At 48.7% G+C, this 57,421-nt stretch overlaps 3 protein-coding genes across 4 annotated transcripts; 2 read left to right on the plus strand and 1 right to left on the minus strand.

Moving 5' to 3' along the window:
* Nucleotides 1–661: 661 nt before the first annotated feature.
* On the minus strand, nucleotides 662–8,288 carry P3H1 (prolyl 3-hydroxylase 1). Its single transcript, XM_074924883.1, has 15 exons — nucleotides 7,800–8,288; nucleotides 7,194–7,346; nucleotides 6,813–7,002; nucleotides 6,203–6,334; nucleotides 4,555–4,694; nucleotides 3,726–3,815; nucleotides 3,564–3,616; nucleotides 3,079–3,200; nucleotides 2,780–2,907; nucleotides 2,592–2,687; nucleotides 2,310–2,460; nucleotides 1,694–1,811; nucleotides 1,423–1,498; nucleotides 1,159–1,299; nucleotides 662–1,077 (listed from the first exon to the last, which is right to left on the minus strand). The coding sequence occupies exons 1-15, from the start codon at nucleotides 8,262–8,264 to the stop codon at nucleotides 952–954; spliced, it is 2,181 nt and encodes a 726-aa protein (XP_074780984.1). The 5' UTR covers nucleotides 8,265–8,288; the 3' UTR covers nucleotides 662–951.
* A 162-nt stretch (nucleotides 8,289–8,450) lies between these two features.
* On the plus strand, nucleotides 8,451–12,229 carry C22H1orf50 (chromosome 22 C1orf50 homolog). Its single transcript, XM_074924884.1, has 4 exons — nucleotides 8,451–8,598; nucleotides 9,552–9,638; nucleotides 10,846–10,977; nucleotides 11,631–12,229. Exons 1-4 carry the CDS (start codon nucleotides 8,461–8,463, stop codon nucleotides 11,811–11,813), a joined length of 540 nt encoding a protein of 179 aa, XP_074780985.1. The 5' UTR covers nucleotides 8,451–8,460; the 3' UTR covers nucleotides 11,814–12,229.
* A 4,958-nt stretch (nucleotides 12,230–17,187) lies between these two features.
* CDC42 (cell division cycle 42) lies at nucleotides 17,188–45,992 on the plus strand. 2 transcript variants are annotated; one of them, XM_074925120.1, is made up of 6 exons: nucleotides 17,188–17,303; nucleotides 30,441–30,583; nucleotides 35,881–35,953; nucleotides 38,403–38,512; nucleotides 38,620–38,817; nucleotides 44,565–45,992. In XM_074925120.1, exons 2-6 carry the CDS (start codon nucleotides 30,479–30,481, stop codon nucleotides 44,652–44,654), a joined length of 576 nt encoding a protein of 191 aa, XP_074781221.1. In that variant the 5' UTR covers nucleotides 17,188–17,303; nucleotides 30,441–30,478; the 3' UTR covers nucleotides 44,655–45,992. The 2 variants fall into 2 exon arrangements, with proteins under 2 accessions (XP_074781221.1, XP_074781222.1); XM_074925121.1 differs by lacking the exon at nucleotides 44,565–45,992 and adding an exon at nucleotides 43,050–44,530.
* The last annotated feature ends 11,429 nt before the right edge of the window (nucleotides 45,993–57,421 follow it).

A 57,421-nucleotide genomic window follows, 5' to 3' on the forward strand; every position in this document is an offset into this window, starting at 1 on the left:
GCAGTCTGCTCACGCCGCGGCTGGCCAGGGTCGGACACCGGGATGGTGGGCAACCACCCGCTGGACCATCCCTTCAGCCTGGGGGAACCACGGCCCAGGACCCCCCCTCTCCCACCCTGATGCCGAACAGGACCTGCCCTATGCCCTCTCCAAATATTATGGGGGTTTCTGGCTCCGGAGGCGTGGGGCAGGATTTATTTACTCACATTCCCCGCATGGTTATGGTAATGACCAGGGCCAGACACACGCGGGAACAATTCGAGGGCCTGTTTGGGGGGTGCCACGGTGCTCAATGTCCTTCTTGTTCAAGGACAGTTCCCTCCTCCCTGAAAACCTCCATCCCTTCCCACGCTGCAGAAGCACAGTCCAGGGGATGCTACGCAGCTTACGTGGAGGTTGTAGTGCCCCCAGGACCTGCTTGCCCCCACAAAAGTCCCCCTTGGTCCCAGAGAACACCTCCCTGGGGTTGCAGGGCTGCAAAACCCTCCGTGTGAATGTTGGCGAGGAGGGAAGGATGTGTCCCAACCCGGGATGACAGCTAAGGGCAGGGAGGGGCGCAGCCTCCAATTCCCTGCTCAGTAAGTGACAGTTTAAAAAAAAAAACAAAACGCCTTTATTCACCCATTTTCTGCAGAAGGCACTTAAATAGCCGCTGGTTCAGCTGAGCAGAAAGGCACGTGTCTGCTACCATAGCACCGGGTCCTCACCCCTAAAAGAGCATCCCTCCCCTGTCCCCCGTATCACCCCCCGAGTCTCTGGGATACCCCCAGGTCAGCCCCGCAGGGGGGGACACTGGGTACCACAGGGATGGTGCAGGGCCTCCTCCAATTCCCCATCCCACAGCAGCTGGGGGCAGAGGGGGGCCTGGCTGGCAGCCCCACAGCTGAGCAGCCTGAAGCCACAATGCTGGTGTCACTGGTCCCAGAGGGACATCCTGGTGGTCGTGGGACATCACAGCTCATCCTTCCCCACTGCGACAGCAGCCGGTGGTTCCCGCTCTGTCTCAGTCTCCTGCAGCAAATCCCCATCTTCTGTCCCAAAAAGCATCTTCACCAGGTCATCTGCCTGCACACGCTCCTGTGGGGCAGACCCTCAGGGATAAGCATGGCCACTGTCCCCCCCGAGAAAACCCTACCCGATGCCGGGGAGGGAGCTTACCCGCTCGCTGTGTCGAGGGTCCAGGGTGAACCAGAGGGCGATGGCGCAGCGTTGGCCCTTGGTCACAGCTTTCACCCCATGGGGGTTCTCAGAACCGGAGGAGAAGCCCACGGCACGGCCGCACTGCGGCTGAACCTCCGCCTGTGATGGTGGGGGAGGAGATGAGTTGGTCCCCCCCAACCCAACCTCATCCCTTGTGGTGGCATGGGGGATGGTGGTGGGTTTGGTGCTGCACACAGATCCTCAGGGAGCCAAGCTACCTACAGTCTGGGTCTTGGCATCCAGCTCGGTGAAGTAGAAAGCTCCTCCTTCAAAGTCCCCGTTGAGGTAGAGGATGGCACTAAAAGAAGCAAGGGACAAGCAGAGGTGACATCCATCACCACAGCTCCAGCAAGCGGACGAGTCTGGAGCTCCCCTAACACCATGGCAAGAGCCAGAGGCAGGAGAGCCCAGGTTGGGGTGTCTCCCCACCACACTCCTCCCAACCCAGGTGCCCTCAGGTGGGGAAGCTCTGGCCGATAGACACCACTGGTACCTGTAATCCCGGAAGGTGTAGGCTGGAGGTTCCTTCACGCACACCAGGGCCTCCGCGTTGAGGATGCAGTTGTCCACATGCACCTCGTGACTGTTGTCACTCCGGCCTTCTTGTTTCTCTAGGGTGGAACGAGACCTGGCATGTCAGGACCACTCTGACCCTGCAGGACCAGGGTCTGTCTCCAAATGCCGCATGCTTGGAGGTGACAAGAAAGTCTCCTGTAGCCTAAAGCCCTTCCGCTTGCTGGGGTGTGGAGCATGAGAGGCCATTCGGGTGGTGCAAGCCTCAGTTGACTTGTCCCATGGCATCTCCATGGCCCTCCAGACTTTCCCAGCACCTGATCCCAAAAGCCTCCGAGTGCTGAAATCTTGTATGGCATGAAGCCACCTGCCCCATTGGAGGCAACCAAGGGAGATGCTCATCTTTCCAAACTGGGCTTAGGGATAAGCTCCCCACACTTTCCTTTCGGGCAAAGGACCAGGTTAGGGAGCAGCAAAGCGGTCTTCAAAGAAATCTCCAAGACCACCCCACCCCAGCTGTTGGAGAGGACCCAGACAGGACAAGAGGCTGAAGGAGACTTGCTTCTCAGACTGTGCTCCTCTGAGGCCGTGCTCACCGTCAATGGCCGTGCGGCACACCAGGTGGGAGTAGGAGAAGTGGAGCGGGACCTCCAGGCGGAAGTAGGACTCCATCATGTGCCGCACCTTCTCCGTCACGTTGTAGTAGAGGTAGGCGCTCTGCAGGGGCACCTTGCCCTCCTGGCCCAGCTGCAGGGGATGGACAGGACACGGCCTCAGCCCCAGGCAGCTTGGGCAAGCACAGGCAGCTGCCTGCCGTCAGACCCTCCCTCCTTGATCTCCACAGCCTGTTTCTCCCCCCTCCCCGCAGGCACCATAACCTTGAGGGCCTTGAGGACAGTCACACCATAGAAGGTCTCACTGGGGGTGTGAGGGGATGTCTTCCCACGATAGCCATCTCCAGCCGAGGCAGCTGCCTGCAAAACCAATCAGTGTTACCAGTCTGACTTCTGAGCTGCAGGATGGGACTCCAGCATCCCCTGCCCGCTCCTGCCATGCCCACGCTCACGTTGGTGAGTCTCTGCAGCTCCCCGCACTCCTCGGCAGAAAGGACTCCGTCCACCACAACGCGCTGGGAGCCGTTCAGGGTCTTGGAGTTCATGGTGACACTGGCTCCTTCGTACACCAAAGGACCACCTGTGGCACAAAGGAGGACACAGAGGTGGGTGCCACCAACGCTGGGGTACGGCACTGGGGGAAGCTGTGAGCCTGCCACCTGCTCCTGCCACCTCCCCCGTGGAGGGACCATGAGCAGGCAGCAGGGGACATGGAGGTCCCCATCCCACCTCCCCTCCTGGCCCTCCACACCTTCTCGGATGAACTTGCTCATATCCGCAGACTCCTTGGCCTTCTCCTCCACCAGCGTCTCGATCTCCTTCATGAGGTTGCCAATCTCCTCTGAGATGCGCGCTGCTGTCTCCCGCTCCACCCTGGGAACACAGCAGCTCTCAATTCCCCTGCCCCACTGTCCCCATGTTGGGAACGAGGGGCACCAGGATAATGGCAGGACAAGTTGTCTCCAGGGGATGGTGACAAAGCCCATGGCTGGAGAGTCTCCCCTCAACACATCCCTCACCTCGAGCTGCCTGGCATGACCTACGCATCCCCATCACGCTGAAGGCCTATGTGGAGTGAAGTTCTGCTCTCCAGCAACATCTCCCAGCCCCAACATGAAAAAAACTCCCTGGCAACAGCTCCACAGCCACGGCCTTTGGTCCAAACCCCACAGAGGAAGAGGGGTACGTCCCGTTGGGATTGGGTAGGTTTGGCCAGTGGCTAGGGAGAGCACTCACTTTTGTTTCTCTCGCAGCCTTTTTGGTATCACCTCTTCAGGTGTCCATGTGTCCTGCAGCCAAGAAGAACATCAGGAGCTGGATGAGGATCTGGCTGGGACACAGACCCCTCATCCCCTTTCCATGTGCCTGCTGCGTCCAGCCTGGTCCAGCAGCACTCACTGGGTCCACAAAGGGGATGCCGAAGACATCGTAACTGAAGAAGAGCAGCTCCTTCTCCATCAGGCTTCGCTGGCGGTAAGCCTGGATCTCCTGTGGAGAGGGGCAGAGAGAAGAGGTGAGGGCACGGCACGAGGGCTCTGAAAAGACCCCGAGCGAGGGCAGGAGGGTGCAGGGTTTACATCATTCCCACGGTCCTTGCTCCAGACCCGCAGCCCTGGTTTCCCAGTCCCTCTGGCAGCCGGGAAGCAAGTGGCTTTCCCCATCCTGCATGAACTTCCCTGTCCTGTGTGGACGAGCCCTGGGGAGAGGATGGGGGAGACACAGGCACACGTGTGTCCCTCCTGCAGGAAGCTCTTCAGAAGCAGATTCCCTTCCACACTGCTGCTGACATGGGGCAGAGACTTCCATCCCTGCCTACCACTTCCCAGGCAGCATCCGAGCATCCAGATCCAGCTATTTTAAAGCCAAATCCTCTCCTTTTTAAGCAATTTCACTTCAGTTGTGGAAGTGTGTAGCAGAGGTGGGCTCAGATCCTCCTAAAAAGTCTGTCTATCTGCCTCTTGCAGACCTCTCCCACAAGAGCCGGTCTGTTTGTGCAAGCCATCAAGCCTTCACTTGGCCAAAGATATTTTGCCAGGGATGTTTTTTCAGTCTCTCAGCCATTTTCCAGCTTCTTGGGTCTTGCATCCACTCATTCCTCTCCACCTTGCCATGGAAGGATGGCTGGACCAGAGCAAGCCCATCCAGAGCAGATCCCAAAACCTCTGAAAAGTTCCCCAAGGAGGGGAGAAGATGTCTCTTGAATGGCTCATCCCAGCCAGTCACTCACCTCTCGGGGTTGGATGGGTCCTGCCAGGTTTTCTCCCAGGACAGCGGTGTAATAGGCCAAATTCTGGTTCATCACCTCATCGTTTGGGAAGAACAGCAAATAGGTTTTGGTGCATTCAATGGCTTTTTCGTAATTCCCATCTGCAAAGAGAAATGGGGCTGTTAACGGCACATCCAAGAGCACCAGAGACAGAACAAACACAAATACGGAGAAGAAACAAGAGAGAAAGGCCTTGTTCTCCAAAAGGTCTCCTAAGTAGGGCAGATAATGCCCTGGAGTAAAGATTACTCCTGCCACAAAGGCAAAATAAGAGTTCAAGGCACTCTCCTGCCTCCAGAAATCACCTCACCAGAAATCAGGGCCATTGCTTGGGTAGTTTTCTTGCTTGGAAAACATCTTGAAGACTATTTTCAGGCAGCAAGACCTAAATTTCCAGGATAACCTATAATTTTCAGCCACTTAAGCACCCTGACCCGCTTCCATCTATAGGATTGCAGCCTTTCGATCTTCTTGAACATTTATTTTTCCCTCCTTTTGGAGAAATTTGTGCAGAAACAGTTTAGATTTTTCTAAGGAGGTGAATAAAAAATAAAATAAAATTGAGTATATTTGCCTGGGTTATAACTGTTCTAAAGGGGGAGGGTGGCTCTGTGGTTTGGAGCAAGAAGTGGATAGCTGGCAGGAGGAAAAAAAAAAAAAAAAGCCTCTCTAGGCTGTTATTTCACTTGGAAAGAGAAGCTGCCCAGGAATTGAGCATCTAAAGTGACATAGAGGGCTACTGCAGCCAGGCGCAGCGAGATTCAGATCTGCTGCAGAACATTTCAGGCTGGCTTGTGTGAACCTTGTGAAGCTCACCAAGGTCAAGTGAAAGGTCCTCTGCCAGTATCAATAAAGATGGGACTGGATGGGTTTAGAGTAGCCCTGGGGAGAAGAACTTGGAAATACTGGTGGATGAAAAATTGGACATGAGCTGGCAACATGCACTCACAGCCCAGAAAGCCAACCATCTCCTGGGCTGCATCAAGAAGTGTGGCCAGCAGGTCCAGGGAGGGGATGTTCCCCCTCTACACCTCTCTGAGGATTCGCCCCCTGCAGTGCTGTGCACAGCTCTGGGGTCCACAGCACAAGAAGGACATGGACCCGTTAGAGCAGGTCCACAGTAGGCCACAAAAATGGTCAGAGGGGTTGAACACCTCTATGAGAAAAGGCTGAGAGAGTTGGGGTTGTTGAGCCTGGAGACAAGGAGGCTCCAGGGAGACCTTCTTGCAGCCAGGGGGCTTATAGGAAAGAGGGAGACAACGTTTTACCAGGGCTTGTAGTGACAGGACAAGGGGCGATGGTTTTAAGCTGAAAACGTGTAGGTTTAGGGTGGCCATAAGAAGGAAATTTTTTATGAGACGCTGGCACAGGTTGCCCAGAGAAGTTGTGGATGCCCCATCCCTGGAAGTGTTCAAGGTCAGGTCAAAGGGGACTTTGAGCAACATGATCTTTTGCAAGATGTCCCTGCATTTGGGTGGGACAACGTGATCTCTGAAGGTCCCTTCCCAACCCACACTGCTCTGGGAGTCTGGGATTTCTGTTTGTGAAGAACAGCCGTGCAGAGCACGATGTTCAGTGCCAATGGAGGACGGGGCAACAAGCTGCTTACTGTTGTAGTAGGCAAACTGCAGGTAGTTGAAGTGTGAGGGCAGGAAATCCTCCACGGGCTTCTCCCGGCCAGGCTGGGAGGCCAACTCCGTAACACAGCCTTGCTTGCAGCTTAGCACCTGCATGTAGTGATCTGGTGGACAAAAAAACAAACCAAAATATGCTTGTGGTCAGCCAAGGGCTGGTGGACAGGACCTTGAGGAGTCTCCACTCCAACCTCCTGCTTGCAGTGGGGCTGCTGCCAGGTTTTTGGTGGTGGAAACCCTCAAGGATGGTGGTTGCCCACCTCTGCATGGTCTGTGGTGAGGCTGTGCTGCTCCCTGGAGACAGAACGGCCACCCTCAGCCTCCCACCCTTGTGACCCTCTGCTGGCCCCTCTCCTGTTTTGCCATATCCTCCTGGAATCTGGGGGATTCCTGGGCATCATCCCCAGTGCTGAGCGCAGGCAAACGCCTCCTGCCACGTAGTGGCCACACTCCTCCTAGTGAAACCCAGTACGGGGTTTTCCCTCTTTGGGGGTTCCCTCCCCCCCACCCCCTGTCTTTGGGGACCACCACCCCCCAGGATTTGCCCCAGCTCTTGAGATGAGCCACAGCACGCACGGCTCCCACCTGTGATGGCCTGGAAAAGGTCCGCGTTGTACTCCAGGTAGTTGTAGCCCTCGTAGTCGTAGGGTCCCTCGCAGAGCGCGCGGCACTCTGCATCCGCCACGAAATACTCTTCCAGCGCCTTCTCCAGGTGCAGGATGGCAGCAGCCGGCTGCTCCTCCGTGTAAAACCGGACGCCCAGCCGAAACTCGCTCTGTGGAGCGATGAGAGGGGGCTCAACACCCCGTTTGCTGCAACAGAGCAGCTGGGGCACCTTGTCCTCACAAGACAGAGCCTCAGCACCAAGGGGGTATCTCAGGGAGCCAACAGACTCAAGCGACCCCCCGCGTGCAGCAGCCGATGGGTGTTCCGGGAGGGGTTGCCTAAGGTGTTGGGGGGTCTCACCAGGTGGGGTTTGGCCTCCAGGTCAGTGAAGTCGTCCTCGCGGACGCCGGCCATGGCTTGGTAATACTCCAGGTTCTGCCTCATCTCCTGGTGCCCGGGGTTGGCCACGAAGAAGGTGTGTGCGGCCGCTGCCGCCTGCGCCGGCCGGTTCATCTGGGAGCGGTGGGATGGGGTGAGACCGCGTCCGCCCCACGATGCGGCCCCCCCGTCCCCAGGGGGAGCACGGTGGCGCGGGGGGATCCCGCAGCCGGGATGGAGGGCGGTGACTGGGGGGCGGCTCCAGCGAGCTCCGACGTGGCACTGCGGGGGGGGGCCGGGAGGGCCGGGCAGGGCCCGGGGCCGCCGTCTGAGACCCCCCACGCGGCCGGACAGACAGCCGGACCCCCCCCCGGGTCCCGGGACACCCCCCCGCCGCCCAGGACAGCCCCTGCCCGGTTCTTTCGGTCCCATCCTACCACATCCCCGCTCCCGGGACCCCTCCGGGCATCGCACCCAGGCAGAATGCCCCCGCACCGAGACACCCCCTCCCCTTCCCGGGGTCGCTGCCGGTCCCTCCACCCCCGGACTCGCCCCTCGCCCTTCCCGGTCCCGCCGCCAGTCCCGTACTTTGAAATAGGCGACCTGGAGATAGTTGTAGGGGCTGCGCTTGCTGAACTCGCGGTCCAGCTCCTCGCCCAGCCGGTACCGGGAGGGCGCGGTGGGCCCGCAGCCCCGCAGGCAGGCGGCGCGGCGCAGCAGCCCCCGGAAGAAGAGCAGGTCGCGGAGCACCGGGTCGGGCTGGGGCTCGGCCCCCTCCGCCGGTCCGGCCGTGGCGTTGGCGCAGCGCAGGCGGCACCGCGCTAACCGGGAGCGCACGGCCGCCCGGGCCCGCAGAGCCCGCTCCATGTGCAGCACCACGGCGGGCCAGTCGCCCCGCGCGTACGCCTCGGCACCGGCGGCGAACAGGGCGTCCGGGGGCTGTGCCGGCAGCGGGAACTCGGCGGGTACCGACCCCGGCCCCGGCTCCGGCGGCGTGGCCGCCCGCGCCAGCAGCGCCAGCAGCGGCGGCAGCAGCAGCGCGGGCAGCGCCATGGCCGAGCCTCGGGGCCGCGCCCGCCGAAGCCCCGCCCACAACTGGGCACCGGAGCGCCAGCGCCACGCCCCCTCCGCCTCGCCACGCCCCCTCCGCCTCGCCACGCCCCCGGCGGCTGTCGCGACCCTGTAGCCCCGCCCCGCGCCGGAAGCGCCGCGCCGTGAGCCGGAAGGGGCGGGGCTGGGCGGGCCGGGAATGGCGGCGGAGGGCGGCGCGGAGCGCGGCGGCGGCGGTGGCGGCGCTGGCCTCGCCCTGGTGGAGGGTAGCGCAGGCCGCGCCGCCCGCGTCGGGGACCCCGGGGACTTGGTGGCCCTGGCCCGGCAGGTGCAGCAGGTGAGGGCCGGGACCCGGCGGTGGCGGGATGGCGGAGACAGGACCGGGCCCTTGGCCGCGCCGGGTACCCGGTGCCTCGCTCCCTCCCGGCCGTCTCCAGGGCCTCCTCAGCCGGCGGCGGTGGCCCTGGTGCCTCCTAGTACGTCTCACTGCTCTCCGGTGTCCCCGGCGGCCTCCCGGTGTGTCCCACTGTCCCCTCCCAGTACGCCCCAGTACCCCGTGTGTTCCCCAGTACACCACACTGTGCCTCCAGTACCTCTCATGGCACCTCAGTGCCTCCCGCTGTGCCTCGCTGCCCCTCAGTGACTCCCAGAACACGCCAATAAGCTCCCAATCCACCCCAGTATGCTCTACTGCCTCCCAGTACATCCCACTGCCTTTAGTCCATCCCGTGTGTCCGACTGCCCCTGCTCCCTGTCCATCCCAGCACCTCATATCTCCTATTCCCCCTTCAGTCACTCCCAGGCCATCCCAGTGCTTCTCAGTCCACCTCAGTTCCTCCTGATACATCTTGCTGCTCTTTCCAGTCCATCCCAGTTCCTCCTAGTACTTCCCACTACCTTCCAGTAATGCGTCCTAGTTGTGTATGTCCCACAGAGCTTCTCAGTCCACACAGTCCACTCCAGCACTTCCCTGTAAGTCCTACTGCCTCCTCCCAGTTTATCCCACTACCTCTCAGTCCACCCTAGTGCCTCCCAGTATGTCCTGTGCTCCTTTCCCCTCCTTTCCAGCATGTCCAGGCAGCTCCCAGTGCCTGGCCCAGTTCCACGCCTGTCACCTCACTGCCCGGGGATGCCACGGTCGCACACGGGGCAGCTCCTGCACCACCCAAAGCCCCGTTAAAGCCTTGAGCGAGGCCACGACCATCACTTCTCCAGCACACGCCCAGCGTAGCAAGGTCTGAAGGGCCGCAGCTCTTCCCTGTCCCGATCAAGCCTCCTTCTTCCTCACAGGCAGACGACTTCATCCGAGCGAACGCCTGCAATAAATTGACCGTCATCGCCGAGCAGATCCGGTACTTGCAGGAGCAGGCTCGGAAGGTGAGGATGCATCTGTGAGCTGGGTAGGCTTGTTGCCTTGTACTTGCAGAGGATGCTTTGGATGAGCTGTTGGGGGATATGGTGTAGGGGACAACTTTGTAGCGTAGGGCTGAGGGTTGGACTCGATGATCCTGAGGATCTTTTCCAACCTGAATGATTCTGTGATTCTGTGAGGGAGGGAGATTAGCATCTCTCCTAACTGCCACACATTTGGGAAGAGCTGTGGCCTGCATGTGAATTGTGACCAGGAGCCAAGCAGAGAAGATTCAGTGGGAAAATAAGGAGGGTTTATTGTCTGGTATCATCTGGGGACAGAGGAGGGTTGTTTGGTGGGTTCCCAAGTCCTCTTTTTTAAGCCGGAGGAGCGAGGGTGGGTAGTCAAAAGCAGCTCAGGAGTCAGGAAGGACAGAGATGGCTGGTTTTGCAACAGATGATTCCTGTCACCGTAGCGGCTGTGCTGTGCTCTCAGGAGGACATGGTGCAGCAGGGTGCAACGTGGCTCTGGCTGGATCTGAGCCCCTGATAGAGATGAGCTGTTACCTGATAACTGGCTTGACTTTCCAGTTTGTCCCAGCTCATTTGCTGGAGCAGGGGGCCACGGCAGCAAGCCCAACAGGGCTTGGCTATCCTCTTCAGTTCAGACTTCACCCTTGGGGGTGAAATGTCGGAGCCTGAGTGGGAAAGGATCTGCCAGTCACTGTGACTGGCCCGCTGCCATCAAGGCCGCTATGTCATATAATCGTTAACTGGTGGAGCTGGAGCTGTGGAGCAGTCAGCTGGTGGAGCTGGGGAGATGAATTCCTCTTTGTTTGCTGATCCTTTGCTCAGGGACTGCAGCAGGGGAGCCCACAGGGTCCGGAAGCTGTGTACAGAGACAAGGAATGAGACCAGCACGTGGTGGGATCAGGCACAGAGGTGAACCTGGGGCTGTGGTGAAGAGATCCTTGAGGCTTGGAGGTATCTCCACATCTGTGGAGGGGTACAGGAGCTCTGAGGTCCAACTGACAGGGGAAACTTGGAGAAAACTTTATTTCTTTGGAAAGCATGTCCTTCCTGGGGCAAGTAAAGATGTGCTGTGTTAAGCCAAACATGGACCAAGGACAACAAGGCCTCGTGAGTGGTGTGTCAAGTGATGTATCTCTGGCTGAGAGGCAATAGCATGTTGTAGCTTTATTTCAAGTGTGGACATTTTAAATTTGTGGTTTAGGTCTTGGATGAAGCTAACAGAGATGCTGATCTGCACCACGTGGCCTGCAACCTCGTGAAGAAGCCAGGAAACATTTACTACATGTACAGGCGGGAGAGTGGCCAGCGATACTTCTCCATCCTGTCTCCTAAGGTGAGTGGTTACAGCCTTTACGGGAGCAGGGAGGGGAAAAAGAACATGTTTCTGGTGCTTAGGCACTTCTGGACTTCAGACAACAGCACCAGCTTGCTGGGGGCATTTGTTGGTGCTTGTTCTTAGTCTGAGTTACTCTGCTGGTGTAAGAGCCATACGATGAAGTTTTCTTGGATTTTGGTGGATGTCGGGCAAGAAAACCTTTGGTGTGTGGACCTGAATTTTGCCTTTCAGTCCCTGCAGTTCTTTCTCTGGAAATAAAGAGCTGCAAATGTGCCCTGGGCCTTCCCTGTCTGGCGTGGCTGTCTGGCAGTGTGATTTTCTCAGGGGTGTCAGCCCAGGGAGTGAGTTTGTCTGCAGCTTGGTAGGGATGATCTTGGAGGTATCCTTCTTCCAAGCCACCCATTTTCTTAAGTGCAGGGTGAAGGCTTCAGAGCAAAACACCGATCTCTGTGCAGGTCAGGGAGATCTTGTTTTCCCAAGCCTCTTTGCATGAGGCTATTTTTAGGTTAGAAAATGGGATGGTCACATAGCTGGGACTACTTCAAAGGTGGTAGGGCTATCCAGCATGGGTAGGGGCTGGGCTGAGGGACAGCACAGCCCAGCTCCGAGGGAAACTGAGCAGTGATGTGAATATCTCCTTTCTCCTCCAGGAATGGGGTACCAGTCCCCATGAATTTCTCGGTGCCTATAAGCTCCAGCATGACATGTCCTGGACTCCGTTTGAGGACATTGAGAGACGAGATGCTGAAATAAACATCTTGGACAAGCTGCTGAGCCGTCAGGCAGCTCTGCCTCCATGTACAGAGCCCAACTTCCAGGGCCTGACCAAGTGACACGAGTGACCATACAGGACGCCCTGCGCAGGGTCCCTGAGTGAGGACACGCAGAGCCTGCATGCTGCCAAAGGCAGGGCGAGGAAGGAGACCAAGGAGCAAAGATGCTCATGCCACAAGTACTTCTCTGTGCTTTAACGAGTCTTATTCTGCATTCAGTCTTACTGGATTTTCTAGTAATTGAGTAATTTATTTCTTTGACTTAGGTCAAGCTGTAGCAAGAGGCAGATAATATCAGGTGGAGTCAATTCCAATAGGGCTTGGGGCGAAAAGCAAAAATGCTTGAGGCAGATGTGATAATGCCATAAAATACATCCTACCTGTCCGGCTCCGGTGTACCTCCCTGTGACTACCTGTGGCAGGTAATGATTTCAGGGCTGGATTTTGCCCCTCATTAAAATGCACATATTTAGGAAGCTCTGTGGCCTGGGAAGAGCAGTCGAAACCGTACGTGGAAGGGTGTGTTGTGACCTCAGTCTCTTGGTCTCTGTCCCAGCTGGTCCAAACCCTTGAGTCTGGCACATGAAGTGACTCGTGTCGAGATGCTCTCTTCTCTAGGAAGAGCATCCTCAAATCCTGGAGCGAGTGCAGAGGGGAGCAATGAAGCTGGTGAAGGGCCTGGAGGATAAATCCTGTGAGGAGCCATTGAAGGAGCTGGGAGTGTTCAGTGCGAGGAGGAGGAGGCTGAGGGGAGCCCTCATCCCTCTCTGCAGCTCCTGACAGGACATTGCAGAGAGGCTGGGGCTGGGCTCTGCCCACAGGGAATTAGTGACAGAACAAGAGGGAACGGCTGGAAACTGTGACAGGGGAGGGTCAGACTGGACATGAGGGAAAAATGTTTCCCAGAAAGAGCGGTCAGAGAGTGGAACAGGCTGCCCAGGGAGGGGGTGGAGTCCCCATCCCTGGGTGTGTTTAAGGGCCGTTGGGATGAGCTGTGGGGGGATGTGGGCTAGGGGAGAACTTTGTAGAGTCGGGCTGAGGGTTGGACTCGATGATCCTGAGGGTCTTTTCCAACCTGAATGAGTGTGAAAAGTGCCATGCAGGCTTCAGGGGCTCTTCAGAAGGTGTTTCCCAGTCCTCATGTGTTCCCCTTGGATTTGAGCAGATGAGTTGCCAGGGGGAGACAGAAATGTGCAGGGACACTGAATGCCTCTGTACCAGAGCAGTGGAACAAGTAAAATAAATCCATCTTGAGCTCAAATGTACCTCCGGGACAGGCCCCATGTCCTGTCTGCATGGCAAGCATCCCTTTGGATTTACCACGGAGACTCATGGCATGCGGGGCTGGTAGGACATCTCCAGCCTTTTTCCACCAAGAATTGGGGAGAGACAAATACCAGAGGTGCTGAGGAGCTGTCCTCTCTCCAGCCACGCAGGGCTCCTCCAGGAGCTCACCTGCTCCTCTGAGCAGCCGAGGTGGGGATGGAGAAGGAGGTGTCCAGGTTGGATCCTGGTGTGCAACATCCGATTTAGTCGGATCCTCCCGTGACTTGTTCCCCTCCCCGAGATGACAAGGTAGTGACCTTCCGTGCTGCTCCAGCATTGTATGTGCACACCGACCTCGGCCTCCTCCTCTGCTGGCGACGTGTGAGGTTTGGGGACCGTTTGTGGGAAGGGAACTGTGAGCCAGGGGTATGGGCCCGCCGAGGGTGGAGGTGCACTTGCAGTTGGGCTCCAAGAAGCACCACCTCCACCTGCGTTTTTGGTTGGGCTCTCCGGGCTTCTGAAGTTCTGGTGGAAGAGCTGTGTCCTCTCTTCCCCATGGTATGGTCTTGGGTGCAGCAGTCACTCACCTTCCTGGGGCCTTGCTTGCTCCAGGCAGTCACTCAGCTCCAAGTGACCTTCCCAGGGGTTGCCCTGTCTCTCCTTACCCACGGCTGAGACAGACACTGCTGCTTTCAGCTCTGCTGGGTGGTGCCTGAAACAATTTGGGGCTAAGTCTGCACATCAGGCTTGGATCAGTTCATGTACACGCTCTCAAAAGAACCTCTGACTCCTGAGACTTCCTTGTTCTCTTTCTAGCATTGATTTGTTTGTCTTACAGCAAGTCCCAAGAGTACCCTCCTCCTTCTGGCTTTCGCCTGCAGTTGGGAGGGGTTTGGGAGCTCCACTGGCGTCCCGCAGAGGAGGTGGCTGTAACACCATATTCTTCCAGGTCACCCTCGACTCATGCCTTTTCATCTCAATGTCTGAACCTACTGCTTCAGCTTAGGTGCTGCAGTGACTCTGCCACGGGGAGGGAGGTCCCTGAGACACCCGTGGGGATCAGCATCATCCCTGGCTCTTGCCATCGCTGCAGTTTATACCCCTTTGGCAGGGAAGAGCATCCCCTCCAGCCTCCCTCTCTTCTCATCCCCACACCCCTGGCACACCCTGGGAGTTGCCTTGAGAGATGCTTGAGGCTGGTGGCCTTCCCCGTGGGAAGAGCTGTTCCCTGCTCAGATTGCAGAGGGATGGGAGCTTCGAGAAAGCTTCCTGGCAGCCCAAGATTTTTTTTTGTCCTCGATTTTCTTCTCCCAGCTCTGCCAGATGCAGTGGTTCAGCCCCATCTAAGCGTGGCTAGCCTCTAATCGGCAGAAACCTGGTCCCCAGAGTCAGTGTGGGATATTTCAAGCACCTTTACGCAGCTCACTTGGAGCACAAGGGCAGATTAAAAGCTATGTATTATTATTAGACAAGAGTATAGTTCATTCCTTATCGAGTCACAAGTGTCTAAATTGATGGGGTTTTTTTCCCTGCTTGTTTTATCGCCCCAGGTCTTATTACTGCATGTTATTAAATCTTGGAAGGGAGAAAGTTAATTACTGCATGGGCTTTGCCATGGTGCTAATTACAGCAACACCAGAGATCTTTGCTTGTGTTGATTTATGCTCCTCTGGGAAGAGGGGATTCCTGCCCCAGTTTTATTTCTATTTCCCATCATTAAAATCTGTGCAATGACATGCACAAGGGGATCAGGGAGATGTTTGTAGACCTCCATAAGCTTGTGATTTCACACACTGGCCTTTGGTGGGATTTCACATGTGTTTTCCTACATCTCCAGCAAACACCCCTGACCCTCTGTATCCCATAACTCCCAGGTGTCCTGCAGTTCCTCTGGGCACTGAAACATCTTTTTCTTGGATTTGCCCCAAAAGAGCAAAACCACTAAGGCTGTAGCTTTGAATGAAAATATAGAGAAGGTATCAAGAGGAAAGACATGGAGACGGTGGGCTCATGCTCAGCGCTCTCTGCACTGCGGGAAGTGGGGATGTGGCTGCTGAAGGGTCCTGCTGTGGGACCATGTGGGAGGTGGTGCTGGAAAAGGGGAACCGTTCCTCCAAAACACTGACTGGTTCCTCCAAAACAGCTTGCCTGGTGCTGCCATTTTGTCTGGTTTTTGATCTAATTAAACCCAAGGAGCTGATGCAACGTCAGAAATACTGGAAGGTGTTGCTGCAGAGCCAAGCAATCCATCCTCTGGAAAGTGGGCAAGGATGGAGCTGGCAGCAGAAACATGAGCTGAAACCTCCTGCAATACTTGTAGTGAGGATGAATTTCTGGAGGACCAAGGAGATGGTGCTCGGTGGAGGACGTCTTGGGTCCCTCCAGATTCACAATCTCATCTGTTCATCTCAGTCTCTACAGAGCCGTTGCCTTTATGGGTTTTTGAGTTGATGGGGCAAGGTTTTAAGCCAAAAATCAGCAGAAGAGTCAGCAGGATGTGGTGCCGGGGGGCAGAGGTTGTCTGCAGATGAGGTACGGGCCATGTCTTGCTCCTACATGTTTTTTAAGCCTTTCATTTAGACGAGCTTGGTCCCTCTGCTTTGCTTGGAGGAGCAATCACATAGGTAACGGCGGTGAACGGGGCAGAACCAGGAGCTGCAGGCTTGTAGCTGCTGTTCCAGCTGCAGTACATAATGCATTTCCCAGATTAAAAGGTTAAAAATCAACCATCTATTGCGAGACTTCACTTCCATTTATGGCTTCATCTTGAAAATTAATTTTGAAAATATTCCTCTCCCTTTGCTCTTTAATGAGCACTCAGGGCAGTGGTGAATGTGGTCTGAGGGCAACGGCTTGCTCTGAAATCCCCAGGGATAGACAGTCTTTGCAGGAGAAGACACAGATGGGCTTCTGACAGCATTAAAGTTGGACAGAGCAGTTTTTGCTCCATCTTTGAACGTGCAAATAAACCAGGGCTCATTTAAAAGGGCCGGCAGAAGGATGCTTTTAGCATCTGATCCTCTCCTGGATGCTCCCCAGAGCCAATGCTTGCTGACTTTTAGGGCTGCTGTGAGCCTTCTTGTCTTCTTCTGGTCCTGAGAGATGGATTTATTAATGGCTCAATGGCAGGAACGATAACTGAGCAAGGGAAAACATCTTTCAGACGTGCTGAAATCACAGGAGGCACTGAACCAGGGCCAGGAACTGCAGGCAAAAATGAAAATGATATAGAGGGTTTTTTTCAGCCTTTTCAGATGGTTTTCAGCTGTCCACAGCAGGGATTTTTAACCACAGGGTTTCTGCTGCTTCCACGTCACCTTGAGCCACACTGCGAGACCGACAGGTCTTCTGGCTTTTAAAAACTGAATTAACTCTAAGCAAGTTTTCTGTTTCAGAGCAGATTTTGGTTCCTGCTTCTCAAACGGGCAGTGCCTGGCGGTTTTCTTCTTGTGCTCTTTTTCTTGAAGGGTAATATTTCCTTTTATCTGGGGGGCTTAGGGGTGTTTGGTTATAACCCCCCCGTGAATACCCCCTGCACTGTGTGGCCATCACCCAGCCAGGGAGACTTCAGCCCTGCAGGGACGGCAGCACGAATTAGCTCATTGCTGGGGATAAACCCCTCCTCCGTCATTCCCCAGGATTGGGGGACGTGCAGCGGATCAAGCAAGGTTAGTAAAATTTGGGGATGGCTTTCGTTCTCCCCTTAGGAGAGGAGGGGGCCTGGGAGAGACTCGCAGGGAAGCACCCGCGCAGCATTGTGCCCCGCGAGCCCCAGGAGACGGGGCGGCGATTAATTTGGAATTAGGCCCTTTCTTTTGGGAAGCGAAGCCTGGATCTCAACAAGAGGAGTCGTAGCTCTTTGTGTTTCAGCTTCAGTTCAAGCAGAAAAAAAAAAAAAAAAAAAGGAAAAAACGGGGGGAATTTGTTAAGGGGGATGCCGGGGTGCTCGTGCACCCTGTAGGGGAGAACTTGTGCCCTCCATGGGCTCCGGGGCGGGGCGGGGGGATCCCACGGCCCCCGGGGTGTATGGTGGGCACGGGGGGGCCCGGGGATCCCCCCCCCCCGCCGGTGGTCCGGGGGGGCCCGGGGTGGGCACAGGTCGCTCCCGCGGGGCGGAGCGTGCCGCCGCGCAGCGCCCCCTGCCGGCCGCGCCCCGCCTCGCCCCTTCCCCCGCCGGCCGCGCCCCGCCCGGCGCCCGCTGCGTGGTGACGTCAGAGCAGCGTGCCCCTGTGCCTGCGCCGAGGAGACCCCGCAGCGAGCTGCCAACGCCCGGCGGAGACTGAGGTGAGCGGCCGCGCCGGGGCGGGCACGGCCCCGCCGCGACCCCTGGCCCCCGCCCTCGGCCCAGCGCACCCGCCGCGCGAGAGCCGCCTTCCCGGGCCCGCGGGGGGCGTGTGGGGCCTCCCCGAGCAGCCGCCGGTGAAGGGGGTGGGGGGGCCCTTCCCAACGCTGCGGGCGGGTGGGGGAGTGCGGGCTTGCGCCGAGCCCCCCCCCCCCCCCCCCCCGAGCCCCCGGTGCCTGTTGAGGGGGGTCTCGGCGTTTGTGGGGTCGGGTCTGCCGGGGGCGGTGGTGGCGGGCCTCCTCCTCCTCCCCTCCCCCGCTTCCTGGCGCGACGGGCGGGGGCCGGACCCTCGGCGCTGGGGAGCGGCGGCAGGAAGCGCTCCCGCGCTGGGTGCATCGGCCGTCGCGGGGGCCTGGGCCTGGTTCCCCGCCGGGGCTGCCCAGCCCTGGCTTCCCGCTCCGCCGGGCGGCTTGGCTGCGCTCGGGGGTTGTAGGGCAAAACCCCGGGGGTCAACTGGTGCTTGTGGGGCTGCAGGTTAGGCTCTCCGGGCTCCTCCAGGCGAGGAACGCCGGGCACTATAGCAGCTCTGAGCCGCAGCAGGGGTGCGGGTGCTGTGAAGGGCTTAGCTTAAGCTGTATGTACAGCAAAAAGTCAGGTCCTGCGTGAAAATGAGTTGGGAGGCGCTTCCTGGCTTTTGCTTCCTTAGGTGCGAGGTTGCTCCCTTACTTGAAGACTGTCCCATAGCTGTTGTTATACAGCACAAATGATGTTGCGGGTTTTGGCTGGGGTAGGAGCCGGCACTGCTTTGGTGTTGACATATGCCTCTCCTTCTTTGAAATCTCATCAAGACGTCTATCCTTCAGCAGTGTATCGCCTAGCTGTCTTGTAAAGGTTTGTTTTAGTGATCTGGACTTGTCAGCAGTGTTTTTTCCTATGAGCAGGTAGAGCTTGCACCTGGTGGCGACAGCGGGAGACGGTTGTATAGCCAGGTAGCTGTGAACATAACTGGCGTTGTGAAACCTGCGCTTAGCGAAGAATTGCAAAATCGTCAGAATTCCTGTTGCCCTGTCTGTGTGGGTACTGCAAGTGGTGGAGCTGGAGTGGCTTTGCTACCCTCTTTTGGCAAAAGCCCGGGGAAGACAAGGCCGTAATGAGGAGGCCATGTTACAGGCAACTGGGTAGTCAGAAGTAGTTCGGTCTGACCATCTGTGGTTGTCTTTGTCTCGTGTTCATCTGTGTTTCTTCTCTCCTAGGAAAGGAGGTGCTAGCTGTCTTTATTCAAGGTGTTAAATTACAGTGCCCCAAATGTCCTTTTCTTTTTTTTTTGAAGGTATTAAAAACTTGGATCAAGCCCCTCATTGCTAATTGGAGTAACTCAGTAAAGCACTTAAAGCTTCTCTCTTTCAGTTAGCAAAAGGATCTTATGCAAAACCAACTTTAGATAGAAAGCCTTTGTGTTCGGTGAGCTATACGTGGGAAATCTGTTGTTCTGCTTGGTAAACTGTTCTTGTTAGTGTAGGATTATAGGGGAGGTAGTATGGGCAGATGCATGTTTGAAACAGGTCTTATGGATGCATACAAGACTTCAGTCAGTGTATTGCTAACTGGGGAAGTGATTCTGTGTTTAAATGTTCACTTGTACACTACAGTAACAATGAGAAAAAAGATTTTTAAGTCTTGGCAAGGAATAAAACTACTGTGATGCAAGATAAAACATGTTTGCTGTTTGGTAACATGTCCTAGGCAGAAATTTTAATCATTAGATTTGCATACTTTGAACTTGGTTATTCATGACCTGCAACTGATGCTCTTTAATTCATTACGCGTCCTGCACTGGGGGTTGGTTGTTTGCCTGGAACTGATGGCCAGTTTTGGGAAGTTGATGATGTTTTCACTCTTTAATGGAAATGCTCTGGAAGTCCTGGAGTATCTAAAATGGAAACTGTAGATCTTCCACTAAAAGAACAATAGTAAACAGAAACAGAGCTGTTTGAAACTCCTAGGGATTTCCCTGATGAGGATTTCCCTGTGCAACTGTGCTCTTCTTTCCTGTAAAGCGTGCAAAAGGCCAATGTGAAGTGCAGCATGTAGTGGACCGCCAATCCTGATGTAAAAGCTCCTTCTGGTTAAGATGCAGTTGTACTAAAATAAATTTCCAACTCTTACAAGCACATACAGCTGGACATCTTAATTAAAATTTTTTCAGCAGCTATCTGTTACCCTACAAGCTTCAAAGTTAATACAGCATATTGATGTAGCTTGCTGCCAGCCCTGCTTCTGGATCCTTGTACAATACATGAATATGCATTATTGCAGTTGAGGTGTGTGTAATCTGTTTTATGCTAATGTGAGTGTTCACAGCTTTTAAAAATATCTATGGGCTTATGTATTTTAGCCCTCTCTTTCCGTTGGTTGCTTCTTGTGGTCAGCTGGGCTTTCATGCTGTCATTAGGCTTGATCATATGAATTTCAATGATCCTAGCTTCTAGAGTAGCCTGTAAGGAGGAATTGTAGGGGGATGTAGTTATCCTCACACTTGAGGCTCTGTTCCAGATGAAAGAACAACACCTATTTTGTAGGAGATGAGGATGCTGTCAAATTAAATGGAACTGAAATTGGTTTCTGGTACTCCAGGTAGCAAGAAGCTTTCTTTAACCACTTAGTGTACTGTAGACTTCTGCCTTGGCTCATCTCACCCCATTGTGCTAAATGCAGGTGAAAACCTATTTTTCGTATTTATCATGTGACAAATAAACCAATTTACTGACTAGATAAGCTTTTATGCTGAGTTTTTAAAGAGATTTAAAGTATTTTTACACTTCTGCAGCCTATTGTCGTTTAATTAGGTGGCTTCCTTCAAGCCTTGTTTAAAACAGCTCACACCATGATAGCCAAGGGTGTCCATCAGGAAGGATTACCACTAGAGGTGGCAGGTAAACCCTTTCACCAGAGTATCTCCTAGGTCTAAAGCCTGGCACAAAGTTACCCCTCCTTGAGTATGTCTGGCCACCCCTGTGCAGTGGTCAGCTGCCTCTTGCAGCCCCTGCTGCATCTTTACGGTGGTGTTCAGGTAAGTGACAGAAATGGCATTAAGACAAGGTATTCTCACCTTCTGGTGGTGGATCTTTTAGATTATTTTTGGGTGGAAGAATTGGGTTTTGTGTGCAGTAAATTTAAAATACTGAGTACAAGAATCAGAGTTTCAATGTTATTGTCTCATAATCTTTGTAATCTTCCCTTTGAGTTTCGGATGACTGTTAGTTTTAAAACTTAAAAATACTGTTTGTCCTGTTTTCAATAAAGCAGCTGTTCTTTTCTTGAGATATATTGCCTTTTCTAAACAAAGGACATTTGTGTAAGAGTTTAGTTTTGGAAAAGCTTTAAAAAACTGTTGTTCTATTAAGCTCTTGGGCTGCTAATTCACCCCATACTCTTGAATATTACGTCGTAATTTCTAGCAGGAGAGTTGGTCTGTGCGCTGTTCTCTTGTCTTGTGAAAAACCAAAATAAAACCTTTATAAAAAAAGTAATGCCTTTCTGTCTGGAGGTGGTGTGCAGACACCAGCTCATCTGTACCAAGACTTAGGTGCCTGTGGTCGGATTGCATGTTATCAGTGTGTGTTTTTTAAGCATAGACCAAACTATGGCAGGATGAAGGTTTTTACCAGGCTAACAGAGTTAGAGCAAATCAAACTGTGTAGTGGAGTGGGACTAGTTGAGGCCCAGAGGCGGGCTGTACAGTGGGAGAGGATTGCTGTCACTTGTGGTGCCAGGCTCCCAGCAATAGCTGAAGCTGCCAGAATTGTCTTGGTTTGTAAAAAGCTGTTTTGAATTGCTCAGCCTTTCTCAAGTTGAAAGATGCTGTGCTGTGTTTTTGGCCAATTATGAGTGTTCTGTTTTGGGGGAAAAATGACAAAAATGCTCCTGCAGCTTTGGATGTAAGGCAGGCAGACATCTGCCACCTCATAAACTGGTGTAGCTGTTTGCATTGGGCCAGCTGTGGTTGGTAAACAGCTGAATGCAAAAGGACTTGTTGTGGGAGGCCTGTGTGCTGGGCTTGGATTTGACAGCAGGCATGCTGTGGCTGTGGTTCACCTTGGTGTGTTAGGGGCCTCTAGGTAAAGTTTAGTGATTTTTTTATTATTTTTTTTTTTTAGTGTTTGTGAAATAATGCTGAGCTAAAGGCTTAGTTCCTCTAGGAAGGATCCTCTTCCATGTCCTGGCATATGGCTGTTAACTTCTTGAGTGTCTTCTGTGTTTTCCTACCGCTGAGAAGCTGCCAGTTGCCCGGCAGGCCCTTGGTCCTGCTGCCTTGGCGGCGATCGCGGTGCTGCGGGGTGGTTCCAGCTGCTCTGGTTCCTTCCTCTGGTTAGGTGAGTGCAGGGCAGCCTCTCCCACCTCAGTCCTGCAGTTAGCAAGCTTTCCAGCTGCTTTGTTTTACTAGAAACACCAAGATAGCTCTGTGCCTGGGAAAAGTTGCTTTTGTAGTGTTTTTTAACAACGCTTTATCTTTTTAGTCTGTGGACAGTGTGTTGCTACTTGGGCCTGAGCTATCCACCCCACCTCCTGAAGGCTCCCTTCAGGCTGTGTGCGTGGAGCACCCGCAACTGTCCCGCTCCCTGAGCGTAACAGGAATGAGGGGTGATCTTTTGCAGCTGGTGGGCATGCAGGGTGCTTCCATTATGCAAAAATGTGCCTCAAAATAGAGGAACTTCTGCTAGTGCCTGTTTTACTACTGTTAAATGTAGTTGGGTATGGGGAGAGAAACACCAAGGCTAGTGTGTGCAGTGATTTGGTAGTGTGCATGAGTAGGAGTATAGTACAGCTCATTTTAAAAAATATTTACAGTGTGAAACTAAGCTAATAAAGATAGGTTTTTTTTTAATGTGGTATTAAAATACTGAACAGGATTTTGTTACATCGTAGAGTAAACCAGCTTCCCGTAGAGTAGGAAAATGAAGAGTAACAATGAAGGATTAAAATGCCTTTGACAGAAAAGGACTTAATGTAAGCCCACACTTCCCAGTGTTTAATCTAGGGCAGGTTTTCCCAGTGCTGACAGCTGGTTTTGACAGTGTAACCTTAATCAGAGTAATAACAGAGAAGTTGACACTTTTGCTTTCTTCTGTTGAGTTTGTGGTAAAGTTAAAGTAGTTTTTCTGAACCATGAAGTGGGAGAGATGGGCAATGCTAGTGCTAAAGTGGGTGGTTGCACCACGCTGTGAACTGGTGTGGCAGCAGAGAGCCTGCTGAGTCATACCCTACCTGACCAGGCTGCACAGGCGGCTTCAATTTAGGACTAAATTCTGCTAATTTTGAATTTAGGACTAAAATGCAATGACATGGCTTTCCTCTTCTTTTTTTGAAGTTGTAGAACTTGAAACATGTTGGTAGCTTAGGTTCAGGCTTTTAAAATTCCTCCACCCAGCTGTCTTCACTTCCTATCTTGTGTATGTCTCTGCTTTACCAGCTTGTTGTGAGGAGCCTTAGTGAAGATGTGCAAAGCAGATGTCAATTCTTACATAATTAGAAAAAGAAAGTTGCATTGTGTAGAAAATATCAATTGATCTCAATTGCATTTTGAGATTTCTTACTACTTCCTTGGTAATTTGTAGTAACTTGTCCAGAAACGGGAGGTTTAAATCCACAGAGGTGTTGATACACAGGTTTTGTCAAGTAGCTGATTTAGGGGTGCTCCAAGATCCCAGACACATACTTTACCTCAAATGAGGATTCCCATAATAGCAAGTTTTGCGGTTTTCAAGAACAACATCAACCTAAGAACTAAGTTAGGCCTGTCATGGTGACGGTGAGCCCTTGTCTCTTCATAGAGCTTGCTTTTTGTGGGCTTGCCTAAACATTTCCTGTTCTTGTATCCAGCACCAGTTTGAGACTGTGGGTGTGAGGTAGAGCCCACCAGTGTGCTCTGCTGCTATGAGTTCAGATTGAGACCTGCTGGCTGTGGATCTGGATCTTTACCCAAATTCTTGTGTTTGTCTTGATACTGAATTGTAGCACAACTGAGCTTTTTTTGGCCATATGTCTCATAATTAGACACCTTCCATATAAACCAAATAGCAGTGGTGGGGTTTGGAGATCTCCCTTGTGGTGTGCAAATGCTGAGGTAGGATTTAAAGGATTGTCTGACTTGTTAGTGGCAATTAAAAAAAAAAACCAAAACAAGACAAAAAACAAAAAACAACCACCAACCAATGCTTAAGAAGGATATCTTTCTCAGGATCCTGAACTGATGCGATACAAGATTGTTTCTTGAGTCTGTCCCTTCTGCGTTCTTCAGGTTTTGCCTTGGACTTGCTCATTTGCCGCCTTCTAAGGGAGTGCAACTCCTGTGCTGGTTTGTAGTTTTTAAAGTTTGATTTTTAAGCTCTGTTTAAGAAATTGAATACCCAGGCCTTAAGCTCAACTTGGAACCTTTGGGAGCAAATACATTTTTGTGTATAGCTTGTATGCCTGCAGTAGTCTGAGCTATGGCAAAGACAGGTGGGTGGTCTTGAGTGCCAGGTGGTTTAAAGCGTAATATATTCTTTTAAATTTTGTTTACCACATTGCTAGTGTAGACATGGCAGATGTGATTAGTTCTGGGGTGAGATCTCCATGAAGAAGGTGATTCCTAGCAGACAGAAGGGTGGGCTTTGGGCTGGAAGATTCAGGTCGTGTCTGTAAATGGCTGCTGTACACCTGCAGAGGAAAATACTGGCCATGATAGTACTGCTCTTGAAACCAGTTCTGCCTTCCATGACTGTTAGACTTTCTGGAGTTCAGCTTGTAATCTGAGTGTGGCTTCTTTCACTGTTTTGCATCACAGGTTTGTGACAATATCAGTGCACCAAGAGGCCCAAGGTCTTTTAACTCTGTGGTTGACAGCTGAACTCGTGTGGTCTCTTTGCTAGAGTCTTGTGATGTTTGCAGGGAACTGATGTGCTGTATACAGTGACCTTTGTGATGAAGTGTTTGCTGCACCAGGCTTGTAGTACAGGCACGCAGTTAGTACCTTCTCCATATAATGCTGGTAGGTATCTGTGGTGGGGAAAACCTGATTGCTTGGATTGTAGTAGCTGATTATCTCTTTTTGGTGCCCCAGATTTGGGAGACTTGTCACTTTGAAAAGCAAAAGTGTAGTTTGTGGTAGGGATAGAGGAGGTGGCAGAGGGCAAGGGCCTTGAAACAGTGGGGCCGAGGTGCCTTGAAGTGGCTGTGATTAATCCAGGAACAAATTGTCAAATACAAACAAATACTTTTAGAAATATGTTTTTATAAGATATGAAAGTAGCATGGAAGGATAGAAGTGGCCAACAGAGATCAGCATGTGTAAAATCCTGTGAATATTGTTTCTTTTATTGTGACTCCTGGGTGTTTAGAGCCCACAGGAGTTAGATGAATAACCTGTTTACTATATAATTAAATTATTGGGGTGTGGGGGGGAAGGTCTGTTCCTGCAGTGTGGAGGCTCTGTTTTCCTGCAGTGTGGAGCAGGCTTTCAGGCAGGATCTGGAACCTGTGGTGGACTGGTTGTTTCAACTCATGGTGTACGCTAAAGAGCATCATGAAATGGTTCTTGGTCACTGGCTGGCAGTTGCTTGCAGCAAGCTGAGCTTAGCTGGTACCTGTGATGAAATGGCAGCAGTTTCAGTCCTGCCTGAAAGAGGAAGTCGTGGTGCTGCTGAGGCTCGACAGGAAACTAGTGCAGGATGTGTAGACAGATTTGACAGCTTGGTTTCCTTTGGCTAGGAGAATGTACACATTTAACCTGAAAACAGACTTCAATAGCTTAAAAATAAAGGGAATCTTAAGTTTGAAGGCTTGTTGTTTCTACTTGAAAATTGTATGTAGAGCAAGAGTGAAGGCAAGATAATGCAGATTCTTATCTCAGAGTAAGTAGGGAACACTGTTTGTGTACGAAGACCCACAGAATTTCACTTAATTCTTCGTGGTCAGTAGTTCATCTGTATTACAGACAGTTTTTATAACTAAACCTCCCATAGTAATGCCACATTTCATGTGCTTGCCATTAAAATGGGAAAATTAGGCTTGCACAAGAGGGGTTGTGGCCCTCAGTGTCAGGGTGCATTTGGGACAGCATTTCTTGCAACTTGTGCTTAGTGAATGGGAACTTGTGGTAGGTACCATGGATTTCCTCAGCCTTTTGTGATCTGTCAGTGTCTTTTGGTGCATGCACAGGCCTGTGTGAAGAAAGTGCATAATTCTGAATTTTCCTTTGTACTAGGAAGGATTACCGATGTACACAACATCCCACTGGAGATTTCAGTTAACTGTTCATTGCATGCTTATATCTCTGTTACCGTGTTTTGGGATTAATCCTAAATGCAGATCAGATCATAAAAGTGTAACTGAGCTTTAAAGCAAAAATCTGTAAAATGGGCCTGTTCAGTCTGCAGTAGGGCTGTCTGAGGAACTCGACAGAGTTTACAAGGCTTTGTAATCGGCAGCTCCCAGAATGCTAGATTCTAGTTTTCCAGGATACTGTTGAGTTCTGTGAAATCCTGCTGCTGGGATCATGCGCTGAACAGGTTAAAATCCAAAAAATACTAGAAGTGTGATTGATCAGTTAACATGTACTTTACTGAAGCAGCGAATTTTTTAGTTACAGTTCAGAGAGGTTTGAGAAATTAAATCTGTTCAGTGTTGGTTTTTTTTAAGAAGTCTTTAGATCGTGTTGAACAGAACCAAGTCCTATTGACTTGCATTATATTCCCGGGTTTTATCAGCTCTCCTTTCTGGGCTTGGCCAGATGGCTCACAACTACATTGCTCAGAATCCACTCACTGCACTCAAACCAGGATGACTTCAGTGTTTCAATTCCCTTAGACACTTTAAACTACTTGGAGTGTTGTCTAGTCCTGCTGGGTGTTATATATGTAGACTTCCTTTTATTAGGCTACTTTGGAGGGCAAACAAACCCAAACCTCTTTGAGGAAGGGAGACACAAAGAAGTTTGGTGTTTCACTCAGAGTTATTCTCTATTTGTATCTCATATTGGATTAAATTATGTTTAAACCACAAGTCAACAATGTATGTGTGTTTAAAGCCTTTCCTATGGGAGAGTAGGTCCCAGGATGGTGCATCTAAGCTCCCTGAAAATGAGCTTGTTTTTAGTTCTGTTCTGTGGACCTCTTAGAAGTGGAAAACATGAAGTAGCTCATCCAGCTAATCTAGAAAGCCTACTAATCCAAGTAAAATAACCTATTCAACAACTTTAATTTCCCACAGGGTAAGACTTTGGAGGCCTGTGCTTAAGACTCTAAATCTGTTTAAAACTTAGGCTAACTTATTTCAGTATTTAAAGATAAAGTTATATATCCTTTAAAAAAAAAAAAAAAAGCTGAGAGGATCCCTTTACCCGAAGATGTGCTAGAATGCATTTTGGTCCTTTAAACATGTAATCCTGAAGTGTCTAATGGGGTGTGGGGGAGGGCAATTAAACAACTGTGTGAGAGAAGTGGTAGTTGCTTGGTATATGGAGAACTTTTAGTAGGCCAGTTCAAATTTTTGTGGTGAATTTTGCTAACATCTTTCTTTAGAAAGAAGGAAAAAATAAAACACACCACCCTGCCTGGTGCTTTTCCAGGTCCCCTGTTGAGCAGTTTACGTTCTGCTTTATGCTCCAGAGAGAGGCCTGGGGTTATTTGCCCTGTGTTTTGTTCCCACTGCCAGAAAGCTTAAAAGGGTTGGATCAGCTGGTAGGAGAAGGTGACTTGTGGCTTGAGTTCAGGGCCTTTACCTCACCCCAGTGTAGCCACCCTACATGTTTGAATTGGTGATGCAGACTGTGCTAACCCTTTACTTTGGGAGTGAATTTGAGGTGCAGGGTGAGAGTAAGCAGTGCTTTTATAGGAAATACTCAATTTGAACTGCTGGTGTTCCCTAGTGTATGAGTAATTCCGTAGATCAAGATGATCATTCGCTGCAAAAGTCAAGAGTTGACTGTTGGCAGGAATAATGCAACCTGTGTGCGAGGTGTGTGTGTGTACAGCTTGTTGCTCGGTCTTAGCTGGAGTCTTTAAGCTGAGCCCTTACCAGAGTACAGCAGCTTCTCTCCCAGAGCTGGTGTGGGGACTTGGCTGTGTCTGAGGGCAGGAGAAGGGTGGAAGTTTGCAGTACAGTCAGGTGATCTGATGTGCTTTCTGATACTCGGTTTTGTTTTGTTGCTTGCTTGATGCTCGCCAGAGTAATGAGTTTTAAGGAGTAACACTAAACACATCCCTTTTTTTTAACAAAGGCATGTGTGAGCTTATCTTGTCTGAGTGCATATACGGCATTTTAAGATTTATAGTTAACCAGGGACTGTTATGCTGCACTGAGCATAGGAAGTGCTTCAGAGTCTGGATTTTTCCTCTACTGTGCTTTCTGGGTTCTGGAAAGGCTGTCTTGAAGCAGATGTGCAACCTGCAAATTATGGTTAAACAAGGAAATAAAAATAATTGGGGCAAAGGGTAGAAGAGGAGGTAGAGCAGGAAGAGGGGGAAGAAATACAGAATGGGGGAGGGCAGGGTGGAAAGTGAGATTGGGTTTCTCTAAAGGGTTGTCTGTGTGGTGCTGAATGTTCTTGTCCCCTTGTGATAGCACTTGGGGTGAGCAAGGACAGCTGGAGCAGGGATTTCGTGAGTTGGAGTAGGCAGTGTAATGAATTCCACTTAAAACTGAAAAGGAATACAGGAAGCGGCTGGGAAACCCTGTGTGGAGGCTTGCTTTATACTGCATTTATTGACTCTGACAGGAATTCGTGAAGGCTGCTACCTGGTCTGTGCAGTGACACCGCTGAATGGCTGCGTTTGGGCAAATCCCGAAGAAAAAGCACATGATGGTGCCTTATTGTATGGATAAGGCTGGCAAGCTAGTGAGGCATGCTGGTAATTCAGGCTGGTTTTATTGGAGTGTGCTTGAGCTGGTTAGCTAGGCCTGATATCTGTTTTGATGTATTTTCCTTTTAAAATCTACTTAAGTGACTCATCCCCTTCCACCTTTGTTTTGAGCATGAAGCCTTTCTTAATTGGGGACTGAAGTGCTCTGTTCCATTGCTTGCTTTCTTTCTGGTGACTTGTTTTTCTTCTAAAGTGTGACTTTTTCAGCCTTGCTGTGCTTGTGGCACTGATCTATATGAGTACCTTTGCAGTTGAGAGAATATTGACTAATATTACTTAGCTATAAACAGTTGAGCTGGCCTGAACACAAAAAATGTCTTTTGAAATGGAAATAATTGCTTTGTCCTTCTGAGTAAATGTGTGCTTGATTCAGGGCCAAATTTCAGAGCTTTTTGTAGTATTAATGAAGGGCCTGTTGATACGGCTTTGCTGTGCGCCCTGCTGGTTGTCCTGTGTGAAACAGGTCTGCTGCATACATCAATAGATTCTGTTATTTTGATACTGAAATATGGCACCAAGGAGAGGGTCGGTGATAATGCCTGATGCCTACACAAATCCTTCATCTCTGTATATGTTGAAAGAAGATGCATAGACAGCAGTGTTGTGAGTGCATGACGTACCAGATGCTGGCTGGTACGTGGTGTCCTGCTCTGACAAAGACTCTTTGCTGCCATTTCTCAAAACTGACCACTTGTGGATCTCTCTATGGCTTGTAGGAATGGTGGTGATTAGTATTTCCCTACAAGTACTGTTTTTAGGAACTTTAGAGTTTGTTTATTGCCAAGCTAGGTGTCTGTCTAAATCTTTGAGCATCCTGCAGTATCTGAAGAGAGGCTGGTGGTGCAAGGTTTATTTTCAGTCAGTAGCAATTACCTTTTCTTGCAAGTGTGATGTACAGTATCAAATCATGTTGCTAGCTTTGACCGGAGTCCTCAAAAACCTGGAACTGCATTGTACTTCTTGAGGGTCACTCTAAGTGAAATCCCCTGAAAGTTCCCAAATGCATAGTTCAGTAGGATTTGATTCAGCTTTTTTAAAGTAGTTACCCAGAAGTGAGAGCCATGGAAACATCCTTGGTAGGCTAAAGCATTGCCACCATTCTGAGGGCAGATTTGCTGCAGTGGATGTCTCTTCTTGTTCCCTCTGCCTCCACCCTGGCAAGGGGTAACTCAGTTTGCAAGTCTTTGCTGTTGTAAATAAAAGTACTTCCAATAATATGGAAATGTTGAAAGTCAGTGGGAGCTTTGCCACTTAGGCTTGCTGGGGTCAGGGTTTCACACCTGTATGTGAATGAATGGCTAGAGGCCTGGTACTTTTTCTAATTAAAGTAATATATTAATGAAGGGCAGCTGTGTCTGGTAGTGCTAACTGATGTTTGGAGGAGGAGGTATTGATGGCAAATACTGGTTAATATGCTAAAGTCTGTGCTGGGACAGTGTCAAAATAGCTGAGTGCATTATTTTGTAATGTCTGGAGAGTAATACAGTTCCTTGGGAACCAGGTGCCCTGCTGAGCTGCTCAGTGCTGTTAGCCACTTTAAAGGTGGCAATGAAAGTATGTGTTAAGTAGCAAAAGATTATAGAACTGTACTTAGCCTTAAAAAAGGTGAGAGGAGGAGGAATTAATCATGTTTACCTCTGTCTGTCCCTGCTTATTTTTATCCCATAAACTAGTTTCAGAGCTCACTGCCATGTTTCCTGCTGAGCTTTCTTCACAGAAGTGCTCTCCAGAGGGAAGATCTCTTGGGAGGCATGTGTGTTACTTGGCAGCTATCAAGACCCAAGCTTAAACTTTTGTCTTTCAGCGCATCTAAGGCTGGATGCGTCCATGTGTTAAACTCAGAGTCTGGTAAAGCCTAAAGACCTTTTTTTGCTCACCTCTAGGTAACTAGGCAGAAATCCCACTGTATATTAGAGTGACTGAATTTATCTAGTCCTCCTTCCCAGTGTAGAAAAGTGACTGTGTCAAATGTAGTCTTAGATGGTGTTTGGCAATTGAATGCAGTGGGAGGGGTCTAGTGGTAGGGAGGAGGTATTTGCATTTATGAAAATGAGCAGCTTCCTGTTGTGTGTGTGATGGAGGGAACAGATCTACCAACTGATTTCGGAATGTCTTGGTTTTGGGTCCTAAATGTGCTGCTGGTGGTTTGGGCTCCAATCAAAGCTTATCAATGGCATGTGCTGCTATCTAGTGATCATGAGAAACATCTAAATATATGTATCTTTTTTTTTTCTTCAGGGTTCTCGTTGGAGCTGATATACTAGTAGACTTCAGCTATGCAGACGATCAAGTGTGTAGTCGTGGGTGATGGTGCTGTTGGTAAAACCTGTCTCTTAATTTCTTATACAACAAATAAATTCCCATCGGAATATGTACCAACGGTAAGTGTGAGAATAGCTCCAGTTGTTCTTCAGGCATGATGGGGTAGGGAAGCATGAGTTTCCTTCTGAACTACCCTTTATGGTGTGCACACCTTAATACTTATCCTTACAGCCCACTTTCCTGTTGGAGACTGAACTAATACATCATGGGAAAGTAATGATCAGTCTGATACACTGCTGTTATTTATCTTTTGCATTGCCTGGCAGTGCTGGGATGCCTTTCCTGTATCTGTTCTGTTCTTGCTGCTTCACTGCTCTGCAGAATCTGGGCTTCTGTTTGAGAATGGCCACCAGCTGGATTCTGTAAACAAGATTATTTGCAGTTGTTAGGACTGCTAAGTGGAGAGCAAGTAGCAGGAACACCTGCTCTCCAGCTTGTGATCTCAGTTCTTGCTACATCTTCATTTTTAGGGAAAGTAGTATTTTATGCTGCTAGAATAGTCAGTGAGTACAATTAACACTTGCAAAGCAAAGATGAGCACCAGAAACTCTGAAAGATCCAGAAGTTGTGCAGTGTGGCTAGTTAACTTCAGTGAAACATGAGAAATATGTTTATATTTAGACTCTGCAGTTTCACTCATTTATACTTCTAAGCATTTGCCAGCTTTGTAGTCCTTGACTAATTTTAAGTAACTTTTTTGAGTTTTACAGCCTCAGTTTTCTGAGATTCTGAATCCCTTGACTTACCTAAAGATCAAGTTGGGAGCATTTTGCTGACTGCCTGTGAGAGGCATGTGTATTATCTTTCCAATAGAAAAGTGTTTTTCTTTGTAATATTGCATATGCAAGATCAGCATATTGATACTGAGGTGGCTCAGTTCTTTAGTGAGATTGCTGCAAGAGACTGACATCTGGATGCTCTTTTTACTAGTTTTCTCTGTTACGGACCTGAAGAGGACATCATCTACTAACGTAAGATTTGAAGAGTTTACCTAGGTACCTCAAATTTGCATCTGGAAATTGCAAAAAGATTCAACACCTGCTGCTGGAAGGGTCAATCTTTTTTGCTATTATAAAGCAACTTTAAAATAGCTCCTCTGAGATGCCAGGTAGCTCTGCCTGATAGTTCTTTCAGAATATACTTCTTTATAAAAATGTCCTGTCTTTGTGGAAAAGAATTTGCAGTGAATGTCATTGCCCCTTTTTGAGGTATTGGCTTTGTATACTATCCAAAGATTTTTCAACTTGCCAGGTTTGAGGTTTGTTAAGGATAGGACAGGCTTCCACAGGACGAAAATAAACGGTTTGTGTTTAGTGGTAGATTGGGAGCTAAAGATGAAGGGGCTCCCAAACCTGTGAGTGTTCAGGTTGGATGCAGTGGCTGCTGTTAGGAACCTGAGGGTTTTGCTGTGGGTGTGGAGACCCACAATCAGCCTCACTAATGAGCCTCTGTTATGGACTAGTAGAGAAGTTGTGTTTGAAACTGTTATTTGCCATTCTTAAGTTTTTGAGAGTGGTGTCAGATGTCCTGCTGCCAGGCTTCTAGGACAACCACATCCTGTGCTGAACCTGTGGAAGTCTTCTTGCCCTATTTAAGCTTTTCTTTATGGTCAAGACAAAATGAAAGTGGTCAGTGAGTTCAGGCAGTGAATGTTTCTATACTTACCCCTAGTGAAATGACCCTTAATTATGTTGCACAAAAAGTTATAATCTTAAAGTGTGTATTTTGAAAGCTTGTGAGTTTGTCTGCTGTCCTGCAGATGGTAGTACTGACTGTAAATCCCTGCTAACAAGCAGTGTGGAAAAGCCACTCAAAGTAAGTTGCTTGCCAGTAAAGTGTGTTCAAGGTGTGCTAAGGCTTATTTATGCCTTTTAAAACTGTCCCATGTTTTCAGAATAGTATTTACCTCTGAACTTCATGGCTTGAGGAACTCACTGTTCTGGGGATATCACAGGCTTATTGATAATTCTGTGTATGACCTAAAGGTGTATTTCAGACTTTGGAAACTGGTAAGTAACCTCTGATATTCCAACTAGTACTTCTAGTAATAAATGGGCAAAGAACTAGCATTGTTTCCAAAATGAAAGCAAGCTGTCTGACAAACCTTCATGTCCTCGGAGTGTTTGTGGCTGAATAAAGACCCCAGAGTAAAATGGGTAGGACTCAAACTAACAAAAATGTTTAAGCAGGAGTAGAACCTGCAGGTAAAGTTCTGATTTTGAGAACATGGTAGATACTGGTGGTAGCTCAAGGCCAATGTACCAACAAATACCGGGATTTCAGCTGCAGCAGCTACTGTGAAGTCTCTCTTGGGAGGAAGGTGGCACCTTTCTTCCCTGAGGGTGTCCAGCAGTCCAGGACACAGAGCAGTTAGTACAAGGTGGGGATGCTTTAGCAAATCAGCAACAGTCTGGCTTCAAACTGAGCTGCTCCATGTGTGCAGGCACTTGAGTGGCTGGTGTAAACTGCCTGTGCCATTGTGCTGTGTAGCTGTTCTTGTGCAGCAATGTGGCCAAAACATCCCTGGAGAATGCACCAGTTCAGACTGACAGATTAGTTTTTTTCACTTGGCTCTGTTTTGCAGATCTTTCTCTTTTTTTGAGGATATTTCCCAGTGGGAGATGGGTTTCATATTGCTACTGCACATGGTTTGTCACCTGCATGTTTTTGATGTCATTGCTATTCTCAGAAAAAGCAGAAAGGGACATATTCATGGAAAGGCAATGTTTGGGTAGTGGCAGATCAGGTGTGAGTCCTGTAACACAATAACTCATGCCACCTGCTGTAATAGATTGTGTCACTGGCAGGAATTGAAACTTCTTGTTGGGCTAATTGTTGCTCTGGTTATTATCCTGTCTGCACAATTAAGGATGAAATTTTCTGTGGATTATGTTATGAGGGTGTAGTTGCCAGGTTTGCCTGAAGGCTGGCCTTGTAACCCTGGCCTCCTTAGGGCTGAACCTTTTCAATAGTGACTGTACCTTAAAAAAAAAAAAAATTAAATTTCAAAATCCCATTTTGCAGCTAGGGAAATTAAAATAAAAATAATGAGGAGGGAGAATGCATGTTAATCCCCCTAAAGGGCAGCTACAGGTAATACTATTGACTTCCTATCCACTGGGTGAAAATGAGGAGAGAGATCTTTGGGAGATAAAGCTGCTGACCATCTTCTGACATCTGGAAAAGCAAGTGCTCTGACCCTCAGTGTGGACCATACCAGTTTTTGGTTCTGTACCTAGCAATAGATGAGTTCATCCTGACCTGTCCTTTGGAGGCTTGAAGTAGTGTTCATGGCATATCGGAGAGGCTCTGGGAAATGCCTCTTCCACCCTCCTCCAGCCTGAAGGTCTTATTTGTAGCTGGACACTTTCTAGGTTGTTCAGTAAGGCAAACTCAGTACAGTGTGTAAAGGTTTGGGCTGCAGGTAATGGAGATCAGTGTTTAAATCTCTTGCAGAATGCTAATTCCAAATAGTATGAGAGGTAGACATCTAGGTGATGTTCCTGGGGATGTGGAGCATGCTGTGGCCATGGCTGCTTTCTCAGTTGCTCTGAGTTGTGAAAAGTTGAAAAAAAAATCAGTGTGGTGTCTACACTACCACTACTGCTGTTACAAACAGACCATTGAATGACTCGAGCATGGCCAGAGAAGGGCAACGGAGCTGGGGCAGGGTCTGGAGCACAGGTCTGCTGGGGAGTGGCTGGGGGAACTGGGGGGGTTCAGTCTGGAGAAGAGGAGGCTGAGGGGAGACCTCCTGGCCCTCTGCAACTCCCTGCCAGGAGGGTGCAGAGAGGGGGGATGAGTCTCTGGAGCCAAGGAGCCAGCGCCAGGCCCCGAGGGAATGGCCTCAAGCTGCCCAGGGCAGGGTCAGGCTGGCTCTGAGGAAGGATTTCTGTGCAGAAGGGGCTGCTGGGCGTTGGAATGGGCTGCCCAGGGCAGGGGGGGAGTCCCCGGGATCCCTGGAGGGGTTGAAGAGTCGGGCTGAGCCAGCGCTGAGGGATCTGGGGCAGTTGGGAACGGTCAGGGTGAGGTTCATGGTTGGACTGGAGGAGCTTCAAGGGCTTTTCCAACCCAGATGATTCTGTGTGTCAGATACTGCTTTAACCAGGACAATCAGGTAGAAAGGAGACAGATCTGAACTCTTGGAAGTTCAGCTTTGAAGTGTTGCTGGTCTTACCTCAATTTTTAGTGGGATTTTTTTCAAGGATCTAAACTTACTAAACCCCTGTTCATATATCCATTTGACTGCTTATTTCTGCATGTCCCTCCCTCCTCACTTTCAAGCTTTTGAGATGGCTGCTGGCCTCTTCAGTGTTGTGGTTTACTTCAGCTGTGGGAGCTGCTCAGACTTCTGTGTTGAAGCAGAGCTTCCTTATTACTCAGAGATCTCAACTGTCTCCGAGTAACCTTGCAGTACAGTATGCAGGGACAGGTGGTTTGGTGGTTTTTTTTACAGTGGGAAGAATTTTTTTTTGCCAGTTACTTTCAGAAATACTGTCTGTTGCAGTTTTGAAGATAAAACGGTTAACTGTGATTACAGGTACTGACCACAGACAGTGTACTCTTTAATGCTGAGTGTGTGGGTGTTAAAGGAGAAGGCTTTGGGTAGGTCCTCACACTCAATTATGTTGTAAACAAGTTACTGGATTAAACATTTTTGGTAGTTTTAACTTTTGATCTGTAGCAGGTCTGCCTTGGAGGACAGGACTGTTGTGCCAGATGCTGTACAGAGACAATATAACCTGGTTGTCTGGAGCCGGATTCTCCATTTAGATTGAGAGTGAATTTGACACAGATTGATTTTGATCAACTATATTGCTTCCTCCAAAGATGGAGGGTCAGTTCCTGTTGAAAAGATGGACTCTGTATTGAATTCCCCAGAAGTTCAAAAAGATGAACTTCAGAGGACTCAGATCCTGTGAGAAGCCCTGTAGCTCTGTGCCCTGAAGGGCTGGGCTAAAGTTTATCAGTTCTGTCTTTGTGGGGATGTGTTTACTGTGTCAGACCAACAGCGAAGGTTGAAATTTCTGTAGCAGTGTGGGAAGCCTCTGTAATTACAGGCAAGAGGTGCTGCAGGTGTTTTGTTCAGTGGCTTTTACCCTGTTATATGCAGTGGTGTATCTAGTGTGACTTTGCTTTAGATCCCTCACAGAAACAGCTCTTGCATCCCTATTCCCTGTTGAATTGTCCTGTAACAGCCTTAATTAATGGTAATAGCATTGCAAGCCTAATGGCTCCTGTTATTCTGTGCAGGTGACTCTTACAGAAATTAAAGGGGGTCTGACAAGGTAAGTAGGGTGACGATTTGAAAGATGGCTTGTTCACATCCTCTTAAATGTTTGTCTTTTCTTACCAGGTTTTTGATAACTATGCTGTAACAGTGATGATTGGAGGAGAGCCTTACACCCTAGGCCTCTTTGATACTGCAGGTGAGAAAACAAGTGCTTGTGTCATTGTAATTGCCCAGGATTTAGTGGAGGTGGTGTTGAACATGAAGACATACAGTTGTCTTGGGATTTTTTATGAAAGGGAAAAAACTTTCTTGGTTCTTCTTTCCTGACCTTTGAGGAATTGCTAAATCAAGTTCACATAAAAAAACCACCAGCAAACATCAACCCCCCTGCCCCCCAAACATCTACTTTTTTTAGAAATGTTTTATTTTTGCAACACCAGAGGACAAGATTCAAACTTTCATCCCTGATCTAGGTAATAACTGGAGGATAATGGTATTCTATTTTTTGAACAAAATTTAAGGAGAAAATTGTGTTGAATAATATGTGGATTCTATGTGTGTTTTGTTCCGTAAATAGCCTATTTTTTGCCAAACATCAATACGGAATGACTAACATTAGAACACGTGCATGTGTTGTGTCTCTAGATTCTTGACATGGATGAAGTCAAGATGTTGTGTGGTGCTTCATAAGCCCTCTCACTGTAGGCTTTTTTAAAATTAAAAATAAATCTGCAGGCTTTTTTTAAATGGTTATTAGACTATCTCAGGTTCTGGCTGGAGAAATGTACAGTGATTAAACAGCTACACATGTTGCTTTGCAAGTGTGAAAATTTAGCAAGAAAGGGTAGAAAGTGGTTCAGCTGTTAGTTACCCAGTCCCTAACCTGTAATAATACCAAAGTGGTATGGCAACATCTGGTATGGTAAATTATCCTTCAAGAGAGTCCTTCCAGAGAGCTTAGATAAGCTGTTACCTCAAACTGTCTTATTAGAGCTTAATCTGACAGTTTCCAGCTGAATTCTTACAGATGCATCATTAATGTCTTACTTGATTAATGAAATGATCTTAGACTTCCAATCAAACACTGTAGGTTCAATTATCTCTTCACATTCTCCTAAATGTGATTTACATGTTGGTTATTACAAATTCCCAAGTTCATGGATGAGGAGTTGAGCATAGAAGCCCCTTCCTGACACACACTGTGTAGGCTGCTGTAGGGACCAGTATTTAGATGGGTCTCAACTGTAGCATTCTGGTACCTGCATGAGTAGAAGCTGTGTTAGATCCTTTTCTGCCTGTTTTCCTGCTGAGGTCCTCTGGAAACTGGTGTGTGTGTAGATATGCATATCCATATGCACATTGACATGAGTGCAGTAACCCTGAAAGTAATTTTGAAAACTTACCAAGAGGCTTTAGTGTGTGCAGGTGACTCTGCACTTGTGAATATAAAGGCTTTCCTTTCAGATCTGGGCTTTTGTTCTTTAAAGGTCACCTGCTTTTTGCTAAATAGTAACCAGCACAAGTTACAGAACTTAACAATGGGCAAACTCACTATTAAATAACTGTCAAATTAAAAAAAACAACCCACAAAGTCTTTGTTTAGAACTTGTACTATGAAGACAAAGCTTTTTGGAGTAATCTGTTAATTGCAGTGAGAGGTTTTGGTCAGTGCCTAGCTCCTCTGTGTCCAGCTAAGCATGATAGCTGTAACAAGCTGCCTTGACCTCCATCTTCACACTGTAGATCTTCCTCCATTGAGATGTCTCAAGTGTTGAGTTGGCGCCTTCAAGATCTGAGAGGTCTTTGTGCTGTGTGATAGGTGAGAGAGCATCGGTTGAAATCTGAGGCATTTTGAACAAGTGTTTCTGACTTGGTTGCCAGCAGCTACAGCAGCTTCTTTAGTGCCAGGTTTTCTTTCTAAAAATAGTGCTACTGAATTGAGAGGAGGAGGTTTAAGAATGAGCTGAGCAGAATTGGGCTGGTGGTGTCCTGCAGGGACTGCCTGCTCTCTTTTGGGCCCAAAGGGAAGAGCCTGGCTTCCCCTGACATATAGCCCGTGTGGGGACTCTGGTGTGTTCTTAGGGGAGTGCTGCTGGATGCCTGAGTGTGCCCTCACCTGTAACAGCAGCATTCTCCTCTTACTGCACGGAGGACACTTCACTAAGTGTTCGCAAGCGTAAGTCAGAACGTTCTGGAGAACAACACTGCCTCTTTGGTTTTTGTCCTCCAAACTGCAGGGTTTTTGCAGAGTAATGAAATTTGATGGCATAATACTTTTAATGAATTGACTTGGTGCAGGAGACCTCATCTGTAGCTGGATCCATGTTTGGTAACTTCATTGCAGTCAAGGGAGAGTGTTACACAGTCTGAGGGCGTTTGATCTAAAAATTATTAGAGTGTACTCCTATCAGACTTCCTAGCTCTCCTGTGACTCTTAAGCAGCTCATTGTTACATAGCAACAGAATGAATTCAGGATTTGAGAACTGGGATCTTTGAATGTTTGGGTTCAGGGCATGTGCATTTGCTTAAGAGTTAGGATTAATCACAGTAATGCTATTGTGCTAGAATATGCATTCTAACCACCTGAAAAGGGCAGTATTTCACTGTCTGGGTCTAATACTATGTTAACTTTCTCCTCTTCTAGGTCAGGAAGACTATGATAGATTACGACCCCTCAGCTATCCACAGACAGATGTATTTCTGGTCTGTTTTTCAGTGGTGTCTCCTTCTTCATTTGAAAATGTGAAAGAAAAGGTTGGTTGAACTCTGCCTAAAAAGGGAGCTGCTACAATGATCTTGGAAATATGTCAGGAGTTATCTGAGGTGGTTAGTAACAAATACTGTGTCTTCTGTGTCTTTAGTGGGTACCTGAAATTACTCACCACTGTCCAAAGACTCCTTTCCTGCTTGTTGGGACCCAAATTGATCTCAGAGATGATCCCTCAACAATTGAGAAACTTGCCAAGAACAAGCAGAAGCCCATAACTCCAGAGACGGCTGAAAAACTGGCCCGGGACCTGAAGGCTGTCAAATACGTGGAATGCTCTGCACTTACGCAGGTGAGAGTTGGTCTTTGACTGCTTTTGCTTGTTTGTGTTCCATGCTTTTCTTCAGTTATGGGGGAAACCAGCTCGGTATGGATGTGAAAGGGTATGAGCTCTGTTTCTGCTGATGGCACAGTAGCTTTCTCTTTGTCCTGTTGTTCTAAGGCACAAGGAGTTGGCAGTGGTAGAAAGAGAATGAGCCTGTGGAGATTAGGCATAGTGTAGAGGAGTGATGGAGGAGGATGTGTTTCCTTTTGTGTTGGAGGAAAATAGCTATTGAAAACTTAGGAGTGTTACAGACAATAAGTGTGTTGACACAGAACGCAACTCTCCCCTGAAGACATCAGGCAAAGAAAAACCTCAGGAAAGTCAGTTCTGGTACTTCTAAGACTAGAAGCCTTCATACTTGCGAGAGCTGCTTTCTCTTCCTGTGCAGTTGTGAGCTGTTTCCTGTGTCTGCCTTGAGATGGAAGTTCTGTTGAAACAGAAAATAACAATGAAATATTTCTTAAGACACAAATGTGGTGATGTTGTGTGAACTAACTTGTGAATATGAGTCTAAAGCCAACTAAAATAGCTAATTTGAGGCAAGGAAACCCAATTATCCTTTCCCTTGAAATTAGGAATACTAGGATGGGGTGGATGGGAGCCATCGGCTGGCTAGCTGGCATGATGCCTTGACTTTGGATGCCCCAGGAACTTGCATGCCTACTCTTGCAGAACTGACTACAGCTCTAACAATTTCCTTAATATTACTCTAAAGAATTTGCCCCTACCTGATGATACTGTGCACTCCTAGTTCAATGCACAAGTCCCTCCTTCTTTTCAGTTTTGTTGTACATTCATCTCTAGTATCTTGAGCACAAAGCTTTGTTGCTAAACTTCATGAAGCCTGAAGTTCTGCTTATCTTGTACCTTTTACGCAGATTGCATATTGACTCTTCCATTTGGGATCCTGAGACTTTTTTCTAACAAAGATTTGCCTGAGTGCTGAGAAGGAAGAGGCTTTCAATGGAATTGTGCAGGACAGTAGCACTGGAGGTGTTGTGACAGGCTTATCCTAGGGATCCCTGATCAAAAGGTGGTCTTGCCTGCGCTTCCTTACTGCCCACACACAAGCTGAGGGATATTTGTGCCTGAGTTGTAATTCTTTTGGATCTGTTCAGTCCTGAAATACCATTTTAGGTGGTGTCTGGCACATCCTGAATGCTGATGTGAACAAGACTGTAGAACCTGCTAGTTGGTTAAATACATACCAGGACTTTGTCCTGTATAGCTCACTGAGACCCTTTCCTCTGTACCTTTAAGCTTGCCTTGTTTTTCAAATTGCATGGAAGCACCTAAAATTGCCAGGGTAAGAGTTGATGCGATTAAAAATTTCAGTGTTTATCCATTCTTTTTACTTCCAGATAGACTAATCTGTCTCTGTTGCAGAGAACAGCTTTATCACTTGGAAGCTCAGCCTGAACTTCTTCCAGAGCACTAGAGCTTGTATACCTGTTGATGGTTTTAGGAATCAAGAGTAACCTGGGAAGGAGGGTTCAGAAGCCTTCTCACCTGGAAGACTAGTTGGTTTGCATCTGCTCTATTCTTCTTCCTTCATTTATTGTTGACTCCCCTCACAAAACACCTTTTTTCCTCAGCCTGTCAGTAATAGCTGCCAAACAGAAATGTAGATTATTTGTGAAGGGTTGCTTGGAGTTCCTGGCAGTGATCTAGCTGGCAGCTTGCTAAACACAGAAGTTGTCTGGCTTTGCTAGCCAGGAGGGTTGTTTTCCTACCTGCAAGGCAATGTTGTAGTAGCTGGTATCAACTACTCAGCTGGGTAGTTCACTTTCTCTTTACCTTGGCTTCTGTCTACATAGTTCACCTCAGCAGACTAGAGTGTCTTTTTACCCTCCCACCTAATTTAAAAATGACTTTGACACCACAGTAGCAAGTAATCATAATATCATGGAACCAGAGCGTGGTTTTTTTTTTTCCTGGGAGGAAGAATTTGCTTGTCTGTGTAGAAGAGTTGATGTTCTGAAAGTCGTAAGAGGCTGAGTTGGAGTCTTTTCTGTAAAGACAAAATATCTTCTCCCTGAGTTTGGATGACAACTGTACTGAGGAGTCAGTTCTGTTTCCTCTTTCCTCAAGTTATGGAATCCCTTTTTTTAATTAAGGCACTCTCAATGTCTGTTTTCAACCTTTCTCTACAAAATAGTACCCAATACCACTGTAAAAAGTGGATAACGCTTTGCTGTTAGGAAAGGGTGGCTGACAAACAGATAACCACTAAAATGATAGTTGCTTCTGTAACACATAAGAGGGTAAATGTCTGAAGCTCAATGCTAATAGTTAACACAAGGGAGAACTCTGAATTCAGTTCCTTTTTTCCCCCCTGATGCTGGGTTGACAGTTTTGATAGACTTATGGACAGTTTAAGAGAATTTATGAGTGGAGGGGGTAAAGGGGGCCTGAGCTCAACCCGTTTCCCAGTGCAGCACAGGAGCCCTGTTACTTTAACCAGAGTATCAAGGCCTGTGTGTCAGTGCTATCAAACACAGTTTCCTTAATGTGGTTACTCTTTTATCATTGAGGCTTTCAACCCCAGTCCCATTTTCATAACCATTCTGTCCCTGTCTTGTTTTTTTCTCCCCTTATCCCAGTTTTTTGCTACATCCTTCCAACCTTCAAAACAAATCCTAAATTCTGTTCTCTTGAACAAATTAATTTCTCCTGTGCAATAGGAAAACAAAAGAGGAGTCCCTGAGTAGGAGGATTAAGGAAGCATGTTTTCTTGATTCTTGCCCTGCCTGGGTTCTTAGTCTAACAGTACATAATTGAGTTTATACTGCAGCCTTATTCTCAGAGAAAGAAAATCTGATTAGTACTTGAACTTCACATAGGCATTATTTATCTGAAGTCTCAAGCTCTTTTGTCAGCCTAGGTCGCAACTCATTTAAAAAAAGTTGCTGGGGAGGATGTACAGAATGACTCTACATGGTAATTTCCTTTTGATCTTTCAAGTATAATCTTGCATGGAACATGATGGACTTCAGTGCTTCCAGATAGAATTGCCTTAAAGATCTCCCATGTATGTGCTTCAGTAAAATGAGATTAAAGCCCTTCTAAAAGGAATATATCCAGTCTAACCTGTGAGGGAGAAACCAGTTACATTTGATTAAAAAAAAACAACCAACAAACCAGACTTAATTTTGCAGACTACGATTGTGTAGAGGAAATAATTTCAGCATTTCTGTTTGTCTTTAGCTGGGATAAAACAGTTCTTCTGAATTTGTGAAGGTCGCACTCATGACAGTAGATTTAGGCGAGTCCAGTTAGCATAAACTGAGCCAGGTTTCACTTCTGGTGTCCTGTGTAACTTGGCAGAGTGGTGTGGGAGTGGTAACACACTGCAGTGTTCCTGTTGTGCTTATACCAAATGCAACGCATGCTTTGTGCTCCGGTGTAATCCCTGCAGACTCCTTGCAGCTCTGTAACTGCTTGTCTGGTGTTGGATCTCAATTACTCCAGTCCTGACACCGTTTCTGTCTTCCTGTGACTTGAGTGGTTATACTTGCTTTGGTAACTAAACTGAATAACTGAAATGCACCATTTCCATGCTGGCTTTCAATGTCAAAATGTCTGAAGATGGCAATGGCTTACCAGAGCAGTACTGCTTCGATCCCCTGTCGTGTTTTCCCAGCGATCTGGAGATCTTCAGTTATTCAGGGGCTGAATTCACAAAGCAGAGTTGTTGTTTGAGCCTTTGCTCTGGACTAGCTGCCACTGGGGTTGTTGGGAGCAGTAAGTCCGTGCATCTGAGGTGCTTGCTTATCCACAGTGGGTGGCTACAAAAGGTTTACCTGACCTTTTGGATCCCTGTGGTGGGGCAAGCTGCTCTCCGCTGTGTTTATTCCCCTGTAAACTCCCTGAGTGTATATTCAGCAGTTAAGTGGAAACCACCATTACTTGTGTGGCCCCTTCCACCCCTGTGTTTTTGCCAGTTGCTGCTGTGTTTGTGCCTCTGCCCTTCTGGGTGTTCACTTTGTCTAACTTTGTCCATCACATGTTCTGTTCCCGACTTCTGGGTCATCTAAATGAGATTTCCTCCTGGGATCTACTTTGTTTTTTGCAAAGTAAATCTGTTTACTGCCTCTGTGAATTCAGCCTGGTCTATCCTGAATGCTCTTTGTATCTGCTTGTTTTTCTCTAATCCTCTAACCTGGCTGCTGTTTTTTCTCCTCCCCTCTGTCTTGTAGAGAGGTCTGAAGAATGTGTTTGATGAGGCTATCCTAGCTGCCCTCGAGCCTCCGGAAACTCAGCCCAAAAGGAAGTGCTGTATATTCTAAACTTTCTCCTTCCCCTCTTGCTGCTGCTTCCTCTGTCCCACTACTGTAGAAACCTGGTTAAAAAAATGAATAAAACCACCTTGATTGAAAGCTGTTGTGTCTGCTTACCATCTTAGAGCAACCTCTGTATTAGCTCTTGGACTGAAAACAATACTTAAGACCTTTAGTAAACATTGTGACCGTGGAACACGAACTGGACTCGCTTAACTCTCTGCTGCTTGGGTTGCCAGATGTGGGTAGCTTTATAATTCAGGCTGTTGGGGGAAGGGATCTGGTTACATCGTTCTCTAAAGAAAGATCAAAAGAATAAGACATGATGTTTGATCTTCCTGAATTCAACTGGAAGAAACCATGCGTGTTTTTTTCAATTTCTACTTGTGACTCTTGTTAACTGTATTTGCATGACAAAAGTACATGAAACAGTGATCTGCAAGTTACGCTGTAATGTGAAGGGTTTTCTGGTTCTCCTTTGTGCAGTGAGATGTTTTTCTGTTGCTATTGCTTTGGCTGTCCGTGCTGTAGTGGAGTATTTGTCAGTCCTTGGGGGGAAGGAAGTATCAATGTACTTGCTACTGCTTTATGAACTGTTAAAATTCTTGCTTTCACTAACATGGTAGACCTCTTCATTTCAATAATAGATCCTTAAAGCCTGTTACTGTAAGATGTAAAGCTGCTTCTTACTATCATGCTTCTGATTTTTATTGTTTTAAGGAGAAAACTTAAATTGTAGCTTGTCTTTAAATTTTGAAATTAAAAATTGCGGTTGTTTGTATAAATGACTGATGAAGCTTTATTCCGATTTGCACTCCTGGCTTCAGTTTACCACTTTACGCAATGTACAGTACCTGCTTTGTACTCCTCCCGTCCTGACTTCTCTGATGCCATGCACAGCTTCTGGGCTCTACCTGGCTGCTTCTAACGGTCGGGCGTTTGGGGCCAGAAGCCTGACCAGAGCGTGTACCGGACCGATTTATCGTTGCATGCTTTTGCCTTGTCTCTTCTCTCCCCTGACACACGGGTGTCTGCGCTGCTGGACTGGCGTGCTCCCGATCGAGCTCTTCCATTTGAATGCAGCACTTTCTGCTTTGTCATTAGCATGTGAAACATGTTAGTAGCCAACTAATCATAAAAATTGCCTTAAGGAAATGACTTTGGTACGTGTGTTTTTGCTTCTGGGGAAGTATACTGATCTGGTCTCAAAGAATGTACGTTCCTGTTGGGAAAATCAGACGCTGGGCTCGGGACCTGCGAACGGCAGCGGTGCAGCTTGGACAGAGCCGAGCTGAGCAGAGGAGACTGGGAGTTGTAGATGGCAAACCTCAATTCGTCGTTAGAGGGGTTTGTCTGCCACTTGACTTTCTGTGGTTTTGTTTGTGTGAAAACTCAAAAATGAGACTGCCCCTTTCTCTCTTTGCCCCTTTTCAGAAAGGCCTAAAGAATGTATTTGACGAAGCGATATTGGCTGCCCTGGAGCCTCCGGAGCCGAAGAAGACTCGCAGGTGTGTGCTGCTATGAACGTCCCTCCACAGCCCCTTCTGCAAAGCTGGTGTTTGATGTCATACTAAAAGCAATGTTTAAATCAAACTAAAGATACAAATTTTAAAATTTGTTTTCGCAATAATGACAAATGCCCTGCACTCCCATCTCCCCCACACGATCCCTGTGTGAGATGAGAATGTTAGTGTTTATTCCCCAGTGCTCCCTCAATTCAGTTAAACTAGTTAATTTTGAGTAATTATGTATTATCAGAAAACACTGATCAGTACTAGTTTTTTATTTTGTTTACTGTTTCTAATTTTTTTTTTTTTGTTTAAAATCCAGGCATGCTTGTGATGACTTTTTCTGTAACAGACTAATTCTAGGCTGTTTTACTGAAGCCTTGTCCCTTACGCCAGTCTGGCAGGACTTGGTTCTGGTTTCAAGAACTTCTAGGGCTGTTCAGCAGCCAGCCAGCAGCCTGGGTGTGAGCAGACTTTAGTACTAAAGACAAATACAGGAAAGTAAAATGTCCCAAGCTGGTGCTCCTCTAAGGAGGAGTGTAGAAAATGTATCTGCATCTCCTCTGAAGTTGCCTTGTATCTCTTCCCCCTGGCTTTCCACTGTGCAGGTCATAAATTTCTACCCCATCCTCTAAGTTATGAAGCCTTAGGAATACGAGAATCAATTTCTCTGGATGCACCATCAGACTTGAAACTAGCTTGCCAGTCTTTTCCTTAATCTTTGACATCATAAGCTTTTTGTCACATGATGAAGAAATAACTGCACCTTTTTAAGCATGCCCAACTGATTCAGTTGGCTTTTAACAAATTCATCTTCTGCCAATCCTTAATTATTAGAGAAATGCTTACAATGACCATCATAGACACTGCTGTTTGGACACTGAAAGGACCTGGTGTATGTTGAGTTTTGGAGCTGGTCCTGGTGGTGCATCTCTTACTGGATGGCTTGGCATCCTTCAGGGAGGGGTGGAAAGATAGACCTGTGTCAGTAGGAGGGAGCTGCCAGGAGGGGTTTCTAGTGTTCAGTGTGGCACCATATAGGGACCAGGTAAGGGAATCCTCTTTTTCTGCATTTTGCTCGTAAGTAACTTTGAACCTGTAAGATGGGCTCCGATCCACTGAGGATTGTGTGCAGGGTCTTTACGTAGACTGACTGCAGTGTTGTAGGGACTTTACCAAAAATATATTTTGGCTTGCAAATTCAAAGTTTTTTTTAAGACTTAGGGAATCTCCTCCATCTTCCAAAATTCTGATTTCTTGTAGACTCATTAGTGTTGAACCAATGCTTTTTCATGTGTAAGTTCTTTGTATATGCATTCTTTTCAGATGTATTAAACATCAAGTATCTTCACAAGCCTGCCTGAGGGTAGTTATTTCCCTTGCCTTTCTCTTGAGTGTGAAGGACTTTTAAATATGGCTTTTATCCCTTTCGAGCTCCTCCTTTCGAGTTAGTTTGGGTCTTTCCTTAATGCTTAATCCTGTCAGTTCATATCTTCCCTCATTTCTGCTGGCCTCAGTTCTGTCAAGATTGCTCTAAACTTTGATGCAACGTCTTTGCTGTCATACGCAACTCTGAAGAGAGGGCATGGTGGTTTTTAACAAAAGGAATACTCGTTGTTGTGCATGTTCCGAAGTATTAAAAGTTGGATTTTGGGGGTTGCTGGGCTCTTGCACCTCTTCTGTCAAGCAGCTAGTCTCTGTGGAAGTTTCCTGTTCTTCACTGGCAGGGAACCCTAAAGGGTCAAACGACATCATACCTATCTCCCTCTCAAAACCACACAGATTTTGTTACACCTTTTTGTTAGTTTTCGTAAGAAACAGTGCAGTCTTACACTGTTGATTCATAACTTGTATTAATTATTAAAGCACATTCCAAAGAGCCTCATTAAAGGTCATTTTATTTTAAGAAACTGACTTGAGTGCTGTAATCCAGAAGCTCAGGGTCAGATGTGTGCTTTTTACTCTTCTTAGCGATTAGAGCTGCTGTTCAACTTTGCAGTACAGTTTAAGTGCTGTCTTCTGTGGGGAGGCTTGGCTGTAGGTCTGTGGCTTGCAGTTGAAAGTACTGGTATTTTTAATGTCTGGTGACAGTTGATTGTTGGTGGCTGCTCTTTGAGCTTGCAGCAGGCTGAAATGGACTTCTGCACCCTCTTGTAGCTAAACTTAATTCATATATCTAAAGCCAGCAGCAAGTCTGGTGACCAAGGGTTTGCCTGTATAAAATCAGGCAGAAAACTGCCTCAAGTACGGGGAGAACTGTTTAGGACTTGTGCTTTAAGCAGCAGGGTTACCCTGTCAAGCTTTTTCTGTTTTGGATTCATACTTATATGGAGGTTGCCTGTAGCTGTCTGGTCCCTCTCCATATGTTTTTATGGCAGTGATTTGGGGCAGTCCTTTCATGCAGGTCTGTTTGGCTGAGCAATAAAGTCTGCACTGTTAAATTGGTGTCACAAGGTTAAACTTGGCTCTGGAAGGAATCGTGGAGGTGTTGGATGATGGAAAAACACTCTTTTCAAAGAGCAGTGCTGCTTGCTTCCTCTCTGTGTTGCATTAGCTTTGCAGAAGTCTGCTCTGATAGCTCCATGACTCCGCTAGTACAAAGCTGTCCCAGTCCAGAGAGAGGATGGGATGCTGGAATTGGTTAAACAAGCAAAACCAGCTTAGCTCGTGGGCTTTTTCACACCGTGCTTTTTTTTTTTCTCTGGAGCTCAGTAGTGAGGCCTCTGTCAAGCTGGGTATGCGAGATGTGCTTGCTCTGTGTTGTCAGGTTATATGAGCTGCTCCGAAGACCTCCTTGGGGACTGCCTCCTTCCTGTGTGAAGGCATGCAAAACCAGTGAGAAACACTGCTTTCTTCCCCTTCTGGGACTGCCAATTTTAGCTAGCAGGTTTGAAAGCAAAGGACTTGGAGGCAGGTGGGAATACTTGGCATTTCCCTTGATACTAGTGTGGCAAGTATGTGGTGTGAGCTGGGATTGCCTCATGTTACTGCTTTTGCAATAGAGGACTTGCCTGTTCGAAGGTGCACCCACAGCTCAGGGCTGGCTTCCTTTTCACCTGCGAGGATTCCTGAGGTACCCATGGCAGCTCACTAGCACAAGTAGTACAAGAGGTCTGGGCTGGCTGCTTAACCAACCGCTACATGTGTTAATTCTGTCTCTTGTAAAGGGCCAGAAATCTCTGTGGTAAGGCATCTGAGAATCATACTAAAATTGCTCTAAGGACTGAAGGCTACATGGGCACTGAAGAGCAGCTTCTTGTTTTAATAGTTGGGATGTACAGCGATATCTTAATGAAATGTTTTGGTTATTCATGTAACACTTCTACTAAACAGCCACTTCTTCCTGCACAAGGAGTAGGTTAGTGATTTCTGGATTTTGGTTGGCTCTCATGTTAACTTCCAGTTCCTAATACTAAATCAGTTTTGCTTAAAAGCAGGTGGTGAGTGGAGCTCTTGCTTTTGGCTACTTCAGACAAGTGGCTCTATCAGCTGCTTGTTGTCTCTGAAGCAGCGATCGTCCCCTTTCCCTGCCTTGGCTGCATGTTCCCACACCGTCCTTCACTTTAGCACCATTCAGCTGTATAGGGAGACCATTACAGTCACTAGTTGCATGGAAATGTAACGTCTTGCAGGATACTTGCCTGCTGAACTAGTGCACTCTACTGCCTGGTTTCCGTGGTCAAGCTGATCCAGAATGACTGCAAGGGAGGAGGTAGGAGAGCAGATCTGATGCAGAGGCTTAGGGAGGAGGAGGAGGGAATGTGCACACAGTCTGACCAGTTCAGCTGTATCAGGTAAACGCACGTATGCTGTGGTGACAAATAGCATGAATCAGTTTGTTTTCCCACTGTGCTGTTGTCAGCAGAGTTGAAATATGAAAATTGAGGACTATTGGCTAAATAGGCGAGTACTTAATGTTGAGAAAAGTCCTGCCTCTGTTGTAAGGGATGTACTTGCATCAGAAATCTGAAACAAGAGGTTGGACTCCAGGGTTGATTACTGGTGGGAAGAGTGCTCCAGGGCAGTGGTTGCTTTCTCGAGCAGGAGATAACTTCAAGCACACCCTTGTGCTCAGTCCCTCCCTTGCTGATTTAGTTAATGTGTGGAAATTCCCTCTGTGTATAAGCTAATCTAACCCTGCTGTTTCTGTAGCTGCTGGTGCAGGCATGGTCTCTGCATGGCTGCTGTAACTCTGACTGGTTTTAAACTGGTGGCTGTTTCTTCTCTCCAAGCTTCCCTGTGCTCGGCTGTCAGGAACATGTTGGAGACATGAGCTTTTTCTTGGTCTCCTTTGCCTGTTTCCTTGTGGGATAATGGGAAAGAAACTATATTATGTCTTTGAAGGTGCTGCTGAACAACAGATGCAGCTAGGGTGGTCTTTTCTGCAGCGTTTGGGAGGTCAGTGAGACCAGCTGAGCTCTGCAGCTTTCCCAGGAGGGAGTTCATCTATTCAGTCATATTCTCTACTCCTCTCATTCCCAGTAATGTGCTGGTTCTTGCCATCAGCACTGTGCATTATGCTTACTTAGGTGTGGCCCTTATTAAAACATGGGTAGGATATCATGTAAGGAAAGATGAGCACATTTGATAAAACCTCTGAGAGAAGAGCTTTTGGGAGCAACTGCATCTTTACCAGCACCACTGAGTCACCCAAGGTCCTTAGCGGTTTGTTTCATGGCATTGCCCAGACTGTGGTACACTGCCAGGCAAGCCGCCTGGGGCCTGAAAGGTAGTGTGCTGTCTCATCTGACCTGGGGATGGTCCTCTTCATCGTTCCCTGTCTCTGCTTGGGTTATGTCTGTCTGCTCATCCTTTCTTAAGGGGCTCCCAGAAGGGAGGTTTGACAAGGTGCAGCTACTTTATTGTTAGGTCAGTTTGATGTGCAAATCTCCCGAGTTGTCTGTATCTGATGTGAGCTGGTTTGCATCCCAGAGTGGTTTTGGAGTGTGCTAGTTGGTTTTTTACTAGGACAATATCCGTTTAAATTTTACTGCCAGCAGTGCATGGAGTTTGGGTCTTTGGGACCTGGCTAGAGTTAGTTTGAAAGGACCCCTGAAAAACTCAGTGTTGCTGTTGGGTATGGTTTCATTTGGCAGATCTGCTCCTGCTGTCTCTGCTCTTTGCTGCTGTAGACACAGCTAAAAACAGACTGATGATTTTGGCATATTCCCAAGAGGCAGCAGTGTCCTCTGTTTCTTGGCCACCATCTAGGTCTCATTTTGCAGCTGGTAGCAGCTGCCTCCTTTTAAAAACAGACTTTGAGTGGGATTTGTGAGAGCTGTTGTCAGCACTGCCCCTGACCCAGCCTTCCTGTTGCGTTAACTGCATGCACCAGCCACTCGCCATGCAGCTATTTCATGTGGGGTGCCTCTGGGGTCCTCTTGCTGGAGAGGTCCATTGCTTTGCTTTCCCTGGCTCACACTCTGCTTCCTCTGAGAAGCATTTCTCACTGTTGTTCCTCTTCAACCCCTGGTCTCCTGTCTGAGGACTGCAAGTCACCATTTGGGTGCACAGAGACCTTCCTGCTAGTGAGTAGTAAAACAGAGAAGATCAAGCATGAAAGAGGAAAGTACCGCTTCAAAAACTGTAAAGAGTAATCCTGAAGTGATTAAACTAAGAATAATTCAGTTCTATCTGGTGAAAGGGTCAGGCCCCGGCTCCTGTCTGTGCATTTCTGCTGGTTTTGTTACCTTAGTCCTGGTGGTGATTTGTCCCTTCTTTTGAGCTGAATCAATTCCTGAAACCCAGCCTGGGAAAAAAGAAACCACGAGCGGGGAGTCATTGGTTGGCTGGAGTCCTCCTGTGAACTCCTGCCCTAAATGACTTGTCCAGGATTGCACAAGAAACTGGTAGCAGGGCACAGGCTTGAGCTCAGCTGCGAGGTTATCTTCCCTAGAGATCCTGCTGCCCTGTCATAAACACTGCCAAGTCCTGGACCTCCTCCCTCTCCTTCCCTTGTAAGCTGGTGCCAGCTGACCAACTCCTCACTATAGTGAGGTGAGATAAAAATACCATTTATCATGGGCTTAGACCAGGATAAAAAGCCTGGAGAAAAAATAAATTTGCTTTAGCTCAGACAGAGAAGCCTGGATGAGGGGCAGGGGAGTGAAACTAACTCCTGATGCTGCAGCAGGGCTCCTGTCTGATTCTGAGGACTCTCTTGGGGATGGATTCTGTATGTTTCTTAGACCTTGCCTCATGCTGCTGCCCTCTGCCTGCTTCTCAGCTTTGTTGGAGCTTGAGAGTAACAATGGCAGGATATTTGTCTGATCACCCCTAATCTAGTGGTCCCTAGAAATTACTTGAGTCTTTTCCTTATCCCAAGGAGGTTTTGGGTCTGAATTGTCAAGGTCAGCCTTGAGAGCATACTGCTAAGGACCAGATCACCACAGACCCTCTGCAGTATTTGCTGACAGGCCACTGGGACTGCTTTGCAGCAGGGAACAGGGCTTCCCTGAGACTTGAGCAGTCATCTCATCACACCTGAAGCCCACTGAAAGGGCTGAGAGCCTGTGGTGGGGTGTCTCAAGTTACTGTGGGGCAGTAGCTGGGCAAGCAGGTTTCAGTGCTCAGAAATGGAAGATTTAATGTGGCCAAGCCTATAAATGGTTACATTTCCAGCTGCCCTCTGGTGGTTTCGGACTGAAGAACTGAGATGGAAAGTCAGCCTGCATTATTGACGTCAGCTGCTTGTAAGAGCCTCTGCAGCAAATTGGACTGAGCGCTCCCCGCACCACACCCAGGGAGCTTCCGGAGCTGAGCCACGCTCCGAGCAGGAGCCCGCAGGGTGGGACGTGGTGGGCTGGGCTCCAGCAGCCCTCTGGGCCTCTGGGGTGACCTGCAGTGGTACCTGGGTCATGTGTGCTGCTAATAAAGCCTGATGAGGGACAAAATGAATCAGCTGTAAGGATCACACAGCTTGGTATCTGCATGAGTGGTGGCTGGATGTTTCAGGGTGAGGTGGAGTACTGGAGCAGGAAAATGTAAGCTAAAGGCCTTGGAGCAGCTTCTTCGTGGGCTCTCTGAGAAGAGATGGGCTTGAGCTCTGAAGCACAGGTTTACAATCACCTTTAATCCCTTGCCATCAGTATTTGTGCTGGGATAAACTGTGTGAATGATAAATGTCTAGTTCAGTTTTACATCTCACATTCCTGACTTAGGCTTTTTGCATGTATGAAAATACTCCCTCCTTATAGCTTTGAATTTTCAGCTTTTCCTTGGTTCTGACAAAATTGGGACTCGGAGGGTTGGGTAGCCCATATGGAATGTGTGTGTGTATCTGCTTGCTCCTCCCATGTGTCTACTTGCTGCCCTTCTCAAGCTAGAGAACTGCCCCTGTGAAAGATGTAGTTGTAAGTGTATGAGTAAAAAGCCTAAACCCCACAGTACAAGGAGTGTACTGGCCCCATTTGTACATTCACTGCAGATACCGGTTGGAGCTGGACAAACACCGTGCGGGTTTGTGTGGTGTGTCTGCCTGTTGGGCTGATACTTCCCTGGTAGCAGTTACAGTGGCTGAGCTGTTTGAAGGCGTTAAGACATCTGCAGGTACTGTGCTGACATCCCAGCAGCGGAGGAGTTGCCAGGGGTGCTGCTGGAAAGTCTGGCTCCTCTCTTTCCTGAATAAAAGTGGTTTCTGTACAAGCCTGGGATGCTGAAAACCTGTCAACACTCAACATGTGGGAGGACATCAACAGCTCTTATTTTGGGGTGATAGTGCTCACCAAAGCATACCTGTGACTGCATGGGGAGGGGATTTCTCTCACACACAGGCAGAGGGAAACGGTTACTTTATCTGCAATACCGCCCTGGAAAGATGGGTGGGTAGTAAGCAGAGTGCTGCATACATCTTCCTTGAATTTAGCACAGGAGCTAGAGTCTAGGTGCTATTTCTCACATAGATGTGACCTCCCTGTGTGCCTGGTGACATGGTTACACTACAGGGAGCTTACCCAGGGGAAACTCGCAGCTCTTGACTCTTCCCGAGTGTTTTGGGAGCATCAGGTAAGTGGGGAGGGTCCCTTGCCAAGAGCTGCAGCAGCAGTGAAGCAGGTAGGTATCTTGCCCCCGCCTTCATGATGCTTTGCTGGTTTGAAGGTGTTTCTCTTCCCCTTCCCATCAAGTGGGAGCCTTCAAAAAGTCGTGTACTCCTGCTCTGTGGCTAGTCCTGGCTTAGGTCACTTGTTTCCCAAATGTCCTCACTCCCACCTTTTACAGTTTGGTACCCAAAGGGAACTTGAGGTGCCAGCACAGTGCAACATGCTTCTCGTATCTCTCAGCGGGGTGGGCTATTTCTTGATGGTTTCTGAGTTGTTTGCTGCCTGTCCCACTTCTGGGCTGTGTACCTTCCTTACATCCAAAGGCCAACATAGGATAAGAAGCAATTCCCTTAAAATGCGGGGCTAACGTGGGCGAAACCAGAAACACCAAATGGTGGCTGGCAGCTGGCCACGAGCACCTCCACGCAGCAGTTGAGAGGACGGCTCCCAAGCCAGGTAAGTGACTGCTTTGGCCCTCGGGGAGTGTTTCAGTCTTCTCACCTGAGCCCTGCCAGCGCAGTCAGCTCCTTCGGGCCCTGTGCGGGCTCTGTGTGTGCAGTGGGGGTGCAGGGCTGTGCTGGGTGTGGAGGGGGTGCTTGAATCCTCTGGAGCAGCTAACGGCATGTGAAAGGCTGACCCTGTAAACATGCGCTGGCTCCTTCCCTTCTCCTGGGGAGTGTCTGACTCGGGCACCAATTTTAGAAACTGCTGAGGCATCATGCTGGCGACCAAGAGGCTGCTCCTTGTTTTACGCAAAGACACATGAGGGCCAGGTCTTGGGTGCGCTCTGCAGACGGGGAGCTCTGGCTGTGCCTGGGCAATGGTGGCTGTGGAGGAAGAGCTGTTCTGCTTTCTGAAAAGCAGAAGCAGGAGGAGGCAGAAGGGCTGGCAGGTGGGAGCTGAGGCTGTGATACAGTTACGTGGTTGCTGCTCTCTGGTTTTAAGAGATGCTGGCTGGCCCACCCTGGAGCCCATCTCCGGCTTCATCCCGAGCGGGGAATGTTGGGATGTGCAGGTGGCGGCTGAGGTTGCCACCGACAGCAGGGGATACTTGGCAGATCCCTGCTTAGGAGGCCTCCCGTGCCAGTGGAGGGTGAGCTAACGAGTATTGATTCAGTCATGAATTTGTCCTGGCCCTAGGTCAGGACCTGGTGGAGGAAGGGGTCTACTCAGCTCTCCAGGCACAGTGCATTGCTGTGTGACAGGAACAGGACACTCTGGCTCCTGTAGAGTAAATCAGAGATACTGTGGGCATAACTGATGTGGCATCACACCCTTTGCTCACCGTCAGGATTTTCCTGTGGGTAGCTCTGAAGCTTGTCCTGTATTGCATTGCCTTCATTCGTGCTAGTTCACCAGAGCGTGTAGCAGCAATCACAGCTTTCTAGCACCCAAAGATCCGGCTCTGAAGCACAAGAAAAAGCCTTTTCCACAACTCCATTTCCTCACTCATGTTCCATGTCAGGAGCTCTGGGGGTAAGCCAGGCCGGTATTGCTTGCTGTAGGCACAGTTTTTACAGGACTGGGAAGGACTTGTGATTTTTGGATTTGAGGGCAAAGAAATAAGCCCACCAACCTCTTCTGAGGATGGCCAGCTGGGTGTGTATCTCAAATCTGGGGTGTTGCCCTGGATCTGCTGTTGGTACCCAAACTCCATGAGCACTATGAGTACTGACACTGGTGGGAGACCAGCAGCCGTGAAGGCTGGTGCCAGTCTCTGCCTGGTGTGAAGAGCGTCTGTGGTGCAAGCTGGCATCTCCTAGGAGCCCTGCATGCTGGTGCAGGGTGAGGCAAGGCTGGCCCCATTGTTGGTTGGGGCTTGAGGAGTGTTGCCTTCCGTATACAGGTAGGGGCTTAGCCTCTGCTGCCTGTATTGGGCTCACATGGAGGCGAGGGCAAGCACAAGATGTCCCTAAGTCATTGCTCCAGTGTGGAGCTGGCATTGCTCAGTGTTTGTCCTCCAACAGGATAGGCATCATTGCTGCCCCTGGAAGCAGCAGGCTTTTTTTTTTTTTTTATTTCATTTGAATTAATGAAGAGAAAAAGGAAGGAAAAAAAGAAAAGTGTTTTATGGCAGACCAGGGCCAACTGTCCCAAGAGGTGCTTATGAACCTGGGACTGACTGATATTTAAAGCCCTGTGAAAATAAACCTTGAGATGTTTTGCGCAATCTGTTTTTTCTTCCCTTATTTGACAAATACTGATCACCCTGATTTGGTATGTGCTCAAATAACAAAGATGGTAATTTGTCACCTACGTGCAGTAGAGGAATGCACGGGGACTGAGTTGGCTGCAAGAAATAATCTGGAATTTCTCACTGCTGCTCAGCACAGGGGTTCTTCCAGCCTGTGCAGCTTAACCTCACGGTGATGTCCTGTCAGCCACGGTGCTCACGGTGGCTTTCCCTGGGATCAAATCAAACATCTGGGACATGGAGACTTTCAGTTTTCCTGCGGCGTGCCTGTGGCACCATTGCCAGAGCTGTGGGTGAAGCTGGAGGGGACTTGGGGCACTGGGGTCTGAGGGAGGTGGTGCAAGCCTGGCCTCTGGTGTGAGTGGATTCTGTGGGGATGTTATATCTGGGTTAGTTACAGGATCGCAGGGGTGGGTAAGGTACCCCCTTTTATGTGGTGATTATCTCCTGCTCCTTGTGGGCTAGTTGGCTTTGGTGACCTGGAAGGAGCAGTTTAGGACAAGCCTGGTGTTTCCGAAGGGGGTGTCACTGCTCCCGTTAATCCCAGGTGAGCCCTGCCCTGCAATGAACTGTCCCTGGGAGGCTGGAGGAGAGGGGGGGAAAGCTCCTGCTGATTTCCCTCTTCCACTGACAGTCTCCTCCCATGTTTTGGTTTCCAGCGTGTCTTCCCAGTATCCTCTAACCCTGTTCCTCTTCTCTGATGTACCTCTAAACCCTTCCACCTGTCCCATACCCTCTGCAATTTCTCCCTTTCTGTCTGTCCCTCTCTGCAGATTCCTTTCCTCTTCCCCTCACCCCCAATTCTCCTTCTGTCATTTTGAGCTGCCTCTTCTTAGGTTTCCCCTTCCCTGGAGGGGGAAACCTGTTTATGGAGCAGCATGGAGAGATGCTGGCACATAACATCAGGAGACTGGGCCAGGCAACAGATCCCGTGTGTTCAAGCCTTCTTGCAGACATCTCAGCGTGCCATAGGATCTGCCGGCAGTTGTGCCCCTGATTCCTGTGGGGTCACTGTCCTTGGAGCCTTTCGGAGGGGTGAAAATGTGCTGCCGAAGCTGGGCTGGGCTTGCTGCAGCCTCCTGAGCAGGTGTGGGGAGAGCTGGCTGCTTGCTCTGGGTTACAGCGAGCCTCTGAAACCCCTCTAGGAGTGGGAGTGAAGCGGCACCAGTTCTTCAGAGCTTTCCCAGAGGCTGAGAGTCAGTACTGTGGTGGTTTGTTGGTTTTTTGCTTTTTTTTTTTTCCCCATATGTGACACTTGTAGAGTCTTCCAAGAGGCGAAGTAAAAGTGATTAGTGTTATGTTTGCTCAACCTTAACTACAGCTGAACAAACTGTTTTTCCTCCTTAGGAATTATTTTTTGGATGAAAATTAAAACAGTTTACTTGTTGGTGCTGTGTTTTTGTTTCTTTTTATGTCCCCCTTTATGATCCTAAAGATGGTGCAGTGGGCTGCGGGGCAGCAGGCCTATCTGGGTCCACACAGCCCAAATGATTTTTAATTGAGCTGATGGCCAGGCTGGCTAGGAGCACAGTGGGAATATTAAACCCTTTTCTTTTGAAACCACTGATAGAAGAAATGAAAACATTATTACTAAAAATAGCATTTAGCCTCCTCTGTGAACAGGTCAAGCAGACGTAGTGCAGGTGTCATCCTTGCTTTCATGGGATGTGGCCACCTTAGCTGTCCTGGGGTGGATTTTCAGGCGTCTACCACATAGGTACAGACCTCTTGCCCTGATGGATGTTGCGTTGTCCCAGGACGTGTTCTCTCCAGAGCTGGGGTCTCATCACCAGGGTGCTTTGCAAGGTCCTGGTCCACCCCCCTGCCTTGACACCATTGCAAAGCATCGGCGGGCTGGGTGGTGACCAAACAGCCCCGTCTTGGCCGAATCGCAGATTTTGGTCCAGTCCTGCATGCTGGTGAGGCTTTGCACTGCAGGGCAGCACTTCTGTGCAGGCTTTCCCAAGCCCACTAGATGGCAAACACGTAAAAGCTTTGCTCCTCTGCTCCTGGCCGGAGTCAGGCCACTGTTTGCAGTGCCAAGGAGTGGGCTGGAGAATTTTTTTTTTTTTTTTTTTGTTGGGGGCTGTCTGCACCAGCAGCCACCGGCTGTAGGTCTAGTGCAATCATTTACATTTCCAGCTCCTTTGTATAACATCAATACTGGAGAGTGTACAAACTGCTGAGCTGTTTACAGCTGCGTCGGGGCTCTGCCATCAACAGAGCGTGGCTGAATTAGCAGCGTCCAGCTGGGCTCCGACTGCTGCCGGACTGCAGAGAGCAGCCTCGGCTCTGTTGGTTTTGGCTTCCTCCGGATGAACCCAGCCCTGGTTTAGAGAGGATCGGGAGGAAGAGGAGAGGCGCGAGGGGGTTTGGTGGGGGAGTTTGTTTCCACTGATGGGCTGTGTTGAGCAGCCTGGGTTTCCCTGCATCTCTCCAGCTGCGGAGCAAGCTCATCCTAAGCGCCTGTTTACCCTGAAGTTCTGTCCCCATGGTGTGGTTTCTGCATGGAGACAGGAGAGAGGGTAGAAAGCGCTGAGCACCTCTTGG

Source organism: Athene noctua, chromosome 22, assembly GCF_965140245.1.
Source record: "Athene noctua chromosome 22, bAthNoc1.hap1.1, whole genome shotgun sequence".
NCBI lineage: Eukaryota > Metazoa > Chordata > Aves > Strigiformes > Strigidae > Athene > Athene noctua.

Coding starts and splice junctions, on each gene's coding strand:
- C22H1orf50 (XM_074924884.1), top strand. CDS start 8,461: ATGGCGGCGGAGGGCGGCGCGGAGCGCGGCGGCGGCGGTGGCGGCGCT. Junction 9,639..10,845: donor TGCAGGAGCAGGCTCGGAAG/GTGAGGATGCAT, acceptor TTTGTGGTTTAG/GTCTTGGATGAAGCTAACAG. Junction 10,978..11,630: donor TCTCCATCCTGTCTCCTAAG/GTGAGTGGTTAC, acceptor TTTCTCCTCCAG/GAATGGGGTACCAGTCCCCA.
- P3H1 (XM_074924883.1), bottom strand. CDS start 8,264: ATGGCGCTGCCCGCGCTGCTGCTGCCGCCGCTGCTGGCGCTGCTGGCG. Junction 6,335..6,812: donor CCTTTTCCAGGCCATCACAG/GTGGGAGCCGTG, acceptor TTTGTCCACCAG/ATCACTACATGCAGGTGCTA. Junction 2,461..2,591: donor CTGTCCTCAAGGCCCTCAAG/GTTATGGTGCCT, acceptor CATCCCCTGCAG/CTGGGCCAGGAGGGCAAGGT.
- CDC42 (XM_074925120.1), top strand. CDS start 30,479: ATGCAGACGATCAAGTGTGTAGTCGTGGGTGATGGTGCTGTTGGTAAA. Junction 30,584..35,880: donor CATCGGAATATGTACCAACG/GTAAGTGTGAGA, acceptor TTTTCTTACCAG/GTTTTTGATAACTATGCTGT. Junction 38,818..44,564: donor AATGCTCTGCACTTACGCAG/GTGAGAGTTGGT, acceptor GCCCCTTTTCAG/AAAGGCCTAAAGAATGTATT.